General features: G+C 30.8%; 1 protein-coding gene across 1 annotated transcript; it reads left to right on the forward strand.

Annotated features, from left to right (window-relative positions):
- The first annotated feature begins 13092 nt into the window (after window positions 1-13092).
- On the forward strand, window positions 13093-60304 carry LOC132920194 (mucin-1). The gene is made up of 4 exons (XM_060982372.1): window positions 13093-13781; window positions 29141-29486; window positions 32970-33789; window positions 58367-60304. The coding sequence occupies exons 1-4, from the start codon at window positions 13724-13726 to the stop codon at window positions 58607-58609; spliced, it is 1467 nt and encodes a 488-aa protein (XP_060838355.1). The 5' UTR covers window positions 13093-13723; the 3' UTR covers window positions 58610-60304.
- The last annotated feature ends 644 nt before the right edge of the window (window positions 60305-60948 follow it).

The raw sequence follows: 60948 nt of genomic DNA on the forward strand, positions 1-60948 counted from the left end.
AGTTGGAAAATATAAAAATTATAATGAAAATAAGTATACAGACGAACATAGAACATGATTTCATAGTTAATTACAAAAGATACAACTTAGTATTAACTTATTAAACTATCAACACGCAAATATTATTCTATTGATAAGAATATTTATTGATTATGATTCTGAAAATAATGTATAGCTATACACTATTTTTCTCCTGTTAAATAATCCGGAGTGATTAATTTTCTTTGAGATAATAGGCATTTGGTTAAAAAAATTTGCTTCATAAGCTCTAAAATTCTATAGCTTTATAGTTTTCTAATAATAAAATCTTTTTGGTTATTTTGAACTAAGATGAGTTTTTAATTGCAAAACGTGTTTTGGGTTTTTTTCGTATGGAAGCCTTATTCATTTTTTGTTTAAGATTCTTCTCAATAACATGCTATTTTAGTTTGATTGTAAATTTATTGTTTTTTATGCCACACGATATAGTAAATAGTATAATTGTTGGTCATCATTAACAATTATCTGCAATAGTATTGAATATAATATTAATATTTCAAGTTGGTTTTCATAATTTCTCTACTTGTACAATAATTAACAAGCATAGTTCTTATTTCTTTAGCCATCCCGTGTATGTCCGTGTAAGTACAACATGTTTCGAACGATAATCTCGTCATGGGCCCCTTGATCATCAAGATAGTAATCAGTAATTACTAATTAGTTTGTATAATATCCATATTATAGTAGCATTGTATACGTTATAAGATTTAATGAGATTTACGAAAACCGTAGAATGTCACGAAAAACTGCCGTGGCTATATCTATTTTTCATTGTTATTTTTTTTTTACAAGTAAACGGTTCGGTGATTTTTATGAGTTTGCGAGCTTATATAGCGCTCCACTTGTTTATTTTTTTAAGACGTGTTTGATACGAGAACATAACAGTGAATAAGTACTATACGTTAATGACGTACCTACATGTAAATATTATGTAGGTAACATGCATATAAACATAATAACATTAAACCATGTTATATATATACACACACACACACCTCCGTGCGTGTGTTTAATGTTTACGGCGGAAGGCTTAATCGCTCCTCTGACCGGTGTTGGCTCTTTTAATTGTTATTTTTGTACCAGACCGTTTTTTTATTTAATAATTTATGTAGGAGGTAAGTATATGGATATGGGTATATGATAATCATATATTATGTGTACAGTAATCAGGCAGTTTGAAAAACCGAGATCCCCGGTGCAAGAATAATTATTTATTCCGCAATTAGCCATCGGAGAACATCTGCACGGACGTCTTATTTACAAATTTCATTAGATAATTTTCTTTTTTTCATTTTTTCCTTTTCATTATTTTAATTAATATACAACATATACACGGGGGCGTGGTCGCTTGTAACTGTATCCATTAATTAATGGCTGTACATGTTTTATATTATAATAAATAATATTGTGTACTTGCTATAATATAATAATATCGCCGCTGACGAGCACCTATTATAGACTGCAGATCTCGACTACACGCTGTACCGTGTCGCTGTTACAATATTAATATAATACAGGCGATAGGCGCGTATTGCGCATAATATTATAATGAAATGAATATATCGATATATAGTAATACAGTGTATACCTATATTATACTGTACCAAAGACTTCCGATGACCGACATCGTGATAGTTATATAACAATATTTTATTATAACATAAACGCTGTCTATTTTCTATTCTGTGTATGCGTGTATATGCATCGAACGGTTATAATTTTCGGCTCATTAGGCGTGTCGTGTTTGAGATAAATGGAGCAATCGCAATCCCTTCACTATTGGTAATGAAATTCGCGTTTGTTATTGAGAGTCACTCTTAAAACGTCGTAATTATGAATTACGTTAAAATGGTTTAGGTTCTTCTACTCGTGTTTTTAAAATGCCGTCTGGGACGACGAGTTACCGTTAATGCCGTCCATGCATACAGATGATGTTATGTCTGCACGGCGAAGTAAAATTTGAATTTTAAATGTGATTTTATTAGTACCTTATTTAAGGTGTGTTTAAATGCCTTAAATCCGTATATATAGTGTATGCGTCTAAGTAGATATTATTATTACTAATTATACATGTCGATAAATTATTATTAAAAATATATCGTATAGTTAGTGTTTGACTTTTATCATTCAATCGTTACCAAACAGGCATAACACGGTATACCTACTTATAAATTATATGTCAAGTTTTTTGGAGTTAAAGTAACGGGTTTAAGATAATAATATAATTTGAATAGTATACTTATCATTGTACCAACATATTATATTATTTATAAAGAAATAAGAATAATCATATTATCTAAACATAAATTATATTATGAACCATGATTACTATCTGGTAATATGATAGAAAATACATACGAGTAGTCTTAGATTAAATTGTATTCGTTTTTTACTCACTCTGTTAAAATAATAATTTCATTTATATTATTACTCATGTAATAAAGTAAAATTTATTTATGTGTATAAGTGATAAAGGTACACATTTTAGGTATATTATCCATGAATTATATATTTATATCGAACACGTAGAATATATATATATATATATATATATGTATTATGTACATAAATATATGTACAGTGATTATAAAACTAACTAGTAATAAGTACAAATACTTTGTTTTATTTTTATCAATTGACAATTATTATAATTTTGAATATACTTACTTTGGAAACGAAAAATGTTTTATTAAGTGCCTATTTTATATTAAGCTTTATAATGGAATTAATAAAATATAACAGTATGTTAGTAAAAAAAAAAAAAAAAATATAATTTGTGAAAGGTGAAAATAGGTACCTACTTTAATATGTACTTATATTTTATACTTTGCAAAATTGCTTAAACCTCGTTATCAAAATAGAGTTTATGATTTAATTAGCAGGTTTAGTTTTGCAGTTTGTTTTATTCAACTTGACTATTTTTTACAATTATAATTATTGAATTAGACCATTTATTAATCTAATTAATGATTGAACCATAAAATATAGAAAATGTAATAACTATTTTTAGTTTAGGTATTAGTTTGATATGTATACTAGAATACGTTTTCTAAGTTATAAAAATAAAAATAGTACACACATTTAGATTCTGCAGAGACATAGATTGTTTATTGTGTAGTATAGTAGTGGTTAACGTATCTATCGGTTTTAATAATATAGTTTTTTTTACATTTTGAGAAGAACGTAGAATGTATTGATTTTGCAATGATGCGTGTTTTTTTTTATTTTAGTTTCTGATAACACTTTTTCTAGTAGAAAAAAAATACTTCAATCGTCAACTTCTAGCGAGGTTTCTGTTAGAAAATGTAATATGGTTTGTACTTTGTGGATCAAAAGTATAAATTCTAAGTGCTTTTTAAAATAATCAGAAAATAATAATAAAAAAAAAAAAGAGGTAAAGTATCAGGTAACTGCTATTCTGTACAATATAGGAGTCGGTATATTTTGTCATTGAGCAGACGTGGATGTGAATTTTAATTAAATGATAAATTAATGTATACGATGAAAAACGTTTCTGAGTAAACATGTTCTAATTTTTTGGTAGCCAAGGTTGCTAAACAATTATTTTAATAATAATAATAATAATAATAATAACAATAACATTTTAACAAGTGTTCGTATTTTTTTCAATTATTTTGAAAAGTACCTATTGATAATTTTCAATTTTTACTTGCCAAATGTACCAACTAATTCAAATTTTCTACTAGAAATTTCTCTCAAGGTTGATCATCAGGCACATTTTTTTTTCTAGAAAAACTATGATAAAAAAATAACATAGTATAGATGTCAAGAATAAAGTTGTTAAAATAATATTATTACAGTCGTTTTAAAAGTATTTTGAACGTGATTTTATCAAAGATCAAACAAGAGTTTTTAGATTAAGATTATAATCAGGAGTACGATTATTGTTTTTTTTTTTTTTTTTTTATATAGCAGGTTTGCACAACAGTAATATTAGACACCTCCACCAAGTCTCATGACTATATAGATCAAATTCATGCATATTTTATCAATGTAATATTTCAATGCACCTATTCTAAAAATGAGTAAATATAACATAATATTATTTACATTTTAGTATAAGTTTAAGCTTTTAAGGACGAGGTGTATAATAAAATAGAGATATATACAGTTCAATTATTATTGACTGCTTAGTAAAATATACTTGATGGAGATGGTAAGTTAAACACAAAGGCGTAAAGCATATTATTATGTAGTGTCATTCATTCATTCCCGGTGCACGGGGCATATATTATAGTGGTACAATATAATAATATGGTGGTATTTCTGCATTAATATTATTGTGTATATAATAGAGACTCGACCGATAATAATATTATCAGCTTTTTATAACAAACGTTTCCGTTATCGGTTTAGATGTCCTCAGTTATAATTTATTACGTTTCACTGTTCTGCTGGAATAACTACCGGCTACTTATATTATTATAATCTACTGCCTATATTGTATTAAACAAAAACAATTTGTTGATACTGCGCAGTATCTCATTAAAAATCATAAAACGTGCAATGAAATTTGTTCCACGTTTCCCCCCTCGATAGTATTGTAATCCTAATACAAACGTACCATTTTCACGGTGCCATTGTGCGCGACCAATAGGTAAACGGTTTTTTTTCCACAAATAATTTCTTCTTGCACCATCATTACGCGATATACCTGGTAATTCAGTGTGCACTATAATGTGGCATCGGAAAAGTTATTTGTTCAGCATGACCTTCTTTTGCGCGCGAATAACTATAACACGGTAACATACGAATGCTTATACGATTTGATCAAAGAGAGGGGCGGCGATATTGTGATAGAGAGAGGGGGAGTTGGAACGAGTGAGAGGGAAAAATAATAAGAGAGAGGAAAAATGCCAGTATAAAAAAGAAGCTATATAATAACGTAACTTTTAAATCATTTGACCTGTGAACCTTTTCCGGTTACACACACACACGGAGCACGTTTTAAAAACGTCAGTTATACTTGACAACCTGCTGTCGGTGCGAATGATGCGAAAACTTAATCAGTAGTGTGCCACTCACTTGATAAATGTTAGGGTCGAAAAATAACCATTGTACCTGTGGTACACCTATCGTGTATCGAATCAATTAAATTGAAAATAAAAACTTGATTATATAAGTAACGAAACACGATCACACACGATTCGGTCCTAAGAATATAACATATGAACGGTATATTTATATAATACGTTTGTCAAAATAATTATTGTATTTAGAAGTCCAGTATTTGTTTTCGATCAAGTTATACTAACAAAATGCTCAGCAACACGTAAAAAGTTATTATTTTGAACATTTTAGTTATTAAAACAGTATAATATATCTAAAGTTCACGCGCTTCATTTGGCATTCAAAATGATATCGTTTTCTTCAATTGTGAACGATCGTAGTAATTGACTGATTACTCCAAAAATGAAAAATATATAATATTATAGTATGTCAGGTTCTTCAGGTTTTTCAAACAATATGTTCATTAATTAACCAGTTCAATAGACATGTTTAATACTTAGGGTTTCTAAATTTTTTATTTTTCACTGTTTTGCTATGTTATAAAAATTACACGACATAATATACTAAAATAAATAATATTCTTTTAGTATTTTTAAATATTCCATAAATCAAAGTTTTAAAATATTCATTAAGGATTAAAGTATAAAATGGTGAATAGGCTGTGTTAATAATACTGTTTGTTATAAATTATATTATAATTATAGTAATAATTTCTATACATTATTTAGCAACACAATGTTAACTAATTAGAATGAACTTTCGATTATCAATATGACTTGATTGGTTTACACGAACGATGAATAATAATTGTCTGTACAGTTGTCTTCTATTGTCTGATGAGTGACTCACTCAGAGTGACAATCGCGATAGAAATCGTCCAACTTTTGTTATTTGTTGATTGATATATCTGTCCTCGAGTCCTACAGCTTACGTAGTTAACGTTTAAATTTTGATTTTTGGTCGAAAGACGTTTCGGATTGTATTTATATATATATAAATTGTTTGCGGTTGAACACAGAATATTTCACACTTATTAACGCTACGCTGATGTACTAAAACCCATGTCATGAAGTATGGCAAAAATATATTATCATTACATATATCTAAATTAATTTAAATAAATCAGAAGGTATAAATAGTTTTATAGAATATTATTAAAGTAGTTGTTTTAATTTTGAAATTATCATAATATTCAACTTTACTTTGATTATTTCTATTCTTAACGATGACAAAATTATTTTGGTCATTAAATAATAGATACTTAAGAAAGTAATAGTTATTACTCATAATTTAGTCGAAGTTCGATTGGTTTAGATTAAAATTATATTATTTAATAAACTAATAAAATAATTAAGCAATTTATTGGGCTTACAAGCCTTAAATACCTATAGTTTTAATTCGGGTTACTATCCTGTAAATGTATACACTTCATTATAAAACTAATTAATAAAAATAAAATCTCAAACGTACCTATATATTTGCTTATTAGTTCTTATCCTTTACTTCTTATCGATAATTGTAGGTCAATTACCCACACAACATAGGCGTATGTAACGTTGTTAACTCTATGAGTATATTAGTATAAACGCAATATCTATATTTTACTGTTTATGCATTCAAATTATTATTTTTTTGATTTTGGTGTTTTTAAAGTAGCATTAAATTAATTGAATAATATACCAGCTATACTAATTTATTATCGAGAACAAAATATACAATGACTTATAATTATCAATATTCCTTAAAATAATAAGTTATCTATAGTATATAATTTTAATTTTAATATATTTTTTTAACATAAAAAACTAATTAATATCATATTTATATGTTTATTGTAACTATATCAGATTATTCATTCATATTGAATAATAAACTCTATTTATAGGTGCGTAGAATCCTTAAACATAATATATTTAAATTTGAAAATAATAATCGAACGTATTTTGTTTATAATAGGTTTCTTTGAATATAAATATTCATGTTTTTAATATTATTGAGTCAAAAAAAAAAAATCATACGTTCTGACCATTATAAGTTATAGGTAATGTAGGTGGCTATAGGTCACATACCTAATTAATAGTTTATCCTACTGCGCTTTTCATTGAACAAATTTGAAATTAATGACATATAAGGAAGTGACGAAACAGATTCCTATGCTTCATTGTCAAGATATCTATCATTGTTATTCTACTGTAATTTTGATTTATATTATACTATATACTCAGTATCAGAATTTTCTCAAAGTAATATTTTAGAAATTTCAATATACTGTCTAATGTACTCTTCAATATATTTAGTCTTGAGTGAAATATTCGGATTATACTGATTGATAATTAATGTTCATCCTTATTTACTCGTTGTCCTTATACGTATCGAGATTAATTCACGTCTCGTTTAATACCATACATGATACATTGTACAAACTATACCTGTGTAAATAGGTACTATATATATAAGCGTGTAGTTAATAATTATACTATTCAAAAGTCCAATTTTAGAAAAAATACGTATACAATTTTATATTATTATATTAGTATGTTTAGTGGTGATAAACTAATGAATAAACTCATACCAAAATATTATTATAGCAGTTCATAGTACAAATGTCATATTTTTTTTCATGTGTGTTGTATAATTATATGTAAATGTTATGTATAGATTTGAAGTCGCCAATTCATATAGCCAATTTAGACAAATAAGTCGAACTATACTTATTTCCATTTTTTTTTCTCGAATAGTTGTGCAAGTTTTAAAGTTTGTGCCAAGAGGTACCATAGAAGTACACTATAATATGCGGGTGTATTGTGTATAGTAGGACCTAACTTAACACATTACAATATCTATTGTTCATTATGCTAGGTTGGTAATAAAAAATAAAACCATTAACTATGTAATTAAATAAATGAAGAAAATGTAAATACATAACATGGAACTCATAAAAGTATGATATTCCTATAACATGTGGAAAATTTATGTGTGTATTGTGTCGCAATAATCATGGCCCACGGGTCACTACATCGTTTAATATATCTTAGAAACTGACCATAGTAAGATTGACGATTGTTATGACATTATGTACATTGTTGGAATGTGAAGCAATAATATATTGTAAGTCCCACGAGTCTAGGTAATGTAAACGAAGTTTTGATAACGATTACTAGTCATTAAGTATTCTACTAGACAAAATAAATACAAAATAATATACGTATGTTGTAAGTAATCTTGTCATCGAAATAGTTATAAAATCATCACGAATATTTCAATAAATCAAAAACACAGTATATAGCTTTGTTATGATAATTCAATGAATAACTTAAAAATGGTCAACTATTTGTGTCTATGTCAATTACTAATTAGGTAGTCATTGTTCTGCAACAATTGGTCCTGATTAACGTTTACATGAGTACATATCATTTTGTATTTCTTCTTATTTTACACGATTTGTTAATAGTATGACAAAATAGTTTTTTCAATTTATCGATTGCTCTATTAAGTGTTGTGGTAAAAAAATATGAAAATCAGATTTTGTTTAATGAATTGCACATATAAAGTTTAAATATTGGAAATATATTGGATACGTGTCAATTGACATTGTTGTGAATTCAAAAGTTTAATCATTATTAAATTTTACATTTCACTATTAACTACATATTATAAACAAGTACAACTACAGTAAATGTGTAATTATACGGTAAAATACATATGCTTTTATATTGTATATGTATATTGTATAACATACTAGGTAGGTTTATAGTTAACTATAATATGTATATAGGTTATTACATAAAAATAAAGTAACTGATACAAACATCATTTATTACGACGAATGTAAAATAGCTACCTAGCTAACATTAATAATATATAAACTGGGCCAGTTACGCTATACTTATTACCACGAATTATATACGTTTTAATATATTCTAACGAAACACTACATCAATACCTAAAGGATATATCGTTTGGACATTTTATCATATCGATTTCGATTGCGATCAGTATTTATATTATGTATTTGTCCAATTTATTTATTAACTGGACGAGTGCGATTTGTAAAATTATAATATTATTGTAACGGATGTATAATATATGCAGCATACCTGTATAACTAAAACCGAGAAAGTCTATACATAGTAAATACCTACCACCATGTAGTGGACATTAAGTAGCGTTTTCTGAAACCTATATATATATATATATATTGCTATGGGTCACAAGGATATTGGTAGCGTGACTATCAAAGAAAACACTCACTTATTATTATTGTGGTCCGCTTTATAATAATAATAATGAGCATTGACATTCCATACAATCGTATACCGTTACTAATATTCGATTTGAAAAGGATGAAAAAACAATGGTTTTTAGGCGAGGTACCCTATAAGTATATTTTTTGTATGCGATATCGCAATAGAAACTTTGTTTCAGGGGGTGGGGACAACTGTTATGTCGTATTTCTTTTATAAAAATATAATTTAAAATCGAGTCTAACGTGTTGTCTTCTTCTGTTACACGAGTAAAAAAAAAAAAAAAACATTAGTAATACGCGTATTGCTGACACAAACCGGTAGCTATGTATTACCTTGTTCTACATTGTAAAAAACCATTGTTTTTAATTAGTAATAAAACGTGATAAATAGTTTTACTCGAAAATTATTTAATAAACATTTATCAGGGAATGGCTATGGTTATGTTTTAAAAGATGAATGGTAATTCTCCTACAAGTGATTCCATATAGTACCCTATCGGTACCCATAAATGTGTAATACATAAATCTAAAAGGCGTATGCCATTATTTATTATATTTCGTCATCTTATCGATGACCGTTGTTCAGTAAACCAAAGGTTAATACTAAGTTAAGTTATTCAATAGAGGAATACAGTTGACAAGACTGGTAGGAATTCTAACCTCAATTTTAAAAATGCTTCGAATGAACTATATTGAAAATGTTTTAAACAATTGAAAAAGAAATAGAATCATATAATATTTGAATACCATAATGTGTAAAAGATTTTTACTATTGTGGAAATAGTATAATGTTGATGTGTTGATGGGTAATGGTGTATGACAATTTATTCAAAAAAATATTTGCTTTAAAGTTTAAATTATAAAGGTTTATACATTTAAATTTAATATTCAAATTAACATCAAATCCATACACTGAGAGAAAACATTAATTAAATAATACCTTTTTTTTCTAAAGTATGCTTAGAATAATTTATTTAAAATATGTATAGTTATATACTATACATACCTATATACTTATATATATAGTTTTAGTTATATGTATAGTTTCTCAATGCATATTTGAACTTTTTTTTGGTATTGGGTAAACGTAATAAGTTATCTATTATAATTTATTTTTAATAATTAATTAGCTATATACATAAATTAAAATTATTAAAATTGCAAAACATTCTGGCCATTCTGTATGAATATTAAACATAATATAATGATGTACATTAAATTTTTTTATTTTAGTGGAAGATATTAAATATTCATTGTGTATGTATAATTAGTAATATTACTAATCATTATTCTTGTTATAAAATGTTAATACATTATCCAGTATTAGTGATTAGTATCTATGAAAAAATGGGAGTTTTGAAATTAAAAGTGATTATTAGACAGTTTCAATTTATTACAATATGATTTAAGATTTAACCATCAATTTTAAATTTAATAATACTAAATTAATTGAAGTTTTAATCGGTTAAAATATCTATTCAAAAGTGCTATATTAATTTAAAAAAAATGTAAAATATAGTTTATAAAAATGGATTTTTATAGTTTAATACAACTGAAATATTTACTTTAAACCGTTGAAAATATGTTTAGATAATATTCATATTTATAGACATCGGCGAGTTACAGAAAACAAATATTGATTAAATTGATTTAATACATTTTTGACCTAATTCTTAATTGTATTTACAGTATATACTGTAATGTTCTATATAATATAATATTGTATACCATTACCATATATGTATTAAAATAATTGTTTACATTATACATATACACAAGTACTCGTAAATGACTGCAGTGTGTCATCTGTATGACGTGCTTATCTATTTAACCGTATCAAACAGTTGTAGGTACCAGGCATAGATCTAGTGCGATGAACTGGGAGGAGGGGCATTAATTTGAATTTATGTTACACAAATATTTATCTATACACTTTTCAAATTAACAACTTATACTTATTTCTTATTATTAAATTATCATTTAGAGATGGTGTAATAAAATATAAAAAAAAATAGAGATAATAATAAATAAAAGTAACACCACAATTTGAAATTGATCTTATCTTTAAGTATACTACTATACTTTATTTATTAATAAATGTCCAGGTTCCAATAAAAATAAATTGAAAACGTTATTAGGTATTTATAGCAATTCATAATCGCGCACACACACATTTAGTCATATAAATAATATATGTAATTGTTAGTTGTTTAATGTTTCTTTGTAAATCAAAGCTATCAACTACAAAATTCATAAATATTAATATATTGTTTTTAATTAAAATTTTTAAACGCAAATCACCTATATATATATATAATTATAAAATATTACCTATATTAAATATCTCTTTACTAATTACTGTTATATTTTTTCTTAGATCATTAAAATATAAGTCGAAATAAATAATTATATCGTAACGACAAAAATACACTTTATACGGATTATATAGGAAAATTATCCATAATATAGATTCAACATAATATTTTTGTTAACGTTTTGATTTATATCTTTATGGGACACTTTTAGTTGTACTTGGATTATATACAATGCAAGATGACTAAGTAATCATATATAAGGTAATTAACCAAATATAGTAACCCCATTTTTTTTTTTTAATAATGTATTTATTTAAATTCCAATTTTTGATCTTTTAAATTCTTAATTAAGGAACATATTTTTAAATAAAAATAGATTATTTTAGAGTGTTTGTGACGACACGATTTTCTTTTTTTATGAGAACTATTCTTTTAATTTGAAAATTGTTAATTAGTTTTGATGTTTCTAAATTAATACTAGATCCAATATTACAACTTTTGTATGTGTTATAAAACCATTTATATTATTTGGACTATAAATTACCCTTAGTAAATACATTTAAATATCTAGTATTTTAAAATATGGTCCATACGTAATTAAGTATATTTAAAAATGCCTTAAGTCTGAATTGAATATATAAACATCGTTATTAAAAAAAACAAGATATGTGGGTGAGAATGTTTGCTGAATGCCTGAATCACACGACGATCATCGTGTACGACACCATGAAAAAGTGGCCTTCTTATAATGTATTTCAAAGAAATGATAGAAAAAACACTTAAATTAAAAAAAAAAAAAAAAAATGTTACCTACTATTATGCTTATTGCATACATAATTTGGTATATATGGGTACCTGATTAACGAATAAACCGTACAATACTATGTTTGATGTATATATATATATATATAGGTGTAGTACGTGTTTATAGGAGGTACTTGCGAGCGCGATAATTCGATTATATTGTTTTATCTGGCACTCGAGTGAAAAAAAAAACGAATGGTTGTATGATAACTCGCGCCACAGCTTATGCATTTGGGCGTGTTTTCCGCTAACCATAATAATATAATATTATAATGCTATAATATAGTTACCTATCATTATTATTGTGTGTAGCACCTAAAATAAAACGAAACCGTGTATTTTATGAATGGCGCGTCGTATAATAACGATTTGCTTATAATATACAACTCGGCAGGTATAAACATTAGCAATATATAACGTACATTTGTTGTTACCGTGCGCGGTAACCGGTACCTGATGGTCTGTGGCGGTCTGGTTACCGGGTGGCGGGCCACGGCGGAGAGGGACACTTGCGCGATACGGCGGCAGCGGCGGCGACCGCGACGACGACGATTATTACCACCTGATGACCGCTGCCGCCGCCGATGCGCAAGCGCACTTGTTTGCTCTCGCACAGGTGCCGCCGCCGGCCGTATATACGTCTTGTTTGTTGTGTGTATGTGTGTGTGTGTGTGAGTGTGCTTGTGTGCGTGTCGCTACTGCCGCCGCTTCTGCTCTCGTGTCTGCCGGCGCGCGCGTCGTCAACGGTCAAACGTCCTTGCCGCGCTCCAGTTCGTCCGCGACACGACGCGCGCGCAGTCTGTCGTCTCCTACGCACGTCCGTCGCGCTTGTGTTTTTCGTCGTTTTTTTCCGATTTTTTTTTGTTCACAATAATAACGAAATATCGTTGAACGTTTTTTAAATTTTTTTTTTTTCGTCGAAAAACGGTTTCTATTTTCTACGCTGTGGTTTATACTGCTGTTACAAAGATTCATAACATAGTTGTCATATAATATTATATCGCGGTTAATATTATCATCTCTTCGTGCGTCGATGTTGAAACGGGAAAATCGTTTTAACGACGTTTATGCTGATCGTAATAAGATAATTAGTATCATGATTTGCTCGGATTTTGTTTCTGGTGTTTCTTTCTCTATGCAGTGATTACTTAACACGTGCACTTCGTCTGAAGAAGATAACGCGCGTTTTTGTTTTTAAAATAATATATAAACAGTTTGTATTTCTTAAAAAAAAGTTCTAGTTCTTGTTTTTATTAAGTGTACCGAAGACTATCATGCCGGTGATAACATGATGCGGGATTTGGACGCATCCAGCCCAGTCGTTTGGCCTCCATGGTGTTATTCAGGTAATAATATTATAATTCAATATATTTTTATAACAATAATAACCATAATATTATGATCTTCGTGTCGTTTTCCGTTAATTGTTCTTATTCGTCGGATTTAGTGTTTTGTCTTTATACTCGACGTGTATGTCATAAAAATGAGACGATATAATAATCAAAGCATTATAAATCTCAATTTAACGCCGTATTTGTGCTTAATATTGCGCATTTATTTTTTTCACGATAATATCAGTAGTGTAATAATATTATACTGCACTTAATGGAGTGCCGAACTGACAAAAAATTTAATTAGACTTAATTAGAGGAAAAATCTACTAGGTGAAAAGTAAATATTTTACAACTATGTGCTTTTAATTAAAGTATTAACTGCTACCGGTACGTTATAGCTAACCTTAAAACCGTTTTAAATTTAAGATGTAAGTTTATAGTATAATAAAAGGGCGCAAACAAATCGCTTAGATGAAAATTAATTGTAAAAATAATTAAAATTATTATAGTGATCAAAGTATAATTGAATTGACAATTATACATTGAAAGTCTGTAAACTATCATCGTAAACGATAGAAATCTAAATTTTACACCAGGTTTTTTCGTTTGGAATAATTAAACTTTGATAAAGCACTCATGCGTTTCAAAAACCGACATTTGTTATCTAAAGTCCCGGTTCTATTATGAATAGGATAGGGTCATAAGTTCAATGGCCTTTCAATCCCATTAACTAGATATCATGTGTATGTTTTCTATTTGACCAGTGCATTCGGTTATCGTTATACACGAGAAGAGTACACTATAATGTAACTAGACATTATTATTTTATATGTGTGTCCGTTAAACAATGGTCTGATATCGACGGTAATTTTCCAAAAAGAGGAAAAATTACGATTAACTGCTTGCGATATGAACCATGGCGTTGAGTGTAGAGGGGGTCTGCTTAAACATAATTTATTTGATTAATAATTACTATTTCGTTAATACTAAACAAGTTCTATAGTTTTATAGAGAGTTTATATATTGTAGACGCAAATAATATTGACATATTTAAACATATTTATCGTTTTTATACATTATGTACGTGTTAAATGTTAATGTTTTTTTAATTAGGTTATATTTATTATAGTATAATAATTTTATAATTGCGTTTCTAAAACAAAATATACTACAATGACTTATATCCGTGTTGGGGTTTATGAATTCTCAGAGGCAGTAGGTCGTGAACAGATAACTAAATTGTTTTAAATAGTTTCCTCGATAGAGAATTGCATAATTTAATTTTGACCTTTATGGTCTCCGGGAGTGTGTATGAAATAATAGGAAAAAATATATTATATCGGATAGTCGAACGCACGAGCACTCTGCAATCCTTGACCCGAAGACTTTTTAGACCATCACCCGTGTGACACATGACCCAGTCGACCCGGTTCTTATCGATATATCCCTTACATGTGACGCAGAACTCTGAATTAGAGTAATTAATATATATTATAAACCATGATAAATGTTTAAGAAATTAAATTGGACTTTAAAAAGTTACATACCTAAAAAATGTTAGGTTTACACGAATGAATTGATAAGGTTGATGTGCCATACAAAACTTTAATTTATGTGTATGTATATATATTATTTTTTTTTCAATTTACTATTTTATTACTGTATTATAAATATATACAATTACCTGTTATACATGAACTATAATATAAAGTAATAAATATGTAACTATGTAATAACACAATTACCATAGTATATTTCAGTTGTATAATTTTTTTTATTACGTATTTGTTTTGATTCAAGTTGGCATAAATACTATTTGATTAATAAAAATAATAAACAAAAACATCATTGTGTGAATCCAAAGTAAAGATAATATAATACTTGATGAATAAATTTTATCTTTGTCATTAATTGTAAGTGTATATATGATGTTTTGGGGGTAAATATATTTTAGACATCCGAATATTATAATAAATCCTCTGTTTAACCTGTATAGACATAAAATATTTTTTTCTAACAATGACGTCTTACAAATTCTTTCACTATGCTCAGTTCATATCTTTTATTCTTTATATGTCGTTGGTTAAAACCATTCGTCTGTAATTTGATGAAAACATTTTCTAATAGATAATTTGTTACACAATAATGTCTTGAATGTGAAGTGTCGTAGGAAAATAATGAATCGTGATCGGTGACAAAATCTAATTCATGTCTGACCATTTCTGGAAACAATGATATACCTACTTAAGAATGGCATTGCTTGTCAATGGGTAACATATGGGCATTTTGGGATATAGAAGTTTAGATCCAGTGTCACCTATAGTTTTAATAATGATATATTATTAAAGTCGAGATAAATTAGGTGGTTTTTTCCGATTATTATACATGTATTATATATTTATTCAAAATATATTTGAATGATAATAATATTATATATTATTAGTTCCTGCGTTGCAATATTTCACAGTCACGTGAACCGTATAATACCGCATATTCATTGCAGTCAAGGTAACCGCCAATCGGTACGTCTCTAATTATGTTCGTATACACATTTTGTGAACTCGTTTTAGCCGAAGTTCGTTTTTTTATCCTGTAAACAAAATATAAGTACATTTTCGTTTATCTGTGTGTGTATATACCAGTACAACCTTAATATCACTCATGATAAATGACAATTTATGTACCACTCTGTATTGCTTCGGAATGTCTTTAATTAGTTGTGTTTAGTATGATGATTTGATCTCTACCTAACCCCGAGGGAATCTAATGAGATGTTCACGGTCAAAAATAAATACACACTTATGTGTGTACTAAAAAAAGTAATGTTCGCTAATAAATCAGCAGTTTTAAAAAAAAACCGCTGTTGCTCTTTTTATAAACTTTGGATGGGTAAACGAGCGGAACGAGTAAAATAAATTTGAATACGGACGTTAATTTATTTCAGTGAAAGTAGTGTTGTATTTCTGAGAAGAGGACAACGTTAAGATTTCATATATTTATTATAAGAAACGTGGTTTTTGGGATGTTTTCTATTATAGGACATTTCTTTAAATGAATAAAAAAAAATTGAGAAATCGATTTAAATTTTATGCAAGAGGTCAATTACGTTAAAATAAAAAAATAAAATCATATCGTTGGTCATCTGAGATAAGCTATTTGTGAAACCCTATCATTATTATAGTGCAACATTACAACTGGTCTACAAGAAAAAACCTGTCAGCAATTCAGAGCGCCGGCACACAGCGGGGATTTGTAATGGAAAAAAGAAGTACCTATGGATATAATAGTGATGCGGGAAAAAAAGAAGATGGAAAGAGTAGGGCTTGTTTTAAGCACAGGTGAAACTGGATTACACATAATATATTATGCGTATTATACTCATGAATGTACTCACACACACAACCTAACACACTAGTGGCTAAACTGGTCCACTGATAAACGGCAATAAATATTTCATCTGATGGCATTTTTTTTTCATCGAGTTAGCTACTGTCGTTTTTAATTATGTACTGGACGAACAATTATCATCATTATAAATGCATATACCATAACGACGATGAAACTAGCTATAAGCGGAATATCAAGAATCGATTATTATTTTGGTTGGATATCATGTATAACTATTGGCTCATATTGAAAACTATGAAATATGTAGGTATACTATTAATTAAAGAATTAATAGTACTTATATGATATTACATATAATTGTGAGATTTTTGAATTTTGAAATAGAAAACTTTGTTGCTAACAGACAAACTGTTATACGGTTTAAATGTTTATACTGATCCACAACCACAATGGTAAATGTCAACACTTATTATGCAAATTTAGTAAAATATAAAAATAATGATCGTCGTATATTATTATCTATATTTGTACATTTCTCTCCTTTGTTTTGGAAATATGCGCCAAGTATAGTTTTAGGTACCTTATTCATACATTTTAAATATTAATAAAAGCGTAACAAAAAAAAAAAATTACATTTTAGTTTAAAATAATAATTACAGTAGGTAAATTAACATTACCTCGTTAATCACGAAGTGTAAATATGATTCTATTTGGTCAAATAGCGTAAAAGAATAAAATGAATGTATAATAATTGAATAATATAACGGTTGAATGTAGTATATGTCTAATTGGGATCTTTATGTTGTATGAAACTATGAAACAAATTTGCAGGATATTTTTAATAAAATTGTTGTGGTTATGATCATTTTGCATAAAAACTGTTTACTCAGAACACTTGATTCAGAAATTGTCCAAGAACATTTAAAAATACTAGATACGTTAGGGTTTGATACCTTAATGTGATTTACAGTTTTACTAAAACATCAACTGCAGCATTAGATCATTCGTAGTATTAGTATATTAATTATTATTTATTAGTATATTTATATAGGTATTTAAAGTAAAAATTAACAATGCATATAACGCTTTAATTTATTATTTAAGTTTTTATGGTGCGATTAAATTACATTATATTATACCAAACTTATCAAATTTAATAAAATAATCATAAGACCTCATTTTTTAGAATTTCCTAATGTTAAAATTGCATTTATTGTAATTTTTTTTGTATAGACTTTTTTTTGTGTGTAGAAGTTTTCTTCTAATAAAAATATGTAATTACCTATGGCACCGGTGTGATTTTTGAAATAATATAATAAACTATTATATCACAGCATTTTTTTAATGAAATAATCCTATCACTTAAGTAACGTATTTGAGTTTAGATTATCTTGGAGGATTTGAATCTTGACCTGTTAAAATGTCTTAAATGACAATAATATATACCTTTATAATATAAAAAAAAAATTAGACCGAAATCATAATGAGGCTCATAAAATATTTTATATATTAATTATGTATTTAATTATATTATATTGTAGAATAAAAATACGGAGTGTTGTTTTCCTTGGTGGCCTAGGTAATAATATTAAGTCCCTCCAAAACCTGAAAATTAATAAAATGTAACATTGGAGTTAGTAATAATTTATTTTTTTATATTTCAAGCGTAACAAGAAATATAATAAATACAAATCATCGTCAAAAAAGAAGGAATAATAATAAAAAAAATGCTCAATTTATGATAATCAGATAACGCATGATTACTGTTTAATGCATATAATTATTATTTATTTAAAATGTTCGAAGTATTTTAACTACTAATAATAAAAAAAATAGACACATTATACACGTTTTTTATTAGTATTGGTAATTATTTATTATTAAAATTAGTTTGACAAATCAATTTAAGGTTTATTATAATGTACAATATAATATAATATATTATAAATGACAAACCTATATTAAATATTTAGATGATAATAAATATTAATATTCAAATTGTAACGTAAACATCATATGGTAATAAAACAAAATATAAATAGCTATTTTATAAATCAAAAAGAAAACAAATTAAACTAAAAAACAGATGTAAAGGAATGATTATTTATATTTAGTAAATGGACGTAATTTCATGTGTAAATTATTTAACATTTAAATTATGGGTTACAGAGTCATAAAATAATAATTCCAATGTTCGTAGTCCTATAATAATAGTTCTTAAAAAAAAAAAAAAATAGAACATATTAAGAAATTTTAATCTAACTTTTTATGAAATTATTAAAATAAAAACCAATATACAAGATATTCAAAGGAAAATCGTATAAACATTGCAGATATAAACTTATGAAAAATATTGGCAACTATAGTTATCACTTAAAAAACGGCAAATTTTTAACAATAGGTATTTCTTAATCGGTAATTTTCAAAAACGATGATAATTTTTATTATTTAATCGAAGAGTAATGGTAATTTTGTGAAAGTGTATTAGTAGTGGTTCATTGACAACAGACGTGAAACTATTTGAAAACAAGAGCTTGAAATCAGAACGTTTTTTTTTTCACTCTGTGCCTATAACCTCTTCAGCGTATTATATACGGCGAATGACGAACTATTGCATTCCACTTAACGTGGTAGTTATTTGGATGCGAACCACATTTGGTATACGCTCGAAGTACTTGTTTATTGTAGGTAATAAGAATATAAATATAATATATATATTATTGATTTATTGCCACGCTCTCCGATTACGCGATCATACATATGTAGGTGTGACTAATTCATATTGTACGTTCATGTGTGGAGACCTACATACGCATTTTTTCTATAATTTTAATTAATTTTGTTTTCTAGCCTAACCTTTTCTCGCCTCATTATGGCGATATTATATTCCGGACACAGGTGTTTGGGGCCGGGCCAAAACAATGGTATAATATAATATAATATAATATGGTTGAGTGAAGTACGTACATATTAGTGCACACATTGTTGACCAAGGGTCAACGGATACGAGCTGACCATTGAGGTCGAATAGTCAATTTTAACAAAAATAATAATAAACGAATGTTGTTATGTAACCTAACACGATATTATATTATGTTTCTTAGACTTTAGAGGCTGAATGAAGGTCGTGTGACATTTAACACTTTTTACTGACCCGGAACGTTGTTATAATTACTATATTATGTTATCGTGGAACTCATTTAATTTCCATTCGAGTATTAATGTTTAATGTTTTAATTATTTGTCGATTTATTTTTATAATTCCAAAGCTCGAAAAAATAGCACGTAGGTATATGAACTTCTTGCGTAGAATTCACTATAGTGTGTATGCAACGAAAAAGTTTACTTTTTACAGTTAATAAATTATCTAGACAGTGCTAACAGTTAGGTCAGAGCAAGGTTATTTATGTGAAAATATTTTATAATATTTAACTAATAAACTATTACAAGTAAAAACTCAAAAATTTTGTTCAGCCATTCAATTACCCAAAATAATATTAATAATATTTTGCTTACGTCTATGTTATATAATCATGATGTATGTGTGAATTTTTTTTAAAACTTATATCTATACAAAAATCCTAGGTAGGTGTACAGTGAACTTATATGTTCTATATAATACAAATGTTTACAAATGGTTTTAATTATAATTTGTACGTCTTATGTATTTATATATGTATTTGTATTTCCTTGTTAAGGAATATATATAATTATAATACTGTAATAATGTAAAAATTATTTACAAAAATAATATAAGTTATAATATTTTTAATTGACTACATTAATAAGTACTGAAAAATTTGATGGGATAATAATGTTACGTAATTACCTTTTTTAGATCAGTGTGGTTATCAAGCTTTTTTGTTCTTAGAGCTTTTATGTTGCTTAAAAAAATTCGGAACGTTTATAAAATACACACAACTCATAAACAATATAGTATGTATGAATTAGTTTTTAATTTGTTTTTTTTTATAATGAATATAAAATAAAATATTTTATTTAATTATTAAAAAAAAAAGAATACGTTATAACTAAATTAAATTTTTGAAAATGATTTTCGATTATGAAACAAAATATAAGAATTTATTAATATTATTAATAAAATAAATACTATAAATTAAACATTATTTTATTTTGATTTAATTCAGATGTTGTTTTGTGTTGAACAAATCTAAGTCCATACATTATTATCATAGATCCTTAGAGTCCTACGGAAACACAGTTTGAGAATGTTCTAGATGTTCAGAGGGTTCTTAAAGTCATGTATTTAAGAAATAAGCAAACTATTTTAAAAAATAAGTTCAAATCTTATCTTCATACTGTGATGGATGTATACTGTACGAGTATACTGTATTGGTAACACAAATAAAATAAAATCTCTGATTAAAGCTGTCATTAGAAAATATCTAGCCGTTGTAGATCGGCACTTGGATACCGCGATTAGTTATTATTAAGACAGACGATGCGTATGCGCTGACGAAAGGATGACATTGTCTAGCTGACCAAAGTACTGTAGTTGGTGTAGTTGAAGGGATTTGTGCTTCTAAGAACAATCTCTCTGTTTGGCGTCAATTCCCCTTCCTTCGACAGCTTGACATCCACCATCCTATAAGGCAAGACAGAAAGCAAAATATTTATTAATATGTAACTACACGAAACTATTAGGTGATTACGATGTGTGGTGTACGAAGTACGATAGTGATTAAAATAGAATATAGATGTCGGTATAATTCATAATATTTAAATTTAAAAAAAAGACATTTTTTTCTGAAAAATCTCTGAAAAGTTAGATGTTTCTAAGTCAACTTGTAGGGTAGGTATAACATAAAATGTCACAAGTGAAAATGATTCACATGTGTTTAATTAAATATAATATTTAGAATTAAAATAATTTTGTTTTTTTTAGATTTTTACTTGATTTTTTTAATATTTAATAGTTTTTTTTTTTGAAACTATTAACAAATTTCACTAGTGCCCAACTATAATAATTTATAGCCATTCTCATTTTCTTCCAAACCATTACCGTATTTAATTATATTATGCTAGAGTAATTGGTTGTAACTTGTAAGCCTGCTATTATTAAATGACTAACGTGTGATCTATAATTTGTTGTATAAATACGTGTGTACAGAAGCCAGTAATAATAATTAATATAAATTATTAGGGGAAAGAACTTGTATGACATTTTTATTTTAAAAGTTAGATTTCTGGAAATTCAATAGTTAGAAAGTTTAAACAGTAATATAATACGTAAACATTCAATACTATAACTATTTCATACAAACGTGTTTGGTGTAATTATATATATATTCGTAATAATAATAGTAATAATTCAAACAAATTTTTGCAATTGTTTCGTACTAGTAAAACTAAAAACATACACGCCAAATGTGATGTTTGTATTGTGTTATTTAAATTTGTCGGGCGATAAGTTTACAACGCGTATGTTGCTTATGTAATGTATTCACTATGTATTAATATTAAATTATTGTGTAATTTAAAATGCGTTATAATATGCACTAAATAGGTAAATTTGACTTATTAGTTTGATAACTAGAACCTAATGGAAACTGTGCATACGTGTGGTTTCAAAAGGATATTTTTTGACGGTAGTCCCATTTTTTGGAATAAAACAATAATAGAATAATAATTAATAACTAATAAGACTAATGTGTACAGGTATTTCGCCTGTTGGTGACCCGCCTGGCCGCCTGTGAAAAAAACCTCTCGTCAAGTCTTTACCGTTAGTTATTTATAAAATACATTTTATGCACGCGCTCGCCGTAAGTATGGAAGGCGGTATTCTTTTTCTTCCGAGACTTTAGATACTAGAACGTTCTCCTTGGAACACATTATAATATAGTGTGTGTGTTCTTTGAGCTCTCGAGCCGCAACGATATATACACGTTCCCCGCTCCTGACATTGTCGACCGCGGTCCGTTCAATAATTGATTGCGCTTATTAGCGTGTCATAGTTCAAGCGCAGCGTAATCACGTAGGATATTTATGTGGCAGTCAACACGTCTTTTTCGTGACGCTAATTTCCCAGGCACAAAATTATATAGAAACTATCCGGCAGCTATTCGTTAAAATTAATGACAATTGCTATGTAATATTATGTGTGCTGTAGTGTAACTAAAACGAAAACTTTTTTTTTTAAACGTCGTACTCGCCCTATCTACCTGTTGTGTATGGGTCGAATGTAAACTAGTATATATTTATATAAAATAAGAATATTATAGGAAAGATATTAAACTATTACTATTATTATAACGAAATATACGAGTTCTGACCGCGTACAACAGTGTCTATAGTCGTTTTTAATATAGACGTATAATGTAGTCAACGGCTGCAAGTGATATGACGTTCTGGCGGCAAAATTTATTTATGGTGCTATAGGTTCAAATTTAGAATTTACCAATCAAATTGTAGAGATAATTACAATAGCTTAATATGTATGATTATAGACTACAAATTGTAGGTATAATTATTATAAGAAAATATAACAGTATACGCTTTAACTAAGTAAAAGTGTATGCTATTATTACGTAAATATTCTGCTTTTCAAATTTGGCGATAGGCGTTAAATTCTTGGATTAAATCAAACGTCAAATTTAAATTTTGTTATATTGCTCTCATCACATAGATGATGGAGATGGTATAGGTACTACCGTGTATCGTGTCCTCGATAATCACGTATTATGTTGTATCATTATGTACGGCTGTAAATGAGGTACGATATTATAACATTTCCGTTTCAAAAAAAATATATATTATTATACTTACATTATAAGATTACGGTTGTGGGTTGCAGTAGATCTGAGTGTGATATTATGATATTGTGGAGTCGCAGCATATATATATTACATAGAATTATTATGCATTGAATTGATCGTACACTTACCTATTCATATCGTATTGTCCGTATTGTAATATTATATTTCAATCTCTGTATTGCTGCAAGCATAATATATAAGATATAACATTATTATCTACCCACAGTGGAATAATATTATGACAATCGGTGAAATTGTCTGGATCTTTATAATAATAACATCATCATAATACGCGTTACGCGGCTACTGTTTATTTTCTGACTTGGGCGGATAAAATATAAGTGCAGATAAATCGGGTTGCGCGTCGATCGTTTTATTTCCGGATTTAAGTTTACTTCTTATACTTAGGTAGTTAGGTGTATATGCACGAATATCTTTGATCATTGTTAATGAAATCATTGAATCGTCGTAATCAAATACCATAATGTATATTGTATATAAATGATAATATTATAGATGTCTCGTATTATCGACGGCGTCTAAGTCTTAGGTAGTTTTCAAGTAATAAATTATTTTGAGGAATAAAATGAATTTGCTACGTAACTCTTAAGCTTGTTTAGCGGTCAACGGTTACAACATCTGTCGGTTTAAATTCTGTCCGTTTTGGTATGATAACGTTGAAAGCTGATGATTAAGACTTATAAGTTATAATACTATTAATACTCGTAATGTAAAAACTTATAAACTGGTATTTTATAATCGTTAATACTTGAATATGAAACGACGGCGGTACATCACGATTTAGTTGGTCATGTGTGTAAAGGTTTTACTCAAAGTCTGAAATATTGAAATATTACAGCGATTAAATAACGCGTCGGACGTGATTACAAATAGTACCTAGACATAAACCTACTACAGTATTTTATTATATTATTCTGCAGTTGGTACTTGATGGAACGTACTACACAAATATTACGTCGCTATGTTATTATTTGTTGTTGTTGTCATGTGCTATTTGTAATTGTTTTTAAAAATGGTATAATATTGTTGATCTGTCACACCACGTCACCACTCACCACAGTAACACGAAGAAATATAACATAATATATTTTATATGTTATATATATTATGTACGAGATACGTATATATAACCAACAGGCTCGTGTTATAATAAAATAATAATATTACATTTCTTTTTATAGCTTGTACAATGAATAGTGTGTTGGTAGTTTGGTACATATTATAACGTGAAACTTTCCGGTTTTTACTTCTTGCGTCGAATTTGTCGGATCCGCACGCTTCTCGTGTTTTAATAATAATACGTACGTATCATGATTCCTGCGATAATAATAATATATACCATTATTTGTGTAGGCCTATAACGACGGAAACTGTGCAAAGCGGCGAGGGCAAATAATACTAAAATATATAATAATGGCCGGTGTCCAATTGGCCATGAGCTGCGAAATAAGCGTGGAAAAATAAAGCGGCGTGGGCGGATTATTTTGCGGCGTTATTTTTTCACGCACGCACGCGCCTGTATTACTTATATCGTTAATAGTACTATATGTGTATATTTATATATGTATAATATATAAATGTGTGTGTTTATATACGGTCAACGGGTGCCAAAAAAACATAAAAAAATGTATATATACAGGCGGTTGTGGTATGCGCCTTCTGCGTGTATAATAATATGTGGGATAATAATCACGTGTAACGAATCGTCTAAGATTATAGTAATATATATAATAACAATACGAACGAATGAGACCTCTCCGCGCAGAAAAATGTTATTTGACGTGCGTGTCCATATTAATATTATATATACCTACAGTTGGTGCTATCGTCGTCGCTACTCTATTTTCATTGTTGAAAATATAATAAAATATATACTATTATTATATTAGGTGTATTGATAAACTACGTTCTTTTCATGTAGAGTGCGTAGATTTTTGATCGAAAAAAATTATACAAACACTTTATTCAAAATTCAAATCTATTGCGTTATTGTCGCGTGTATATAACTGACAACAGTTATGTGAAGCCGCAAAGATTGGTTTACCAATCCCAAATTCAGCGTTAGTGTACCACGAGTAAACTCAACACTCATGATATATGTAATATCGGGCTAGTATTCGCATTATTATTATTATTTCTTCAAATAACTCAAACATCGATTATGATATAATTTTATAAAGGCGTTCTTAATATTTGTATATAAATATTCATCAGTATTTTTTGTTTGTTTGTTTTTAATTTCAAAAATTTTGGATCTGTGGATTTGTTGGTAATTTCTTATCAGTTATTATTTATTGCTCCTATCTAAGGCATATCGAAAATCGAGTGTAACAAATTGTCATCATACCCGGTTTAAACCTCTCAGTATACTTCACTTCAAAATAAATATTTTCTTCTTTTTCAAAAGATGCCAGCCCACTTTTTTTTGTATTTATTTTCGATCTACGCGTAACATAATAACAATTAATTTATATTCAGCAGAACCAATCTTGTGTTATTGGTTAATACTTTAACCATTTAAATGGTTTATCGTTAGAGTTTATTTATAGATATGTATTATCAAACTTAAAGTTAAAAATATTATCTATGTTATCACATTGGTTTTTATGATATTTCAATTTAAAAATACTCATATTATATCACTGAAATATAAAAATATTGTAGAAAAATTAAAATAATAACACAAATCATTTTCTTAACTTTAAGGTCTAAAATATAGGTATATTCGTTTTAGTATTAAAGCTGATGCCTGATAGTTCAAGATTGGTTCTGATGAACCAAGTAAATGTTGTCATGTGCCTATGTATCGGAGAGCGAAAACCAGGGATGCGGTAACATCGTCTTAACAATAATTTTATTGAAAAGGGAGAAAAAATTAATATTTACGTGAAGTAGCGAGTACTGATTAATTTAAATAAAAGGAGCACATAAGAGCATTACGCTTTTATGTGATTCTTTTATTGGACGCAACTGCTATATAATTTATTATAATTTTTATGTTTGAGATGGAACTAATATATACTGCAGCTATTTATATGAGAATGCTGACTGTTCCTTAGCTTACTCATTGTACCAGTTTCCATATTACGCAATGTATAATATTATATTAAATTCAATCTCGTACGGCCACTTAATCAACTTTGACTGTCGGCTTGGATAAGTACGCACTACATTAGGGACTACGATTATCTATAGCAAATGACTGTCATACGACCTAGTACGAGCTGATAGAATCAGTCGATAACAAACATTGGTGATTGATGGACTTTCAATCATCGGGAAACTGAATGGATGTGTATCGTCAGACCGGAAGTGATGATGCTTGAATTTATACGTGTACAATAAGACTTGTTTCGCAGTGATGTATCTACTTATGCCGTCGAACTGCACAGCGCACTTAAAACTGTTTTCCTCCGACTAACCGACAGAATTGATGGAAAATATTGTAGTTATTATCGCAAGTATATACCGTATGGCGTATACATATTACTTGTAAATACCATTTTATCCGTCGGTCTGTTATAACTGAATCGTTATGAGTAGTGGATATGAGAAAACGGTCAACGGCCATTGTTTTCTATAAAACTGATATCGTTGTTATAATGTTATATCCATTCACAAGTAACGCGCACCTGCATATATGGACGTAAACATATTTTTGTGATTGCGGTCCACCGCACTGTATATGATTACTCACAAGCGGGTAACCGCGACGTTTTCTGTTGTCGGTCAGTCAGTCTAAAAAAACGTTGCCGTTGATGGCAGTTTTCTCCACATCGTCGTCATGCCATTTGATTCTCGATCAACTGTTTCAAGTCATCGTCACCCACGTAAGGGCATAATAATTAATAGTGGTGTGGAATACGAAAGATTCCAGCGGAACGAGTCTTAGGAGTATATTTGCGAGCTTAATCGTTTTCTGGAATCAATTAGATTTTAATCTTACTACATATTATACTGTTTTTATAATATGAGTACTTATTATAGCTAGCTACACTTTGTACACGTATAATTTGTACAATTCATAAGTCATTCATTGGTGAGATATTCACTCGGTGTGTTATGATTGTTTTCAGAACAATTTATAAAATTAAAAAACAATACGAAGTAGGTATTATTGTGCATTATCAATGTATCATAGCTTCGTCGTTTATTCGATTTATATAAATTATTAAAAGTTATAATCTGGTTAAAAAAAGTAGTGGTAGGCGTCGTTCGTCGATTTTTAGATAAATGGTAGATATGTCATATAAAATGGAATTTGATAAATGTATAATTTTATATTTAAAAGATAGAGCGTACTTAAAAACAACTTGTACGTATTTTAAAAAAATACTATAAAAAGTATTATTGGATTCTAGTAGTTGCAGTTCTATTTTTAAAAACAATTTACTTACTTGCAATAACCACAATAACATTTGCGTTAGTCCATAGAAAATTACAGCAATAGTAGCTTGCAGGCATATTATGTCAATTTCATTATTTAGTGATATCAGCATATATTTTTGTTATTAATTATCTCCTCTTAAATGTCAAATGTTGACGATACAAATTAATTTTATGCTATAATATTATTCGGTATGTTATAATATGATTTAAGTGGGAAAATAAATTATAAAGAATGATACAGAAGTATTCGGCGAGTGAAATTATATATATATGCGGGTTGTCACGAGATGCGGCGGCATCAATGAACCTAGGAAAGATTGAATCTAACATAATCACGGTTATCTACCGTTAATAACCATGATTACCAAGGTACTAGCCAAATAATAATTTAAACGAATTTTCCATACCATTGCCTAATACTTATATAAAAATAATCTAAATCTTCGTCCGATTCGGTATCAGTAGGACGTGTGCGTGTTTATGAATCGCATGTGAAATGTAAACACAATTATTATCTAAACGATTATATTATAATTAGTGTTGTTCGGGGATATGTAAATTGTGGGTATGTCCTAAACAACCTGTAAAAAAATGTCTTAAACAATAATCATAGAGATGTAATACATGCAATAGTTTAAATTTATGGCATCGCAAATAGTCACGAAGACAGTTTGTATATTGTTTTATTCTTATATGCCATCGCTGATAACTTATCCAAAACGTTTCAAAAACATAAGGTGCAGAATAACTAGAATTAGTCATTAACATCGAAGCATAGTAACAAAAAAATATCTTATCGGCTTTAATAACGTTTCCGATTTCATTTGTTTGCCGCAGTGGACATCAAAAGAGACATCGACTTGTTTGGTTTGCCGAAGAGCCGACGTTCGGGGGTCGGTATGCAGATCGAACACCCAGTGAATAACAACAACACGACCAGCGCCAACAACAACAGAGTGGCGTCCGCGGCCGACGTGAAAACAGAACGGCTGAGCCCCGTGGTTGCGGCGGGCGGCGACTCGGCGTCGTCGCGTAGCGGTACGCCGTCTTCGTCGTGCTATCCTGGCACGCCGCCCGGCGTTTCGGCCGCGGCGGACCGCGTGTCTAGTCCTGCGCCCAACCGAAACTGCAGCGACCTCATACGAAGTCTGGCCGCCAAGTACCAGAATGCCAACCCAAGCGAGTGAGTAGTATTTTACGTATACTCGATATTACAATATGTGTACATTTTTTTTATTTGTGGTTCTCTACCGGGCCGTCGTGAATTTATACATCGAAATACATATTTTATATAAATACTTCGAAAAACATTTATATCGGCACGGACGTACGAGTATAATAATAATATGTTTTTCCGTTTGATGCACGATAATAACGATAGTGACGTTTCGAATTGATAATAATATTATAGTCGTCGGTAGCAACTAGAGAGTATATTATAGTAGCGACACGTCGAAATTCTACCGATTGATTTATCTCGAATCGAAATTCGTATATATACGCATTAAAGACCTTGCAGTGTTGTTGTTTTCTAATAACTATTTGACTACTGTAATAGAAAAACAAAACACTTAACCGACATAATATAGTAATTACATGGTACAATATAGAAACGACGAAGTCAGCAAACAATCGGACATTAAAAATAATAGACGATATTCACTCCGCGGAACAGCCGCCCGACTATATTAACCTGTAGGACAAGTCGTAATAATAATATAATAGCAAAAAAACGTCACGAGCTGCGGGATAATTAAATTAATATTTACGATCAAACAACTGTTTGATGAACACACAGGATAAGCACGTTATATTATTTCGCACAATTTTTCCTTTTAACACGATTTATAAGGTCCGTGTAATATTTTTTCCTATACCGCAGCCCACGTTTATGTATTTTATTACGATCTCATTGTTTTCCTTTATGAATCGTATACATACATACATATTATAATGCTATGTATTTGAAATTGCGTAATATGCGATGGACTAATTAATGCGGAATAATATCACTGCTCGTTATCATATTACAGAAGATATTATCGCGTGAAGTCTTTACGAGATCGTTTTCGTTTTTTATCGTGTATAATATGCGTACCTATTATACCTGTTCAGAGGAATTAAATTAACATAATATGTGCACTATATATTCCCATAGATCTACACGATTTAAACCCAAAAGATAACGTTAATATCGTGTTTGATTACTATAATAGTATTATTTTTCTATTTAAAATCCTAATTAAATAGTGTATATTATATTTTCAATATTATAGAAGCACGGATATAAATATAATAATTATTGAAAATCATCTCGGGTACGGGTGTAAAACATTTATATCCGTAAAGGTACCTATACTATGGCATTACAGACGTAAGAAGCAATACATACACGTGTGATATGTTATTTATGGTCTTCAGTTGAGGTGGTTATAGTAGTGTTATAGAAATATATATATAGCTAGTGAGTTGTGTTTTAACGACGTCATTGCTTACACTAGCGATTTCTACTTAAAGTGTCTAGAAATATCTAAAAAAAAAAATCCAAATTTCCGTGTGAACCTTCTCCCTTCTCAATCTTCGCACATAAAAATTTATAGTTAAACTCGTGATATTGTGTCATTAATTAGACGTTTATTTCTTTTTATTGTAGTCCAAGAAACGTTGTCACTTAGCTGTAGTTGAGGCGCGAAAATAATGATAATAATAATAATAAGAGTGGTCGATACGACGGGCTTTCATTAAAAGTATAAAATGAAATAATCAAAATTACTGTCACGATCTACTCGTACACAACAGCTATTATTGACGGAATAATTACTATCATACCGTCTCTCGCATATTACGCTTTCTTTCAGTGAAAAAAAAACGCGTTCATTTTAAAAAGCGACCAGCAACAACGCGCGGTGGCAATTCTCACGAAATAAGCTGATCGTTTTTTTCTTCATTCGAACGATTAACAGGACTATATTATTATTATTATTATTATTATTATTGCGTACACGACCTGACTCGCAGCGCCTTGTAATCATTGTGTGTGCGCGCGCCAAATAGTGTACGAGCTCATTGCAATATCTATAATAATATTATTATATAGGTACTTAGCAGCAATCGCCAAGCCAGTATAAACGATAATCGTATTAAGAATAATACTCTGGTAAACATATTCATTTATTATTTTTTTTCTGGATCCACTGATAGAGGAAGTGAGGTTCGTTTTATAAGGGAGTTTAAGAATAAACTACATAAAAAAATAATAGTATTATCTATTCATTATTGAGTTACAAGTAAGTTGATTATCGTTTTGTACACTCGTACCTACTAAGTACCTATATTAAGTATTATTACTTAACATACCAAATTATGTGCACGACAAATCAATTATCACGATGATTATGATGAAATAATTTCTCTAAAAAGAAGGCCAGAAAAATAAGTTTTTAAAGTATTTCAATATCCATTTAATTTTTTAATTTTTATTATCAATAATATTTTCAAGGATTTTCAATAATAATATACTATTTTATAGACATAATGTGAATTAAAAAAAAAAATAATTAAAAAGTCGAAAAACATTGTTTACAGTTAAAGGTAATGATTTTTCTATCAGTCCCAGGCACCAAATGTCCTAGATCTCTACAATGCAAAGTGGACATCTTGTTATGCAATTCGCGAAAAATAAAAAAAAGCTTATTTTAATATTATAACATAAAATGTGTTATGTATGTTTTTTATACTATAGTCTCGAGTGTTGTACGAAAACGTTGGAACGCAACATTTCACGCCGGGTCGTTTGGCTATTTTCTGCTATAGTGATACGACTTAAATAATATTGTTATTTAGGTCAACGACGCGCATCGATTTTTCTTTGTCACTCTATCCACGAATCTCCAGATCACAATAACACTATAGTAATTATAGTTGTAGTGGATACATGGGGTCCTTAAAAGTCACGGAATTATAATAGTAACCTTTATTAACGTTTCCGCGTTCATTTTATTAATCAGCTTTTTAAATAATATGTGCAGAATCTATAAAATATTATATAAAGCGGTATGATAAGTCTATCTATAACACTCATTTTACGGTATAATCATGGCGTTGGGACATTCGATATTATATTATGTTAGTCTATTGGTCGATCTATAATAGTATAACAGCGTTAATCTAGGCTACTGCTGGGTCAAAATTTACTACCCAAACATGATTTCAATTCGGAGCAACCACTGTAATCGTGTAGGTGAAATGTTCGCCTACTAATATTAATCTTTTAGTAATTGCTTTTTAAGAATTCAAATTGAAATATGTTTTCCCATCCTGATGTAACAACTTATTATTTATCAAATATTAATTTTTCATCTTTAAATATCCGCCTCAACTAATTTAAATCCCCTCGTGCATTTCATGCTTGATTCTGGTTTAAACATTTTAATTTAACGATTCATGTACACAATGAACTTAATTTTGATCTATCTCATCGATCGATTAATTTAATGATGATTGAAAATAATATGTATATTTATGCCGTTTTTGATCGATTATATTATACATATAAGGAGGTTATAGTCACCTCTTTAGATTAGGTTATTATATAGGTATCTATATAACACATATTATTTCAAAAACTAAGTTTTAACGTTTGTTGAATTTTTCCGTTTTTGCGTAGGTACATGCCTTCGCGGAATGGTCTGAACTTGGGCATACTGTCAGCTGCGACGGCCGCTGCAGCAGCGGCAGCCGCCGCCGCCGCGTCCAACAAAGACAACGGTTGCGACGGGGGTCTGCTGAACCCGGGATTCCCGTTCGCGACGCCCACCATACCCGGGACGAACGTGCCCATGTTCCCGCCCATGATGGACATGTCGTCCACGCAGGCGCTACTGTCAATGGTCCGGTCGTCGCAGTTCGACGCGTTCATGAGCGGCAAGACCGGCGGCGGCACCAAGCGGCCTTGCTCTACCTCGTCGTCGTCGTCCAACCCGCTGCACCCGCACAACATCGGCTCGGCGGCCGCGGCCTCGTCGTCCGAACAGAACCCGCTCGACCTTTCGTCGTCGTCGAGTCCGTGCAAGAAACCGCGCAAAGGTCATCCGCCTGCGGCCGGCCACTGGGAGAGCGCCGCGGCCGCCGCCGGATCGTTTGCCGAGACGTTCCTCAACATACCGGCATTTGGTCTGGCGCTGCAAAAGTCCCGGGAAAAGGTCGCGCTGACTTGCAATGGCGGCGGCGGCAACAACAAACGGCTGGGCAGCGTGTCGCCGAAACCGTCAAAGGCGACGTCGAAACAGCCACCGTGTCATCAGGCCGCCCCCAGCCGGGCGTTACCTTGCGCTTCGACCTGTTCCGCTCCGCCGGCCACCTCCACGGCCAACGCCGATAAACACACCTGCCCCAACGCGGCCGACAAGTCCACTGTGTCTTCGTGGACGGTTGATGACGTGTGCGATTTCGTTGGCACTATCGACTTGTGCGCTGAGTACTCACAGGTCAGTAGTTTTATATAATTGTATATATACATTATTGTTATACACAGTAAAACCTCGATAAGACGGAACTTCGGTAAAACGGAAACGCTGGTAATACGGAAAATTTCATGGTCCCAAGCGATTCCGTCTTATTGAGGTTTTACTGCATGTATAAGTATATTGGCTGTAGTTTTAGTTTTAGTAATACTTAGCGCGCGAATAGATGCACTTAAAACGCATAAAATATCCATGCGCATTAATCGCGCATATTGCTATCATTACAATATTATATATGCACACGAATCAAATTCAGTTAAGAATTAATGTTCAAATTAAATTTATAAGCCGGCCGTATGATATATATATATACATTATGAATTAAACCATCGCATGGTGTATGATTTTATTTTAATATGGGAAATTTGTAGGTATATTTATCAGCTATCGATTAACAAAGTCGTAAGTGAGTAAAAACGAATCTAACAACATCAACGAAAGTAAAAAAATTCGTAAAAATAATAATAGGTATTTATATTTAGTAATCGTTTTCTTAGCATCTGTAACTATCTAGAGAATTTTCAAGCTTTATTACACCACGCCCACTTGTCTTCGTGTATTCGTATTGCAAGAGACAAGTACTAGAAAATTTGTTTCAAAACGCCAGTAAAATAGTAGAGACTCGTAATAGATAATTCGTATGGGCAAACTATACAGATATTATAATATTGTCCTACACACTTCAATCATATACAAAATATAAATTGCACGTGGGCGAAATCATCAAAAATATTGTGCTACACTCGAGTATCGCTATCGTCGTGAACTTATAACACCGTTGGACAGTGAATGTAATTTATATACATGTGACCATGGATCGCAAAGAAGATAACTAATAGTATAAGCTCTGGTGTTGTTATATTATTATTAATATGGGCGCCGTGACTTGTCCGAAGATTCAATGGTTGTGCAACATTAAAATTTCGTAAAGGCGTTACGGAGCACGATGTACCACTAAAGCCATCAACACTGCAACAGTAACATCAGCAGGTGGTCTGAAGACATGACATATCGCAAATGAAGATTTAACTACCGTGATCCACATTATAGGCGTATACATAATATACCTTTACTTTTTGTTTTCTCCTCTTTATGAAACCGTCACGACCGATTTTTTTATTTTTATATCTTAAGAGGTAAACGTTGCGAAACGACAGCCGGTCGATTTTCGTGCCCCGATAGGTCCGCCGTTTGCTCTAGATACACGTACATACATTTGTCGTATACACATATACACATCTCGTGGACGACAAGTGAAAGGTCACACGCAAAACTAACGCGAGGTCGACGTATAATAATATATATACGTCGATTTATGTATATAATATATTATATATACACGAGCGAGAGAGGAAATTAACTAGTTTAAAAAAATAAATATATATATTTATTTTTTCCTTTTCCTCCATCCCCCAGACGCAAGGACGCGACGACGTTGTCGTCGTTTCATACGCGTATGTAACGCTCTTGGCGATGCGATTTTTGATTTATCGCTAAACCACGTACCTGCCTATATATTACTTATATACTGCGTCCAGATTCCAAATAATGTTTGTTTATACTAGGACCATCCGACGTTGAAAATAAAATTTTGATACGGACATTTTTAAATGTTAAAAATAAAATATACACAGTCGACAATACATGCGATGAAATCAGAAAAATGCAATAATACAAGTATTTGAGGAAGTATATGTACTTATGTTAATTAAGTATATTTTTACATGAATAATTTTATAAAATAACATTCAAAAGAAAGAAGAAAGAAGATTTTTATATCGCGTCAAAGATAACAATATTAGTTTATTAATTTTGTCGAAGAACGTCTTTTCTTGCTTATAAATTATTTAAAATATAAAAACAAGTTGTGAAATGTGTAATATAAAACAAACACATATTTATTATAATATGTATTTATATAAAAATACCAAAATAAGCAAACATATTATGCACTTAAAATTTATAAATTTTAAATTTTGACATTACGATATTAATTTGTATCGAATCAGATTTCTCTTATTCGCTTTCCAAACAAATATGCATATATAGATCCGACCTCTGGACTAATAGAATCTATTGGCATTTCAACTTATTTGCGATTGTATAGATTAGATTCAATCTGTCTCGCTATAGTAACGTTTAGCTGGTATCTATAATATTATGTGGTATACAACATAGTGTGGTGCTGCACTCAATCTCACCCAGAAATCCGTAAAATGTTGAACCGTATAATATCCGTTTTTTTCTATTATTTTTTTTTTTCCATTATTTAAACTCCAACAATCACTGAATCCCGTTTCGTGAGATTTTTAATTCGTAGAAAGACCAAATCGGTTTATGGCGTACAACAATATACAATATACTTATATTATCTGTGTGCATATTATTATATAGCAATGTGTGTATATTAAAATAGGAATTGAACATCGGACATGTCTGCACGTTCGTACTTCGATTGAATTCCGATGATTTTTTAAACTAAATCTTAATGATCCACAGCTAAGTACGAGTACGCGTTTTTTGTTGCGCGTCTAAGTCACGGAAAAAAAATGGCAATAACGCGTATTTCCGACCCGCAGATTATCTATAAATTATAATAATATATAGCCGTGCAAGACACTGATCACTGAGCATTTCACTTCCAACGAGTCTTGCAATACAAATGGCGAAAATGTTTACACACGACAGCACACGCATCCGCCATAGATTGTACAAGTATTGTATATTTATTTTGGGAACTGTGCAAATATACGGTATTTATTTACGAGTGTTTGATGAATCGACGGATCCGGGCCGAAACAATACATATTATTATCTGTTTATCACGAAAATTCTTTTCCATTCACTCCGGAACTGAGAAAACCTTTAACAATATGCGTAAGCACATCCATTTTGCATTACGTATGAAATATAAAATAATATACTCTCACTGTATTTTCGATACAGACGCAGTGAAATCCTATAATGTCGGGCAACGAATAATAATGGTATTATGATTATTTTTTGTGACGTGCGTTCGCTCATTAGGTATATCTCGAGTTTTCTTTTATTATTTTGTCTAAAGGTCACATTATACGTAAATAATTGCATATAGGAGATTTTCGGCCTGCACGAATAGTGAGTTATTGTTATAAGAACCACCGTTACAATATAATTACAGTTCTTTTCAATAAACGCATTTTCGTTTTGGAATGAGTTTAAGAAGAACACCACGACCGAGTCTTTTTATTATTATTATACGTTTTGTCCATCCACTTCAAAACACCTAAACACTTAACAATCGAAACTTGTGCAACTAACCGATGGGCGATGACAATAATAATATGTAGTATACATTATTATTGCATTCATTAAGCATTTTGTATCCAACACATCAGTTACGGATCACTAGCATTTAACTTCACAAAGAAAATATATTTGGCGCTTGTATAATATAACCTGAAATAGATGACTGAAGTGTATTTATTTTTAGAAATTTTAAATTTTAGGCAAATAACATATTATAAAATGTAATAGTAGAATAACGGTCGTTCAGGTTTTTATTCATAATTTTTGTTTTAATGTGAGTAAAAATGTTTGTGCACGTGCGATTCCGATTTATTATACACACATTGTTATAGTGATTATGATATCTCTAAATATTAAACAGGTAAAATAAATTACTTGTAATTGACAATGAACATTTTTCTGTATATTTATAATGTTTATATTTGTATAATATATTATGTAATCTGTACCTATAGGCTATAGAGTAATTACATAGGGGTGTTGATAATGAAGTCGAGCGATAGGTAAACAAATTATTTTTTATAATTAAAACGTAAACATTACGTTTGCATAATATGCGTGCACTTAGGTACGTATTATCTTAAGGCATTTTTTTAATTAATTTAGTTTAAATAACAAGCAATATATTTATAAGTTTACAACATTTTATAACTTAATATACATAATTTAAATATAATAATATGTAGTATTCTTGTTTAAATTCATAATTGAATAATTGCTATAATAATATATCTTATACTATATCGTATGGACTTCTCTACTAGAAAATATTTTGGTTGTGATTTAAAAGTTTTAATATTATATGTACATATATATAATACTTATACAGATGTAGTGATGTGTGTACCAAAGTCGTCTGGTTGTACCTACCAAGTATAGTCATATTGAAAATATTTATAAAAATTTCTTTTGTACAAAATTGCCATTTTATTATATGTAATGCAATAATGCATATCGGTATTAAACATTTATAAATATCACGGTCTTTAAAAGACACTTTCAGTAGGTAGTGAATATGGCTTACCCCAGGCACAAATAAACACGAGTAAACCAATAAAAAATTTAATGAACTAACGTTGAATGTAATAAAACTCATTATCATATTGTTTATGACTGAAGTATATTATTTAGTACCTACTTTTTACTTACAAACTGAAGTATTGATACGTATTTTCACAAACTATATTTATTTTACAATCTATTTATGCCACTTTAAATGTCCGAACATTTTTATACCAAGATATATTGTGATGATTGTACTAATATATTTCAAATTTAATTGATGCATTGTGTACAATGCACATTGTACGGTGTTTATACATTTTTTATTCGCATTCGTCAGGAACTCCGTGTATAATTTAAGAACTGCAATCGTTTAATTTTTTATTTTTGAAATAGTAAACGGGACAACGTAAATTTTACTGAAATACGTAAATTTATAGTCAAAATATGCATTTTCATCGTTATAGTTACTCACATTTTATTTCGTCGGAGATAACCTATGGGCTATGGCCAACTTTACAAGCATCAATTTCGGAACAAAAAATCTTTACCTACATTTTTTCGATTAAAATAGAAATAAAATGCAAGTTTTCTTTGCATGCTTAAATATATTAGTATTATAAATTGATCGCGTCCCGCGGTAAATGTTTGCATCAGAGCGTCGACACGACGATATTATATCGATAGACCGCAGTGGAGCTATTTAGACGAGAGTTAACGTAATGGTAATAATAATATATTATGTTGAGTCGCGTTATAAATTATGCGTTCGGAAATCATGACGTATAACCAGGTATACCAGCGTGGATGTATATTAGCCTCCGTCGGCTATTTTTGAGCTGCAGTAGATATATATTATAATGCGCGTGTGCCGCGCTCGCTCATCATCGTGTCCCATTCATATATGCGCCTTATACACCGGGGAGACCGGGTTCGTGATCGACGATAATTGCCGGGCGTCATAAATCCAATATCCCATATTACGATTGGTCAGGTGCAAAATTATTAATTGCCAATTACCAATCGCTAACGGTTGTAAACACTTCAAACGGTCGTCATATTATTATATTTTATGTTATTATGGCTCGATCGCGCGAGTACAATATTATTATTATATATACACGGCTCAATCAGACACAGGTGCGCTTTAAATATTATCATCGGCAAGTCCTTTCCGACCGACCGGCCGACGGGCGGTCACCGATGACGGCCTACTACCGATTATATTATTATTATTATTATTTATATATATCATTATATCACATACCGCTAGCTATTTCCTTCAATAATATTGCAGTCACCTGCCGAACAGTTTAAAATACGATTTCAACACCCTGCAACTAGGTACTGTATTGTAGATATATATATATATATATATATATATATAGTACCTAAACGATATATTATACTATTATAGATATGGATATTATATATATATAGGTAATATAGGTGTAATAGTAGTATAGAAAAATATTCAAGTACGATGTTGAATACATATTAGAGATAAAGTATTCAAATGCGTATTCTGAATATATTAGATATTTTTTGTATTCTATATTCATGTGAAAAGTACGTTATATACTTACCATTATGCTTTAAAATGAATATAAGTAAATATTAAAGTTGCGAGCTTGTGATAAAAAAAAAAAAAATTGAATCTGTATAAATAATTCGTCCCTCGAAATGTGGTTTTCAATATTGCCCACTCAAGTTCTATGAACTAAATTTAAAATTACATTTTCAAAATATCTATAAATTAATTTTTTTTTATAATAATTATTATACAATAATGAAAAAAACCAGTTCGTTTATAATAGGTCTTTGCCATGTCATGCGGATTTTGTGCCAACAATTTTATATAGTTGTATAATATCATCAAATAAACAAAAATATCTTATTGTGTAGAGAATTTTTTGAAATATGAGAAGATTTCGAAGATATTTATGACTTAAAATTAATTTCACTTTAAATATATTATTGAAATGTCCTGCAAAATTTAAAATATTATAATTTATAATTTCGTCGACTGATCGTTGCCAAACAAACGTTTGGCATCTGGTGTCGTATTTCGATAACGACAGTATAAACATATACAATATTTTATTATAATTGTTTTGCTTGCATCCCGCGAGAGGAGTTTCTACAAACAAACGAAAAAAAACAGACCGTATACGTTTTCGTGGGCGGTGCTCGTGTATAATTTATACAAAGCAGACTCACATCGCGACCTATAACATTATACACTATAAACACATTACACACACTTATATATATATATATATACAATACACACTGCAGGACACGCACACATATTAAATTATGCGGGTAAAAATATAATATAGTTTGTCGGCGACACGACACGATTTCGTCGTCATCTGTGTATATTATTATAATTTATAATAGTAATAACAGATTTATTTATTTTTATTCAATACTAAAACACTATTGCACTCACTCGCCGGTTGCTACATCGGGTATGTACAATATTATCAGCAGCAAACGTCGTGTACAGGAGTAACTCACCTTGTATGCACGCCCAAATTTTTTTTTGTAACAAATAATTTACTCAAATAATCATTTTTGGAGTTTTTAAGCAAGTCTATCATCTTTTAGATTATTAAGATTTTTATCACATTTATTAAGTGTCTTTTTTGTGATTTCAATTTTTTTATTAAACTGAGATTTACCCTTTTTTCTGTAAATTGTTACTCAGATGACTTAAAAAAATATATAAATTGAACTTACAATACAAGTTATTTAACTTTGTGTATTAAGGATAATAGGTCTATATGATATGATATACCTAGGTTTAAAAAATATGGCGATTAATGGCTACGATAATTTGAAAATGTCAGTAATATTAATATTAATCTATCAACAATTTATTATTGTTGTATAAATTATCGAATATCGAGTATAATAAATACTCAAGGAGTGTTATTATTATTTTATATATTGAAAAACCTCAGAAACTACTCGGTATAATTTTTATTTAAATATATTTTCAAAAAAAAAATAAGTTGTTTACAATTTACAGTAAATAGGTTGATTCTTATTTGAAAAAAAAGTTAATACTACAGGCCACTCCTTAAATTATATAATATAAGAGTTCTAAATAGTTAAAAATATGATCTTTAAGTATACTTTAAACAGTTTAAACTACAAAAGTAAAAATTTGAATAATTTTATTGTATTATTAAAGAAAAAATGGGGGGGGGGGTGAGTTTGATAGGAAAATAATCTTGTACATAGTAATATTATTATAATTATAGAGCTCAAACCTTATTTAATATATAACAATTAACAATAGGTATACTAACCATGTATACAGTCTTGTGCTTTATAAACAAAAAAATACAAGCTTCTTTTTACTTTTTATTCTCATATTTGCTTATATTTACATTGGAATTATAATAAATTTGTTTTAAATGTTGGTACATTTTATTAATGTAAAATATTAAAAACAATTTATACGGATATAATATGTACCTATAGGCTATAGTATTATACAGTACTTAAAAGTTCAAATACTATTAAAATATATTAATTATCGACTATGCACCTAAAATATGTAAAATCAGTAATAAATATATTCAATAAGAAATGTTAACATATTTTTTCATTTGTAAAGTTATTAAACTTATATATTTTATAGTTCACCTATATCAATGAATCTATTAAACCGAAAAAACATGTTAATGCTACAACAGTTCGAGTTCTAATTAAAATTAATACCTGTGCCGGGTAAGTGCATATGCACGCGGTGCGCAGTATTATTATAATGTATAATGTGTGTATGCACCGAGGATTATTACAATATATATATATAATGTATATAGGTAACAGTGTCCGGGTGGTCTCGCGTGCCGTCCACCGCCCCCTATATAATATAAACGTTTCAATTAAATCGTTACGCCGACAATTTTCTCGCGCACAGATATTCCGCGTGATTAGAACGCACTAATGGACGGTGGCTGGTGCGGCGGTGGTCTTCCAGTCATCGTGTACCCCTTGTGGCGGGAGTGGGGTAGATAAGTCCTCGTCGTCGACGGAACATGGCGTGACGGGAGCGGCTTAAAGTCGAGCGAAATCTAAACCTACATATATAGTGCACAATATTATACAAGAGAGAGAGAGAGAGAGAGACTTCGCATCGGACACGAATGTCGAATGTGGTCTACGTGTACATAATATATATATAATATACATTATATACACACATACACGAACCGAGTACGGCGCGAATTATGTGTACATATCATTATATATAGGTATACCAGGTCACGACCGGTGATCATCATATGTATATATATAATACATATATTATATTGTCGTAATAGTGTCCGCCTGAGTCGTAGAAAACGATCGAGTCTGCTGTATATGGTATATATAATATGTATATGAATTAATATATATAGTGCTGCGCATATATTATTATTATGTACCATGGTAACCACGCGGTCTGTATCTCGATGGACGCCGTCGCCGCTGCCGCCGAGCCGTCCGGTGAAAAAGTGATTTTTCAATTTTACATGTGTAAAAAACCGATGCGTGAGCCGCGAGTCCCATAGTCTCACCACAGGTGGTAATTTAATAATATTATCATCTGGACGTCTATATTATAATAAATACCATTATGATCTCATCCGGGCAATGGATATTGGGTCAACCGATGAGCTATGATATATTGTTATTGTCATAAGTTATAATACACGTGCTTGTTATACAATACACATTGTATACATGATGCGTTTCGTCTTTCACGAAAATACGTGTTCATTTCATAACTGCAGTTTCAATATTTTATCTATTTCCGTCATTATACTTTCTTCGATGGACGATACGTCAATTTTGTATTACCTTAGGCAATAATACTCTATTTTGATAGGACAGTTCATATTTTCAGATTTTTAGTGATTTAATGTAAACAATTCATATGACATTTTAAGTGAAATCAAAATGAAAATAAGTAGTTAGTTTTATCGTTGAACTGTTTCGCCCGGGAAAGGACCGGAAGGGCACTATATTATTGATACGTGTACTCGGATATGAAACTAAATAAAGGAAAAGTTAGCTGTACATTATTGCTTTTACTTTTGGATATCACTCTTACAAGAAATATATCTTACAATTAATTATATTAACCTTTAACCTCTAAGCCCTCTATTTCCATCAATGATTCCTATTGCCATATAATAATCGTTTATTTTTTATGACGAGTAGTGGTAGTAGTGGTGAGCTATCGCTGTGGCAGTTCGTATTTGACGATGCTTCACGCCGTCACCTGTGCCATTGCACCGCTTCTGGTCAATCGGTATTTGGCAATAGCCAAAAACATTAATTTTAGTCGTGAACAGCGGCGGCTGAAAACTCGCAGCCAGACGTTTTGGCACGATCCGATTCTGTGTTAAGGTCGACCATTTTGTACTTTAATGCGCGTTCAGCCAAATCTTAAATTATTTTATACGTTTGTTGTTAACGGCGGCGTGCCTATATAATTTTTTTTTATAAAAGAATCGTGATTTCACGCATCCGACAAAAACATCAAAACCATTAATAGCAATTGATTATACTAATAGTTTAGCAGTTAATGCATACATATTTTTACATATTTTTTTTTATTGGCTGGAATATTGAAAACAAGACGTGTATAGGTAAATACATTTTTTACCTATATATTCAAAAACAAAGAGCATTCAATTACTTCAGTATTATAGTACACTTGATGTTATATTTTTGAAAATAGTGGACTTATAATATGTTTAGCGTTTGCACTACCGTACACGAAGCCTTCTCTATGTATTTTCTTTTTTACCCAAAATATTAGCCTATGTTTACCTATTCTACACTGTAGATTATCATTCTGATTATAATTACATGATATTGTTTATTTTGAGTTTACTTAACTATAGACGTATTATATGTTTTATATTCATACGTCAAGTCAACTCGAAACTATAAAGAAACATTTAACAGTATTTTTTATTTAGTATGATATATTATGTATAATTAAATAGGTACGTGTGTTTATGGCTAAAGTAAAAAATGTTGATTAGTGTGTATAATATAATATAATGTATTATAGTATATTTATAGTATAGGTAAAGTAAACATTTTCTTCGCATCGCAATGTAATTTCTAAGTTAATTAGGTTAACGAGTCGTTAGGAAAGCGTGGAGCAAAGAAGCTGTCGGATATTTTAATAGCTTCTCGAATGGTCTCGTATTTTTTTTTTCGTAATCGGCAGTGGACAAAGTTCAGTAAACCGAACTACATGACAGTCGTACGTTGAATATTAAAACTGGAATATAAATGTAATACAATAATATACATTTATATATTATAATATTGAAATTCACTGCTTCGTTAAAATAAATGTAGGTATATAGACGAGTATATTTTTGAAAAAAAATATTTATTTTTTAAATTTATTATCGTTATCATTCAAATTTTACTTTTTTAAAAGATAATATAAATTTTTAACTTCATACTCCTAAGAAGAATAAAATTTTAAGTATTTAAAGTTTTGTGCGTTGAATAGAATCATGTGCACAAATATTTTATGGGACACAGTCATCCCTCAAAGTATCACTTTGCTCAACAATAATCTGCAACTTATGCAGATGTAAACTTATTACCTACCCACGAAATTATTGCTTATATTGATAACTCAAAAAAATAAATCATCTTGTATAAATAATATACGTACACTTGATGTATATAATATATTTTAATATGACGCGTATACGTCGCATTCGAAAAAAACGTTTTTTTTTCTCATTGACATCGACACATGCTGGTCTGAACGAACCAGTCTTACTCGTTCTTTGTAAAAAAAATGTTTCTCTTCAAATTGAATTACTTGAAAATATCTCCTCGTCGCTCACCCAACCCACAGTTTTGCTCAGCCTTCACACAAATCACACAGCGCAAACTCGATATTTATTTATTTTTTCCGCACGCGAAAACCGTCTGTACCGTATCGCACTCTTCGTCGAACCGTGACGCGTGTGGTTTCTCCGGCTCGATCGCACAAATTAATAAATAATAAAGCGTACGCCGCCGCCACGCGAGCCGTCTCATTGCGGCTCATGTGTTAAACGCGTTTTGGGTCGTCCGCCGACATAATGATATTTATGTCATAAACTCATAATATTATTATTATTAGTGACGACGACGACGAGCACGGTCGTCCGAAAGCGGTCTCGACCGGCAACTTTTCTGCGACGTGGCCAAACCGCGCGCTGCGCCGCACCGCGACGATCGTCCGCAAAACGATATTATTATTAGTCTCGGCTCTCGGACCGACCGTATAAATCCAGATCGAATTCCCTCCGTCAAAGCCTCGCGGAGACTTCTTCGACGCAACTGCTCCTTCAGTTTTTTTTTTTTATTATTATTTCTGTTCGTCGCACGCAGACCGTAAAATAACATTAAATACCTACTCTAGATCAACAGATGCACACACACGCACACCTGTTTTTATATTATTATTATTATTTAGCTATTTTCATTTATCATTTTATTTGTATTTGGCGTCCTCGACCAAGCGCGGTGGAGAGGGGAGGGCACACACACGCACACACACACAAATACACATACGGGTTGCCATTAACCGCCTACCATGTCGACGACGGGCAAGGTCGTTTACGGGTCACAAGTCATCGGTGTTTTACCATAATGAGCGCTGCGCCTTTTCATTATTATTATTATCATTATCATTATTATTATTGTTGTTATTTCTTTTCGTGACGTCTGTCGACGGTGGCAGTGGCGGCGACGACGACGACGACGACGACGACGACGGCGGACACTGCTGTGACCGTATATATGTATTATATACACGAAACTTATATTATAATATCCTACCTATACACACACACGCACAGCATAATATCCTAATGTACACATAATATTATATTGCACTATGTTGTCTCTTTATAATAACACTCGGTATATGTTACACGTTCACACCTCTATTATTATCGTTGCGTGAGCATCGCCGAGAATAATAATAATGTAGTGTATTGTTTACTCGGTGACATCATTTTCCGGAAAGTTTAATATTTGATTTCGACTAACTAACCGGCTTATCCGGTGAAAAAAAAATAAAAAATAGAAGATACCTATTATATAGACACGTCCTCTACACATAAATATATAACAAACAATACGTATACGGTTTTACGACTCGCACTTGTCGAGTATACATTATTACGCACCCACGAGGTGAAACGCTCGTTCGCGCTACACCGGTCGACGTCGTTTATCTAACGTTTTAATAATTGTATGCGTCGTCGTATCGATGTCGTTTTCGATATTTGTATAATAGTAGATAACGTTCATCGCGCTTAGGCCGTGTTCATAAAAAAAGCGTTAAAATTACATTGATAAGAACGCGCGGATATTATAATATGATCGTATTTTTGAACAATACCGTTCTTCTACGTGTACCTACCTATAATAACGTTATTATAGTATAATAATATAATATACAGCTGACGTGCAGCCGTACACATACACATTATTATTATAATAATAATATCGTTTGGCAATGACATTTGTATACAGCGTATTATAATTTTATTCGTTCAAATTGTCGATCACGCTATACGCGGTATTCGTACACGATCGCGTGTACATAATAATATTATTGTACAGCGATATATGTTTGATTGCGAGCTGGTTAAGAGGAGGATAAGTGTACGGCAACAACAACACCGTGGGCCGGCCGACGACGACGGCGCGGCAGTCCGGAATGGGTGCCCGGAGGTCGGCAGAACCAGATCTCGGGTCAGCCGGGTCATCGGAAGAAAAAACAACCGTAAAGATAATATATAATATAATATGTATATCGGACGCCCACCGGGATGATGCCCACGCCTTTACATTATTTTTTTCGTTTTTGGATTTGACCTCGGCGCATTTAATCGTAACCCCCCCGGGACAAGGATGTAGGTTTTTTATATCGCATATATTCGTATATATACTTTGTTTTGTTATTTTTTTTTTTTTTATGTGAAATTTGAGATGTAAGACTGCGCAATGAGATGCCGATACGGGCCATATAATATAATTATTATTGTGCGAATAACGAATAATAATATTCAATCGACATTATTATTATAATATTTAATACGTGTGTGCGCGCACCCGCACTGGAGTACTGTGTGTGTATGTGTGTGTGTGTGTGTGAATGTAACCGAAACCAACTTTACGTCTGACCAAATGCAGAACAAAACCCAATGGGAATTCGTCATGGTTCGCTGCGGTTTTGAAAAAAATAAAACATGTGAAAAAAAACTACTATCGTCTTCGGAAACGCGGACGAACAATGAGTGTCCAGCAGATGACTGACACACAAAGAGATACAAACAATATTATACTATTCGCGTGAAGGTTACCTACCGTGAAAAACTGTGCATACGAAAACCTTGAACTCTCCACCCTATCGCACAGTCCCGCGTTGTAATCCATTCACCGTTTTTTTTTTATATATAATATTATTTATACAATAAAATGTATGTAGGAGCTTGTCGGCCGGCTTGTCTATTTCTCTGGGGAAACGATCGACCGGCGGTGTAAAATGTTTATCTCGAATATATTTTTGTCATTAACCATGTAAAAGTTGTTCGTTTTAACGCAACTAGCAGTTTGTTGACGGCGGAACATATAGGCGTTTTGAAATTCGGTCTTACAAAATCATTCTTTTCCGAAGCAGTCGAGTTAAAAATTACGCCTGTAGCAACGCACAGACTGTACATAATATAATAATCCTTACGTAAAGAAATCAAATGACAAAATACACATGAATAAAATATTAAAATAAGATGAATATAGCACAAAAAATAGATCACTTAATTTATATTGTGACGTTGTATACTTTGTGATTCAGATTTTAGTTATGAATTATCAAAATTATATTACCTATTGTAATTTCATTATTATTGATTATCAGTTATTGTTAGTTCAAAAAATTTGATGAAATACGTGGTACACGCCTTAGTATGACTGTAAGTAATAGTTAATAATAGTAAACGTGTGCTTAATTAAACGACGATTAGAGAAGATTAAAATTACGAGGAAAATTGTATAGATTATAAAAATAAGCGATTTTATAAAATATATACAACTAACTATAGAATGTCCAATACGTTTCGATTTGGAGTATAGTTTTGTAATAATACAGACTCATTAGCATACATTAGCCATATCACACATATAAAAATACTTAAAAAATTTATCATTTTACCACCCTCAGGCTAGTGTGTGTCTTATATATAAAAATGCAGAAGTATAACGTATAATTTCAGTAAAAATGATTTCCTTATTTTTCAAAATATATATGAAGGCTGTTTTAAATTTGTAACACCAAGTAACATTAACCAATATTTACTTCATCTGTATTCTGCGTATTTAAATAATAATGTCCTTAATTTATACGTAGAAAATTAAAACAAAAATTGTTATTTTGTAATTTTAATTTATCATGATTGTAAATCGCTTCACTGCACATAGTTGAATAACACTTCAGCGTGGGCCAAAATAGAAAGGGTCGACTTCCCCTTAAATGACATAGGAACATGAAATCAATCTAAGACCCAAAGTTTCATAGACATGAAATAAAACTTATTATTGTCAATCAACTTGTGTGATATATATACTATATATAGTATACGAATTAAATATAGATATACGTTTTACGTTTAGAAAATATAAGTTATTGCACAAACGGTCCAAAACTAAGAGTCCTGGATACAATTTTGTAAACCGCTCACCACTCCTTAGTAAACCGTCCGCGGCCATCTTTATACTTAGTGCAACTGTTATAGGTACTTGAAATAACAGCCTTCGAACTTTATCCAATTTATCCACCCTAACGCGATCGCAATAATGGTCTTTCACCCTCACTGTCATATACCATCACTGATGCGAACTATACACCTGACTGATCTTATATTATATAACCGACAGATTATACGCATTAAGGGTTCCGATAAATCGGAGACGAAATTAACTTTTTAACAAGCACGTGTATACTATATATAGTACGTCACACATTTTCAAAAATTGTTAAGCTGAAATTCGGTATTTGTACAATATATAATTTTATATGTTTTCGTACAACAGTTTACTTTTCTGACTAATAGACAACTATGCACTGCTATTTCGATACTCTAAAAAAAACATGGTCCGGAGCTCAGGACTCAACTCGGGAGTGATGTTTACCAGCTTGCAGCACCGCCCATGTAGATGCAAGTAATGTTTTTATAATTTTGACTAAGCCGCATAATTAAGTACATAATTCATAAATGGTTTTATGAAATCGTACAAATTATATACTAAAAAAAAAAATGTTAGTTAAAAAACAAATGGGCGTGATCGGTCGAAGTGATGTATGTCTTTTAAACAAACTAACTGGATAATTGTTCATAATTTGATCCTCCTTTGCAGGTTTCAAACATGTATACTGTATAGTTACACTGGAGATTGTAATATTTTCTGTCGGATATTCTGCTGCAGTAGCATGATGATCACATAATAATAATATGATTACACATATCATATCGAATGAAATATAAATGATGACCTTAAATTAGTTATATTATATTATTTTAACGGTTAAAAATATTACGCACGATAAAATTAATAATTTCTTAAACCTATTTTATTTATTCATCCCCGATTTGTCTATACTACCTAATGCATTTCGGATACAAATCCACTCGAATATTAACTGGTGACGACTATATACTATAGAGTTTTTCGGATAAAACTTTATAAATCATGACGGGTGGGCCTAACTCAGCGGCGCGTAAATTACCAATTATTATTATTATTCCATAAAGATTTATTACTAGAAAATTCCGGCGCGGCCGACCTATTGCCACTGCCGTCGCCGACGACTTAAAAACCAGATGGCATATTCGAATAAATTTACGACAGTTATACTCGTAAAGTATGCGTAATTTGGCACACGGATGTCGTGAAAAATACCATCACGGTATTTATGTTTTTTTTTTTTTTATTATTATTTCGTGCGTATTTATCGGGTTATCGAAACCGGTCAGACATAATGTTATACAAAGTGCAGCGAGTGCACCTAAAATACCTATATACATTCGATACGGGCCGCGGTGAAAATATCGGGCGATTTGTCCGATTTTTCGCCGTTTAAAATACTTTGCCGGGGGGCGCCGAGAACCGATGACCGCGCGCCGTACAATAATAATAATTATTATAATAAGTTTACTTTTTTTCACCGCAAAACGCACGCACGACGAGAACAATACGTATTTACGGCAATATAATAATATATGCACAATATACATATATACTTCGCGGCGGCGGCCCGCGGGGCGCGTTTCCCGAAAGACAATGCGAGCAGCGCCGCGTATCGCGTTCTACTCGGCGCGTTGCCCGCACTACGACGCTACTCAACAGCTGAGGGGGAGGTGGCGGCGCCCCGTGATCGCTGCACCGAAAATTACACGGTCCGCGCGTGCCCGACGACCCCCGGAGGCAGGCACGCGATCTCCTCCACCGCCGATGTGTATTATAATAATAATAATAATAATATTTTAATATCGTTGTGGCCTATCACAACTATAGCCGTCGTCGTTGTTGTTGCTGCTGCTGTGGTGCCGCTGTTGCTGAAGTGCAGTGCAAGTCTCTCTCTCTCTCTCTTGCACTCCTCTGCAACACTCGCGCTCCGTATAGGCGCGGCCCCGTATCGACGCGGTGCTGGGAGTCGGCGATAATTATTATTACGCCGGTCCGGAGGAGGTTTATTTTTTATTTCAGACAGATATGCGCCGGGTCGTCCAGGGGTCACGGTGCACGTTATACATGATATAAACACACTCGTACGGGCGCACGCACACACAGCATCGCCAAGTAGCCAGCAGGTATCTGATATTATAATATATTATACACTCGCGTTATACCGATACCCGGGTATAGAGCAGGTATCCACAGCCGCATTTGTATATACGTATATTTAAATACTCGTAAATATACGTGGAAACGATTTTGCTGTATTACACATTATTACGGTATATATGACCCTCAGCCGTCGAGTCCAATTTTAAAACACTCATTTAAGGTGTTCTTCTGTTTATACCGCACTGCTGTGAGAAGATCAGTGACAGAACGTTCAAACCGAGATAAACGAATTTCGTTTTTTTTCTCTCTAAGCGAATCAAATTAGTTTTTTTCATTATTAATTTAAAATTACTCGTACTGTTTGATGAAATAAAAACCACTAATGGTATTCGTAACATTTACACAATGCATTTCCTGCAACTTGCAGGTATAAAAATAATATATACTATTTAATGATATTACGGCGATATAATAAATCAGTTTTTGAAGTGATGGAGAGGGATGGGGCAAATACAAAGTTACAACCGTTAAAAAATTTAGCCCGCTGACCAGTGACCACGACCGACGACGACGGTGACGGGCGGTCGTGCGTACACTAATAATAATACACGCCGGACCGTGAAAAACGTTAATTTTTTATATCCATTTAGATTGTTTCGTTTTTTTCTTTTTTTACATTTCGCGCACAATACAATTGAACGGACAACCACTGCGCCGAATGATAAAAATAAATAAAAAAACGGTAGTCGAGGAAATGGTCGAACGAGGCAATCGAGCGTGACTTTTGAACTCCGCCGCCGCCGCAGAGTTGAACTTTATATCGAGGATGTTTAGTTGGAAGGGTGTAGACTGTAGACCAACTTAAACTCAAAAAATCTGTTTCTGATATAAATATTTTTAAAAATTAGACGTACAAACTGATAAATGGACTCCTGCAAACTTATAGCAATATATTTTTAGATATCTATGTCCTATATAATATTATATTTATAGGATGGTTCTCGACACCGATTTAAACAAAAACTCATCCTATAAATGACTACCTACGCTGTATATTATACACAAATAGTGAAGCCACAGTTACTTTTTTTTTAAGTTGAAAAAGGTGTAACAGATCATTTTTTAAGATTTTTGTTTTTCAATAAGTAAATATAATTTTCTTAGGTCTCAAACTTAAAATTATGTAAAAACTAAAATTATTATATTTATAACAAAAAAGTTAAATGGTTTTTTTTTTATAGCCGTACTTTCTTTTTAAATACCACGTGTGTCTTCTTCGGAAACAATTTACACTTTATTATAAAAAAATATATATTATGCACAATTAAAACCATATACCTACCTACGTATTTTTCGGGTTTACCGTTTCCAACTTGACAATTTGTGGCCATTGCATATATGTATATACACATTGCACATCATTAGCTGCACAGTGGCCAGCTGTTATAGGTTTTACTGTCGTCGTTAGTATAATATTATTCTATCAGACAGAAATCGTATTTGGAAAAAAAAATCACAATCAACCCGAGTGCGTTTTATTGCTGATGCTTCCTCCGAATCAGTGACAATAATTTACAGTCCTATTGTTTCGTTTATATTTTTTGCTACTAACGAACTCCTCCTCTAATATACCGCAATATCGTCATTATAACATTCGCCGCCACTGTTTCACAGAAGTGACTAACAAACGTTATTATATTATTATTATTATTATTATTACCATTGTTGTGGCAGGTATATTACATTTTCCCTGAAAAATTGCGTAGTTATATTATTTATCTTCCCTTCAAATATTTACATTATAAACTTTAAATCTCAATTTATAATAGTTAGATAATATTAGTTATTAGTGTTATTATATATATATATATTTAATTAGACGGACACATAATCCGGAAAATTCTACTACGAAAATAAAGCATCGATTGAATTAATAATTGTATTTAAAAATTTCGATTATTTACAAACCGTGATGCCGTAAAAAGCGTCTTAATATTTTCAGCTATTTATTATAACTGATTGACGTTTTATGAAATATACTGCAGTAGATAGTTTAAAATAGTAAAACAATAACTGAAATAATTATAAATCTAAGTAAATTTGAAGAATAATTTTTGTATGTATTTTAGCACGTACGCGTAATTATACAAGGTGATATTTTTTAACAATTAACAGTAAAATTATTAATAAATTATCTCAAAAATGTACAAATTTTTGAAAATATATTTTTTAAATTTGAAAAAAAATTTTCTATTATATACTTGAATATTTGGGTGCAAAATATTTTTCTGATAGTTTTAATGTGTACGATTTAATTTTGAATGAATAACTAATTAATTTAGTATTTTTAAGTATTTAAAATTATAATGATTTGAGTTGTATAGAACAATTATTTATGTGGTAATCGTACCTCTGTGACACACTATTATACTTACTTAAACATTTAATACTTATAACTTATAAGTTAAAAGTAATTAACTACTTATTCGAAATTTGATTTTTATATAGCAATATTCTCTCTCTCAAAAAAAAAAAAAAAAAAATGCCTGTTAATGACTTAAAATTATGAAATAAATATATTTCCAAAACTGTTGATAATTTTTGGAATAGTGAGAATATCGAACGCTTAATGTTAAAATAAGCACCCAGTAATACGCTGTAATTATCATCTATAGATAACTATATATTACGTTGTACGACGTAAGTATATCGTTTAATGCAAATACGCGTACAGTCATTAGTCATAATATTTTCAACGTGTTAACCGACCCAAATCGAAATCGTTTTTATCTTTCTAAATAAATAATCACAACATTGACAACGATGAAAACGTGACAATAAACTAAAAGAAAGAATAAAAATAAAAAAAAAAAAATAGTTCACTTTCAAACTATATAAACTATACCCACATAACAATGTGAGAAACACATGATGTAGGTATATATATATTATATTATATGCTACGTAAAATATCTAAAAGGCGAACGGACCAGTTTTTTTTCTCGGAGATGGTTTATTTTTCGTCTCATGCGGTCGAGTACGGATTTTGACGGTAAAAAATATAATCTAAAAAAAAAGAAGTGATTGGACAACGGTAGGAACCAGCTGACGGCTGTGGATCTAATCGCCGCCGCTGCCATATAATATATATATATGTATTTATAATACGCTATAATAAGTAAGTATATATGGTATAGACTAGTTTTGAGTTTCGACGGTATAATAATATATACATATATACACACACACACACACACACTACATTTACGAACCGGTTGATCCGATCTGGTTTTGATCGGTCCTAAAGGCAGCGGCGGCGGCGGCGGCGGCGGCGGCGGCAGAGACGACAACGGCGACGACCACGACGACTACGACGACGATCGACCGTAGCTCGGGGCCCCGCGAGCGGAACGAAGAATGTGACCTCTACCTTTTGCCTCCGCCGTCGCCGCTGCACGTCGAACTTTTGAGGAGAGAATATACACACACACACACTCTACACAGACACACGTGTGTATAACGCACACCCGTCCGGCGACGGCAGTCCTTGATCTCGTGAGGTCAGTGTTAAAGGTCAGACGTGATGGTTTCACCGTGAGAGAGACGTGTGGCCGTCGCACGTACATTACAACGGACGAGGAAGCCGCGCGCTGTGCGTTCGGTGCAACAGTAGTGTAGTAGTAGTAGTAGTATAAATATTACTGGTAGAATAGTATAGACATATTATAGTATAGTGACTTGTGTGCGTGTGTGTGTGTGCTGGCATACTAATGTGTGTAGTCGGTAAAGAGCTGTGTATTATAATAATAATAATATTATAATCTTATAATATTGTTGTCCGCGCGCGTTTTGCTGCGTATTATATGCACATATAGGAGGTATAGTATATATAATAATATTATTGTCTATGTACGAAACGACGAGAAAAAAACATAAATAATAATACCGTAAAATATTATATATATTTTTTAATATAATAAAACGGTACGGTGCACGTCGTCGTCAGTGGCTACGAATTTAAATTTTTTTGGTTTATTTACGATTACAACTTATTAGGTATAGGTATACCACGACAAGTCCGTGCGAGCTATATAATATATGCCTTTAAATACATTTTCTGTTTTCGTAAATACACCACGTTCTGTGAATATTGTTCTTGAACTGCAGTGGGAGTGAAATAAATCATTGTTACGAGGAACCCACAATATTCACGTGCAGATTTTTAAGACACGCTTTTACTCGGTTTACTGCGCTGTGGAATGATGATTTTAGATAAATAATCCTGTGAATTAAAAAAACAAAACTATAAGCGTTAACTTGAAATATTGTCAACCACATTGATTGACGATGGGAGTTGTGTCAAATGCGACTTTTATGCACTTTGGTAGAATCGTACAAAGTGCGAATTATTATGTGATAACCACGGACAAGGTCGAGTTGAACCATTTACCAACTGTTAATACGCCATTGGTATTAGCGACAATAGGGTTTCACGTGGTCAAATTAGTTTTAGCAAAAAAATCTTATTGCTCTCGGTGAGATTTATACTATAAGAAAAATATATAGGTAATACAATACGATTATCATAAATATCGTCGCAAGTATTTTACATAGTGATTCGCCAAACATGCTAATCACCATTATTGTTTTAATAATGAAATAATTCAAATTATTAAGATTTTTTTTATTAACGAGTTACATGTGATGTTAATATGTTATAAACTTCTCTTTATAAATTAACAATCCCATTTTTAACTGTAAATTTAGTGAATACATTGTTTTTTAATTCAAATTTTGTATAAAAGTCGAAAAGTCATTAAGAACGGTTTTACAAAAATAAAATATATTTATTATATTCAATCTAGTGTATATTGAAATTAATTAATTTTTACAAATTATCTATAAATTTTAACATTTATATTTATGTTATAAATATCTACAAATAGATTAATATAAATTACTAAAATTTTCATCACTATAGCTCTCTTAGGTATATCCCAAATTCATTATCATGGTTTTAATTATCCTTAGTAAATAAAGTTAAATAACTGTTCATTCAAATTTTCATTTTTGATACGCCAACACTTTAAAAAAAATTATCCACTGAATAATTTTTAGTTCAAAAAATGCGTTCATTTTAAAAATAGAAGTTTGAGTGACCTAATGGGTTTCTATAGGAGTGTGACCTAATATGTAGCACAAAAATCTTTAGAATTTGAAAATGTTGTCTTTGAGTATATTTGAAACTTCCAAAAAATCAGATTTAGAATATTATAACTACATTATTGAAGTGAAAAATGGTGACCATGCTTGGTGAATCACTCTGTATATTATATGGCATAGTTGGCATGCGTTACGTACAGAGGTTAGAAACCGTGCGTGCGGTGCGTTTTTTCTCGTTTTTTAAAGAAATATTATTTTCTCATTTTATGCGGAGCACGTTTAATTGTAACGAAATGAAAAAAAAGCTTTTTCGGTCCATTGACGACTGTATATTAATGGTAAATGCGCAACATAACAAAAATCGTATTGTGTGCAAATCATGGTTAATTTTATATTTTTATATATGTGCGCGTATATACGTCTGCCGAATTGCAATCGACTGCGGTTAAAGTTCATTTTATTTTTTCCGTACAAAATTCGACGGACATCAGTGTCAAACCATTCTCGTATTATGTAACAGACCATTTTATCGTCACGTGAAATATTTACACGTTATTTGTACTATAGTAATATAATATAATTATAATATGTAGAAACATGTCTCCGGCTGTTTGGCCCATTTCCTGTAAACTGTCGAAGTTATAGATAGGTAAAAACACGATTGTCGATTATAAGAAATACAAAATAACTATTCTTAATCGCAAACCGCAGGTGTAATAAAATGGAAGAATTACTAATTGCGTATTTTACCTGAATATTTCTATCTCATATTATGCCGGCTAATTTTTCACTGCACAGTGCACAATACTTTGCGCACCTCAAACATAATACAGGATTGTATAATTTCATTCAAAATCAAATGAAATGATTTATCACGCTTCCCCAAAATATCTATGTACAACTAACATAAAAAATTGTACAAAAGAACAACGTTTCTAATGAGAAAAGATTTTCGCATCGGACGTCATATCATATATATTTATTTTTAATCTGAGACGGAATTGGTATTCTTAAATGTTATACTGTGACGAAATTTGGATGCAACTATACTTATACGGAATATACAGCTGTCGTGCGTTTAAAATGAACAAAATGTTCGGCGGCATTCAGTATATACCTCTCAAGTCTAAATAGGTACATATTGTGATTCCGATTGAAGTATAAAATTATCATATTATACAATGCTACGCGTGTGTCTATATACGTATATATATATATATATATATAAGTACAACGTCGATAAAATCTGATCGTTCCAATGAGATCGTGCTCTGCGTAATAATAATAATAATAATATATTTTATTAATATCGCGTCTTAGCGTCACCTCGTCCTTGCACTGGGTGTAAAAGACCAGCGGTGGCAGACGATGTGCCAATGATCGGAGGCGTTAGGGCGTCCACGATATATAGCAATATTATATTTGTATATAGGTGTATACGATTATATACTCAAAATACTCGCAGGCGTTTGTATATCAAGAAACGGCATCCATCGCGACGAGACATGGCATAGATTTAACAACATTACTTGTATATAGGTATATAATAATACGTATGGGTCGTCTTTATTTGTTCTATAATGCAATATACGACAATAACTTGTTTTGAAGTATCTCAATTATTTACCAATGGTCAAATGGTGAAAGCCATATAATAGTAATTATTATAAAACTTGATTTTAAGACCGATGACGTAAAAAGTTTATATCACACATATTACATCATACCCAAATCTAGCAAGTTTCACTAACAATTCCTATAAGTTCCATTACTTACAAAAGTGTTTAATTTAATCATTTTTTTTATTTTTTATCTGGAAGTTCCTGTGTCGGATTAGTCGGATTTATGTAGTCAGCATCGTAAGAATATATAAGAAAGATGTAGAAATTTGGTGAAATTTGAAAGTGATTTTATTTAAAAATATAATACGTCGCTTCGAAATAATGACAAAAATATTTTCGAGTGGAGTCTCTGTCCTAAAATACAAAAAAAATATCTATTAGTGAAATGTCAAACCTATCTAGCGTTACATACATTATACGAACAAAGCAAATGTCAATAACGAATTTTAATAACTACTAAAATATAATAATCATGTACAATATTATAATATACTTGCAAAAATATAATATGATAATATTAACCGCTCGCAGATGTCGTATATTGATTATTGACTTATGTATATTATGCTTGTGTTTTCCAGTGTTTCCGGGAGCAGTCGATCGACGGGACAGCGTTGCCACTGCTCAGCGAGGACCACCTGACCGGAACCATGAATATGAAACTGGGACCGGCTCTCAAGTTCCGGGCCGTTCTGGCCCAGAAGTTGGGAAACTGCGCGGTGTGCATGCACTGCGCCCACTGTCACGGCGCCCAAACACACGGTGCAGGACGACACAGCCCCGTCCCCGGAAACAACAACAGTTCTTCGTCCGCTCAGTGTTGAACAGTAGGAGCACCGTTCGTGTCGACTCCGTGGCAAAGTCCGTCCACTTTACACGCACAGGGTGTTCAAGATGTTTGAAAATTGATATAATATTATACTGACGCCCTGTATGAGCGGTAGTATTACCACAGAATAAATGAAATTTCATTTTTCTGCGGTATTACCGTTGAGCGTTTAAACTACATTTCTATGATATACATTCACCTACAGTGTCCCTGCTAATCGACGTTCGTTTTTTTTTTAACGAAATATCATATTATGGTCCATTAAATCATGTTCTTATGTATTTTATAAGACAATGTATTTTTATAATACAAATCGTGTTCATGTCTATCGCTCGTGTCGATTATGCAAAAAAAAAAAAATAATAAAAATAAAATTGCATTATTCAAATTATGGTAAATTCCAAAAGTCATCGATTTCGCCGTTTCCCTGACTTGTTTTTCTCGCATTGGATTTATCAGTATTTTTACGTATAGGTAATAATTTAATAATTGTTTGCATATTCTCGAACAGCTGATGGTCATTTTTATTTTCATTATTATTATAATTTTTATTTTTTTTTTTTGAGCTTTTGTTAATATTTTTACTATTGTTTTACTTAAATATTCTATTACGCATCTAATGTCTATATAATATTATTTGTATGTAGTTAGTTTAGTTTAAAATCTATATTGTATAATATATTATATAGTTCTCTGTTGATTATTATTATTATTTTTTTAAGTTTCTTGAAATTAATATTATAGTGCGGATTGGTCGTAATCGGTTTAAAATTATAACTTATAACGTAAGTAGGTAATATTTTATAACTACAAGTGAACATACAATATGCAGGGCATTTTTATTATCCGGCGACATCTCGAAAAATTTAAGGCATGTAAAACATTAAAAGAAAAACAATTTAACAACATTTGCTATTTTACATTTTAATTTTGTTAACTAATTCTGAAAATTAATAATTGATGTACTTCCTAAGATATTGTCAGTATTGAGTTTTTAAATAAATACCTTTTATAAATTGGTCTACTTGAATGCTCAATATTATCCGATTATACTCGAGTATATAACAGTATAACGCGTTCTTTAAAAATGTTTAAATTGTTTACATAATGTATGGTGTACAGTTTTCACAGTGCCTTCGTTTTGTATTATATTTATATATATATATATATTTTTTTTTATACACAACAGCTAAATTATAATATAATTTGAATTCAATATAAATTGGTTCAAGTTTTTATTTTGAAGATTATATATCGTATTAAATACTTTGTAACGAATATCGATTATTGATTATTCGTAAGAAACGATTTAATGTTATTTTACCAATTTAAACTTAACTTTGTGACAGATGAATTATACAGAAAAAAAAATATAGTATATAAATATTTGTTGATACAATTAATATTTGTGGACTGTTGACATTTGTTTAGTTATTTTTTTTTTTATATATATATATTATATTATTAATTAAAACATTGTAATTGAGAAAAACAAAATTTTCTCGGATTATCAGGGCTGACCTAGTGCAATTTTCATGTGCAAATTATTACGATGATTTCAATAACGTAATCACGAATAGGTAGTATTTGCATACGTGTACGGCGTTTTTTTGTTTGATTTTTTTTTTTAACTATGTAAAGAAATAAAACAAGAAAAATATAAGCTGTTATAAAGCTGTAATATAATTTATGTCTGTTGTGTTTTTTTTTTACCGTGAAAACTTTCACGCAAATCTTCGTGTTTTATCTCCCAAACGCGCGGATGTTATATTTAAAGTGATTTGTATTCATTATTTTGACGTGCTATGTCAAATAGTCTGGATCCCGGTGTGGCGGTCAAGCAGACAACAGCTACGCGAGTAAAATGATCGAAGAAAGAAAACACATGAGTATACCTATACACACTGTATACTAATATATAGTTTACAAGTTGGAATACGTCTACGAGAGTGTTCGCGAGTTATAACATTAACATTTAGAAAACAAACCATATTTTATAATACGCGCGTATTATTAGGTATCAGTGTCGACCAGCCATTATTTAAGTTGTAGCGGACGGTATACGTTTAAAGACTTTGTAAGGGTTGGGTGTCTAGGCCTGAGTGATTTGTTATGAGTACACTTTATCAACCGAATGGATGCAATCTATATGCAATAATATTATGCAAGTTCAACCATATATAGTCTGATTGTTGATTAGTACTTAATTATAACAAGTAATTTGAGCATTATTCGATTATGTATTAATTATGTTATATTTTTTGGCGTTTTTATAAAAGCGACGGACTTAAAAAACGTATAACGTTTGAATTGGGTACCTTTTAAACGTGACCA

Source organism: Rhopalosiphum padi, chromosome 2, assembly GCF_020882245.1.
Source record: "Rhopalosiphum padi isolate XX-2018 chromosome 2, ASM2088224v1, whole genome shotgun sequence".
NCBI lineage: Eukaryota > Metazoa > Arthropoda > Insecta > Hemiptera > Aphididae > Rhopalosiphum > Rhopalosiphum padi.

Excerpts from the sequence above, each read along its gene's own strand:
- LOC132920194 (XM_060982372.1), top strand. The coding sequence starts at position 13,724 with ATGATGCGGGATTTGGACGCATCCAGCCCAGTCGTTTGGCCTCCATGG. Across the intron at positions 13,782-29,140 it reads GCCTCCATGGTGTTATTCAG|TGGACATCAAAAGAGACATC; the intron begins GTAATAATATTA and ends TGTTTGCCGCAG. Across the intron at positions 29,487-32,969 it reads CAGAATGCCAACCCAAGCGA|GTACATGCCTTCGCGGAATG; the intron begins GTGAGTAGTATT and ends GTTTTTGCGTAG.